The 72,089-nt window shown below is 29.5% G+C and overlaps 3 protein-coding genes across 4 annotated transcripts; 1 reads left to right on the top strand and 2 right to left on the bottom strand.

Moving 5' to 3' along the window:
• Window positions 1-22,714: 22,714 nt before the first annotated feature.
• Window positions 22,715-43,743, bottom strand: LOC109605843 (segmentation protein even-skipped). Of its 2 annotated transcripts, none has more exons than XM_020022450.2 (4): window positions 43,640-43,743; window positions 24,169-24,303; window positions 23,765-23,976; window positions 22,715-23,417 (listed from the first exon to the last, which is right to left on the bottom strand). In XM_020022450.2, exons 2-4 carry the CDS (start codon window positions 24,293-24,295, stop codon window positions 22,896-22,898), a joined length of 861 nt encoding a protein of 286 aa, XP_019878009.1. In that variant the 5' UTR covers window positions 24,296-24,303; window positions 43,640-43,743; the 3' UTR covers window positions 22,715-22,895. The 2 variants fall into 2 exon arrangements, with proteins under 2 accessions (XP_019878009.1, XP_019878001.1); XM_020022442.2 differs by having other exon boundaries at window positions 24,169-24,843; window positions 43,640-43,736.
• Window positions 43,744-48,346: 4,603 nt separating this feature from the next.
• LOC109605832 (mitogen-activated protein kinase 15) lies at window positions 48,347-51,976 on the top strand. Its single transcript, XM_020022432.2, has 6 exons — window positions 48,347-48,538; window positions 48,909-49,115; window positions 50,524-50,730; window positions 50,785-50,928; window positions 50,981-51,120; window positions 51,178-51,976. The coding sequence occupies exons 1-6, from the start codon at window positions 48,486-48,488 to the stop codon at window positions 51,870-51,872; spliced, it is 1,446 nt and encodes a 481-aa protein (XP_019877991.1). The 5' UTR covers window positions 48,347-48,485; the 3' UTR covers window positions 51,873-51,976.
• A 7,166-nt stretch (window positions 51,977-59,142) lies between these two features.
• On the bottom strand, window positions 59,143-69,976 carry LOC109605616 (DNA-directed RNA polymerase II subunit RPB1). Its single transcript, XM_020022211.2, has 9 exons — window positions 69,872-69,976; window positions 65,416-65,685; window positions 65,046-65,355; window positions 64,417-64,930; window positions 64,229-64,360; window positions 62,468-64,167; window positions 62,203-62,408; window positions 60,589-61,951; window positions 59,143-60,508 (listed from the first exon to the last, which is right to left on the bottom strand). The coding sequence occupies exons 1-9, from the start codon at window positions 69,947-69,949 to the stop codon at window positions 59,385-59,387; spliced, it is 5,697 nt and encodes a 1,898-aa protein (XP_019877770.2). The 5' UTR covers window positions 69,950-69,976; the 3' UTR covers window positions 59,143-59,384.
• Between the last annotated feature and the right edge of the window lie 2,113 nt (window positions 69,977-72,089).

Genomic DNA, 72,089 nt, shown 5'->3' with positions numbered 1-72,089 from the left:
AAATTTAGAGAAACTGGCCAGATGGTAGCAACGAAAAAATTTGTCTGAATTCGAAAAACTTGAAAGAAAATCGATATCTGAATAATTTAATGTCAAAACGCAATCCAACCTTATCTGAAATTAAAGCCGACCTGGAGGAAATGGGACTCACTGAAATTAGTTTAAAGACTGTGATGAGATGGTTCCTAGATGGTATTTCGTTTGACCCCAGATCTATAAGAAAAATCCTGGTCTCTACTAAAAATATTATATTTTGTCTTTCTTAGGATCACATTCACTGGACCATAGAACAGTGAAGATGGATAGATTTTAGTAACGAGTCTACATTTAATTTATAAAAAATGATGGTTCTTGTTATACCCATAGTGAAGAAACATAGTGGCGATTCAATTATGCTATAGGGATGCTTTAATTCTTCTAGTGCAGACACTCTTAGACTGATTTATGTACAGGAGTATATTAAACCACAATTTGCTTCCAAATATTGAAGAAATGATTTTCTTAATAAATGTGTTCCAGTTTGAAAACGATCCTAAACATAAATCCAAAATTGTAACGGATTAGTTAAAGGACCAAAATATCTATATTTTGTCTTGTCCGTTCCCATCTTTAGATATTACTCTTCAGAAATCCTGGGAAACCACATTTATAACCCAATTCAAAATTTCACAAATTTAAATCAACTCATCACAATAACACAAGAAGCTTGAAGAAATATAAATTTGTTACGTATATTCGGAAAATGGTATATCAAAAATACCACGGAGATGGGCCAAAATTATACAACAAAAAATATATTATGCAAAGTGTTAATGTTACATTAAATAACATTAAAAATCTGCCATATTTATGTCCAGCTCAATTCAGAAAAATATATATAACATTTTATAGAATAAAAATGTAATATATTGTTTTATAAGAATAATAGTAAATTAATATTATTATTTCATTATTATTATTACAGTTCACATAATGACCATTACTGTAAATAATATTTAAGACATATTTAATTAAATTATTTTAAGTTGTTGTCTATTATCTTTACAGGACTTAATAATGTGGAAACTATTCAGTATTTTTGAAATAAATTTTTTGATTATTTTTTAAAGAAAAAAAATGTATTTGTATCTGGCTTCTCGGCCACTCTATAAAAAAAATTATTTAATTATTTAAGTATTTAATTGTACTAAGTGACTTTAAAATAAATACAAATATTGTTATCATATGGATGAAAATACATAGATCTAAAATTAATGTATATTGTGGTACATTTCAGATGAAAATACGTCCTAACTTTTTAATTATAATCAATTTTAATGTTGTATTGTAATACTTTTGACAGTAAATAAATCATTAAAGCATTTTTATGAATAAGATAATTATTGAATTTTCCCAAATATGACGAATAATAAATTTCACATAAAAATATTTATTAGTAAGTCTGTGGGAGAACTAAAAAACCCATTTATTATTGAATTTATTCCTTCTGTCCAAATAAACCATGGAATATCCTAAATAACATCACTTAATGACTTGTTCTAACAATTAGTTTAATTATTAGTGCCAACGAGAGATACAAGATACAAATCTGTTTCAAAATTAAGGTAGTTATATTTATGTCCAGATCAGTTCAAGAAACTAAAATAACATTTTATACAATAAGAATGTAGTAGTTATTATAATACTGAGCAAAACAGCTTTAGTAAATTGATTATTTTAATAGTTTACATTAAATAAAATGTGTGTGTGAGTTGTGTGGCTAAAATATTGGTGTTTTTAAAAAGTTCCTATAATAATGACCATTTTACTATACGTGATTTTTACGTCACATTAAAGGTAAAATTTAGGTATGGTTTCAATTTGAAAAAAATAAACTTAATGTTTCGAAATATTAAATTAATGTACTTTTTTAGACTATATAAAATATATCGAAAGTTTTTAATGTTGATTAAATAAGTAAACAGTTTAAAAAGTTATTACACTTTCTCTAAATCTGTTGAACGTCAGTTTTCGTATATATTTAGAAGCGCTTTGCGAGAATCAACATAAAAAAATTGAGCTATGGACACTTTTTCTGTGTGATTGGGAAATACATATATATCCCGTTTTGTTTTCTGTTTCCTCTACCGAGGTCTATTACAACATTATTATGGTTTAAAAATGAGACCAATTAATTGGTGCATTTTTAAGAAAAAATACTACCCCACTGATTTTCGCTTCTTTCAAAAAGTATTAATAACAAATTTTATAATATTAATAAATATGTGACAGAGTTAAAATTATATTTTTTAACTAATTTATTCTAACTGCTCAAATAATTCATTAAATAAAATATCAACAACCTTTCTAAATATAACTGAATACATCAGTTGTCACAACTAGTTTAATTCTTAGCGACAATAAGATACACAAGTTCAATTTCATCTATTAAATATATATCTATCAATTATGTACTATTTTTGTTTTTAATAAGCACGAAAATAATTGTGAAACCAAATGCATTTAATCATTCCCTGAAATTTTTATATATTTTTATGTTTTATCAAAAATATCATTGGAACTTATTTATTTATTTATTATAAAAAGTATTCTAGACAATTTTTATTAGACAAGACTGGTTCTATTAAATCATAGTACTTTTAAATATTGTTAATAAATCTTTTTCATTTTCCTCATACCGATTTTTATATTGGTAAATATGATAATGACATCTTAAATTTACAACTAAATTTCTTTCAATTTCAACCAATTTTTTCATTAAATATTGAATGTTGACTGTAAATAATAAAAGAGGCAAACTGATTGAACAAAAATGTCTTGATGTTAAAATATTGCCCCAACCAATTATTATAATTATTACTATGGGCCAAAATTTAAATAAGCAAATGTGTTCTTTTGTTAAAATATTTTATTTGAATTTTACCGAGCATTCATATTTTTTTCGTGACCACATAATCATCTAAAAATCCACAGTTATAAATATAAAATAATAATTCAAGGTTAAAGACGGTAATATAACAATAATTTCGTTAAATAGTAAAATAATAAAAATCTTTTGTGCACAAATCTGGACGATACATCTGAGTAAATCGACGAACCCACTAACCGGACGAAACCAACGCGTCAGACAGAGAGGGGAAATATTTCAGACCTCTTTCGTCTCCATCGTAAAGTATATTACCACTCAATAATTTATATTGGGGCAATTGGACGATCGACTCGGTTTTGCCGACAAATTTGCCTGTAAAAGTGTTATTATACTGTACATTTTCTAGGGTTAATAACTGGTTAGCGACTGACAATATTTCACGGTATATCATTTTATAACGCAGAAAAATTCAAGAAAGATGTTTTACAACACCGACTGTTAGACTGATGCAGTAAAATGCTTATTGAAGCCAAAATTTGAGGTTGTTTTTTCCAGGGTAGATAATCGATGTCGGTGAACGTCAAAAATGCCGACATTATCCAAGAAAAAGAGTGAGATGACAATCCGTACGAAACTATCAATATCAATAACCACTTATTAGAAAAGCTACATTTAGCATTTCTTATATTGAGAAAACTGAGCAATTCGCAATTGTTACAAACAAAGTAAACTTGTGCAACACTCAGTTGACATAAAAATACAGCAGGTCCAGAATTTTACGTAGAATTCAAAAATACAGTAATGATTTTGAAATTATATTAAAAAAAAACAATTTTAATGATACTTGAAGATTCATATCTCTTTTAGTTATTTGTAATTCTGCAATAAAGCACCAGCAGTGTACTACCTACTAGTATGGTAGTATAAAGGACTTAAAGTATAAATTAATTAAGAATTGAAAATTAATACTAACCTTTGGAATAATTAAAATTATTTTAGGTAAATATAATCTATGAAATAATTTTTTTAAGAAAACTATTCAGTAGACTCTAAGTATAAAAAGTGAATCAATCAAGGAAGATTATTAAGATGTTTAATTATTTTTTCCCATAAATTAACGTCTCTTTATTATTTCTATTAGCATAAATATGAAAAGAACACCTTTCACAGACTCCCATCCGTTGTAAAAATCTTTCGCATAAATATTCGGAAACTATTTTTATAAAAGTGTCCATTTCCTTTGATGTGGCGGCATGTGTTCGCTGCACGTTTCCGCCTCAAATTGATTACACACTTAAAAACATTAGTGCCTCTTGGCTACTTGTTTCCACATAATATTTTGACTTTTACAAGCTAATAGAACGACATGATTAGTTACAGACGGACCATTTGTCTCAATAGAGTTGTTTTATTTTGTGTTGTCTGTCTCCACTGTAACCAAACGATGACAGCTTGTAACAAACTGTACACATTGTTATCGACATGAAAAATTGCCTAAAACGTAGCATGTGCCTTTTGCGACAATGGATCTGTGCGGTTTCGGTGCAGCTTCTTGAAAGTTGTTTCGTTACAGTTCAATTTGTGTACCTAGTTCATGCTGGGTGATTTTTTTTATTATCATCCAGATCAATTTAAAAAAAAACTATTCAGATATAATTGAACTACATTAATTTTATTAAATTTTATTATGATTTATGCTTACTAATTAATGGGTTTTAACCTATTATAAAAACTACATATAGTACCAAAACCATAAAATTTTATGATGAGGTGAGATATTGATTCAGACTTATTAGTTTGGTGTGTTTCATACACGCAAAAATCTTTTTTTAGTATTACAATATTCATATATTTTTGTGTTCAATACATTTTATATCAATACAAATTTTAAAAGGATTAGCTAAAGGTAATTCTGATTTATCTTGTTAATGTCTTTTAACATCCTATTATAAAAATTGATTTTATAGTATAAACATCATAAAATTTTATGTACAGGTACGAAGCAAATCTATTTACTGAGGTTAACATTAAGTGCATTAATGCTATTATTGATATATTGATACATTGATATACATATATATGTTTAGGTATATGATTTTAATTTAATTTCCCAATTTTTTTTAATCATTTTCTTATAGTTCTACTACTTTGGTAGTCATTATATCTGGCAATGAGCCAAAATTAAATAATTTTGAGGGAATATTTTTTTAAATAAAATTAACATATTAATAGTAATTATCCTATACCCTGATGTATAAAAAGACTATCAAACATTTTTTTATTCCATGTGTAAATTCATAGATTTAAAGGAAAAGAGCAAACATTCATATCAACAAAATGAAATGGTAGGTAGTACCTACATCGTTCACATTGGGATTGTCTGAATTTTTACTAAAAGGTTCCGGTGTGACTAATTGTGTTAACGCATGAGCTTGTAAAAGTCACAATATTGTAGGAAAACAAGTAGCTTAAAAGCTATTATTCTTGAATGTAGATAATCGAATTAAGCGGAAAAAATTTATCAATACTAGTCGGTACGTCAAAGGATCGTTTTTCTGGACTGAATTTCGTTACTGTCTATATTAAGTTAGCACGATCATAATTTTACTAAGTTCAATCATCTACATTTATTTTATATTGAATAAAAATGTTTATTATATATAAAAATTATTTTTTTATATATAACACTTCTTGAATAAATAAATTCAGGTATACATTAAGAGCTTTAAACTTTTTTAAAATAGAAACCAGTGTTCAAACACTGTGTTTTTTCTGAACATAGTTATAATAGTGAAATCTGTATTAAATAATTCAATATCAAAAACAAAAAGTGTTGAAAATGGATGAAAAGTATAAAAAACGAATGCTCAATAAAATTAGACAAAATTGTATACATATATTTCCATTCGTTAATCAAAAACAAGATTATTAATTGTCAAAAGACTTGCAGATTCTAATAAATTTATTGCATAGATATATATTTAAAAACATGAAAAACAAAAAATATTTTTTTCAGCATTCTGCAAGCAAATTCATGGCGTGTGAAGTCTAGGTTTTTGGAATTGAAGAAAAGATCATCTTCAATTTTGTCTTCCTCTTCATAATTAAACCCTTTATTACGTAAACATTTGAACAATGACAAAAATAAATAACAGTCACGTAGGGAAATATATGAACCAATGTGAATGAGAAAAACTACTGATTTAACATTTTGAAGTTTTTTTTGACTCTCTAATGTGACATGTGGTCTTACATAGTCACGAAGAATGCCTTTTTAATTGACTAAAGAATGTCGTCTTCATAAATAGAGTAAATTTTTCATAAACTTAGTTAATTAGTCAAAATTTTGTATTAAATTTATTGTATATAATCATTTTCAAGTTCTTAATTTATGATAGCTTAATGATTAGCTTATTAACAAATGCAAGAAGATTTTGCGTGATATATTAACACACTATAAGCGAGTCGGGTAAAAATAACCGTCTCGAGAAATGTTGATTGTTAACGGGCCGAGTAATTTTTACCTTTTTGAATGTACTTACTTTAAAAGAGGGGTGAGATAATTTTACTCTATTGGTTTACATACGGAACTGAAAGAATTATCTCTTATTTTTTGTTATTATTCAACAACTTAGTATGGACTATTTTGCTACCCCCCTATAGTGTGTTAAGTTTTTCTTCGTTGACAAAGATTTTAGACTTTAAGACGACGAAATGAAAATAATACGATTCCATCACTAACCTGATTTTTTAATAAAGCAAATTGGTACATATTGTGGCACAAAATACACTATTTTTAACCTAAAAAAATATATAAATACCATATGGACAAAAACAAATAAATAAAATATTTAGAAAATATAATAGTAACATAGAAAAATTACACTAATATCTAAATATTAAAAGCTAAAACACAATATTTTTTCTGTTACCTACAAAAATTTTATACTATTAATATTTACTATCAGATTTTAGATAAAATAAATATAAAATTTACTCGAATTTTAAATTTTTGATTCCTCAATTTTATGTTCAAATTTATAAATACCTAATATAGGTTATACCCGACAATTACCTATATCAACAAATTAATTCTGAATATATGTAAGGCTCTTCCAATAATATGAATAGCTTAGTACAATATTATTCAAATAGCCCCTGTTTAAAATTGAATGCACCAATTTCAGTTAATGCGTTTTCACCAGAAATTTGAATAAATTATTGGTGCCCGACGTCATTGTCTTATTTTTTACATGTGCAATTGTAATTTTTAGCATCTAGGTGCTAGATATGTCACTGCACAAAATTACGTCAACCTCACAAATTAAGACATGAGACAATTTACGACAGTTATTACCGGACATTATCTTCGATTCACTTTTACACATTTTTGTGTGCAAAGTCAAATTTTCGCCGTAATAAATTCATAAAACTAGTTCAAGGAACTAAATTACGCCTGTAAACCAGATTTATTGGACCGAGTGCAATAAAATCTACGGTCCCTCGATAATGTCGATAATCATAATTTCGCTACCGTGACACTGTAGACGGAATATTTTTCCGGGGGGTTTACGATCGGTGCCGGTGCCTCAAACGAAAATTTTCCTTTGGGCCTCCATTTACTGCTTCTTGACCCTTGTAAATTGGCTTAAAGGGTATTAGTTATTATCATCCCATTACGGTTGTAAATGTCTATTCGACTTCTGTATAATTAGTATGGATTAAGTGAAGATTCCCAGTAGAATTTTTATTCAAATCCAATTAATGGTCAATGGCGACAAAGGGTGTGTTGCTTGCAAAGTACAGACAAATATTTACTGAATTTTGACAAGATTAATAAGGATTTGAATGTTTAACGTCAACCGGTCTATGGTAATATAACACTTAAAAGTCTCTTGTCACAAAATAATCATTGTTTCCAATTGATTAAAATAAATAAAATATCAGCAATTAAAGTTAAATTGGATTTTTTTATATTTTTAATTCATTGTTTACAAATTTGCTTTGAGTTTGAATAAATATTCATTCCTATATGTCCAGTATGAATATAATAAATATGAATTTCTAGAAAATAAATTATATTGTAATTGTATTACAATGAGTTATTTTAGTATGTTGGTTGCGTTGGTTTTAAAAAGAAATATAATTCTAGAAATAAAATATGTTTATAAACACATGATGCAGACTCAACGAAACAAATTACATATTTTTTTCATACATTAATTCTGTTTAACTACCAAAAATGATTAACAATCTGTAATAACTTATAAAACAAGAGAATATATTAATTTACGTCAGATATAGATTGAAAAATAAATTGGAAATTTCAGTTATATTTGAAATAAATAATTTCTTGAAATGTAAATTTGTCATTATTTGTTACTTAATGTCCTGAAAACAACTTTATCATTTTTAAAATGTAGTAGTTTAGTTTTCAATAATTTTCATAACATTATAACATTAAGGTGAACGTGTTTCTTAGAAAAAATATCTCAACTCGGTCTATACATTTAAGTTATAAAATATTTATAGAATAATTATGTTTATTTCTAAAAATATGACAATTTATAATTTACTTAAAAAATAGTGTTCATTTTTTAAACTTAAAACTGCGTCAATAGTTAATTTTAAAAATTAATTAATACAATACACATACTTTTAAATACAGAAAATTGATCTAATAATAATTGATATTTTTATTAGAAACAAATACAAAATTCAGTAAAAAATTTCTAGATTTTTCTAAAAAATAGATTTTATTTGATTAATTGACTTCATATGTTTTAAATCAAAATATTAATAAATATTTTTATATTATTAAAAGATAAAAATTTAAAAAAATACTGTGAACATATTTTTCTATTGAAAAACATAAAATAATTTAAATTCTAGAAAAAACGCTCCGATTAATCACTTTTCTAATAATTGTAATGAAAATTTTGATTTGAAAATCATATTACTGTGTTCTTTATTCCATATCAAAGTTACTATTTTTCATATAAAATATAGATTATTATTTTAAATATTATAAAAACAGTAATCTAAACTAAAAAAATATTCTTTTTTCTATTAGAGATAAATTTAAAACACTAAAAATAACAATACAAATTGTAGAAAAATAAAATATTAATAATAATATTTCCGTCTCTTTATATTTAATTAAATGTTAATTAAAACTTTCTTATGAGTTCAACATTAAACATAATTTTCTTAATATCATTAAAAGTCAAATGTATATTCAAAATTGTGCAACTGAATTGTAGTCATACTTCATAAATATACTATTTAAACTTAACTCCTTGACTAAAAATCTCTTGTCGGTCTAATGATCACCTCAAAGAGTTCATATTTCCCCGACTGATATATTTATTGCTTAATAAAAATATAAAATGTTCACTTAGTTTGGCAAATTTCCCGGAAAGTAACGAAGTCTAGGTATCGGAACGACGAAAAATCCAAAAACGACCCCGTAAATAATTATGTTATACTTAAAATAAACCGCATTTCTGGTCAGTTTGGGGTAATATTGTCACCATTGGAACGAAATAATTTGACACGGGGTGTTCGGTTTACTAACTTTACACAATGTGCGTGTATTGTTTAGTTTTCGGAACCAAGTGATTTATCTCTCATTTGGTTTTATTAACAGTATGGTGTCTCTAACCGGTTATCAACGGGGGCAATTTTAAGTAGAACTTAAGCAAATATGCGACAAAGGCCGCATAAAATTATTTACAGTCTTATTTCAAACCATCACGATTGCCAATAAATTTAATTTATATCATTATTCTGATATGTGTAATTTGTTAGAATCATTTTAATTAAAATGTTTGATCTAATTCTCTTTTGTTTCAAAGTTTTATTTGATTTCTGAGATTATTCTCAAAAATTGTAGGTTGATTCTCTAAAAGATGAATTCAAAAATTATAAACAATTTACATGAAAAACTCTTTCCTAAATTGTATATTGAATGGCAGTTCTTAAATCGATTATATTATCAATTTTCTATATATTTTCAAAATTATTTATATATTCTATTGTTGATATAATTAAAGTAAATAACTTCTAAGATAATATTCATTATTGTCTAAAATATGAATTTCTAAATTGTAACATATATTGAGTGTCACTTTTTAAATCGATTTTATTATGAATATTCTGTATATTTTCATTTTCAGATTTATGTATTCTCTTTTTAATAGCAAATTTCATTTTTTAAACTTTTTAAAATATAATGTATTATTTTAACTTTCGTTTAGTTTTATTTAACTTCTGACATAATATTTAGTATTGCCTCAAATAAGAATTCTTCAAAAATTATGAAGAATTTAGATGATAACTTTTTAAATAATATTTTGTATTGTCTAAAATATGAATTCAAAAATTATAAACAATTTACATGATAAACTCTTTCCTAAATTGCATATTGGGTGTCAGTTCTTAAATCTATTTTAATATCAATTTTCTTATGTTTATTTTCATAGTCATAGGTTTGTATATTCCATTGTTAATAAGGCACTTCATATTTTTAAACTTTTAATTGAAATGTTGTTTATTTTGCTTTTTTTGTTTATTAATATCTAAAAAATAAACACGTCCAAAATTATAAAAAAATTAGATGATAATAGAAAATAGAGCAAGAATTTAGATGCCTAAATAGCCTAATAGGGAATAAAATTAATAAACTCATTTTTTAAATCATGATGTCTGTGATATTTCGCCGTTTATAGAGATTTATCATGTCATCCTACTGTAATCTTTTGAACGGATCATTAATATTTCATCAAATAAAACATTTGATGGCAACCCGATAAATTGATGGGGTTGAGTCAATAAAAAAAGGATCCGTAACGATTTACGATCGCCGCCTCAATCTAAACAGATGTCTGCGCCAGATCTAAATTGGCTTGTGTTTGCAGCGGTACACATCCAGCTACAGATATGTTTTCCGTGTTGGTAATGCAGATAAATGTGTTATCATCTGAAGGGGCACAACAATGGGAAGCGTGACAAATTGTTTGTATTCCCCTGTCGTATTAATCCGGCGCAGTCAACAATGTAATAGATATAAGATTAGGCCGAATTACCAGGGCGCGGAGGCTTCCTGCTTCTGTTGTCCTTCCTCCCGCACCGTTATGCAGGATAATAGAAAATCAATGCCAATTACGGTTGATATATTGCTGATTTATTAATGATCGTCGAGCAAAATGGAAGCCGATTCTGTCGGGAACAAGATAACTATAAACTGATATCAATGTTGATCGATGCCATTGAATTATCAATATACGGTTCATTATTCATTGCCTTTATATTTATAGGGTGTAGTTTCTTGTTACAGTTGGACCTTTGATATATTTGCATCATTTTTATTGCATAATATTTTCAAAAATATGTTAAAAATGAAAAATATTTTGATCAAGGCTTAATATTTAGGATAAATGTAATTTTCGATTCTATCACAGATTTATTAATATTCAATATTATTTTGTAAATAATATTGATATACACTCATTTTCATAGGATAATACAATGCTTATAATTTACAAGCAAATTTTATTGGCATTAGCCAAATAGAATCCAAAAAAGTTTTTTATTCAAAAAGTAATAACATATTAATTCAATAATTAATTTTACAAACGGAAAATTAGTTTAGGTATGAATAAACATCTTTTATTATAATTCTTTTATATATTGGGGTACTCAGAGAAATAGCTCTCATTACTTTTATTGTAAATTAGATCTAATTAAATAAAAATATTTAATATTTTATTTAAAATAATTACACTATATTCTTTATATAATTATATGGTTTATATTTTATTATGATATCGGTATCGGTCAATTCATCAAAATTTGATGGTTTTTGGTGTTTTATTTGTACCTTCACATCGTTCCATAAGTTTTTAATTGGATTTAGACACTGACTTTGAGCTGGCCACTCGAAATCTTTAAAATGATTAACTTTTGAACAACTTTGGACGCATACGTCGGATTATTATCATGCATAAAAATCCATGTAACTGTATTTTAATCTTCGCTAAAATTTTGGTGGGTAATTAACATATTTCTCTGCAAACTTTAGTCTTGTTCGCATATACTCTATCAGTGGTTTCATTACTGAAATACATCCTTGCAAATTATGTTCATTAATTTTTTTTTTGTCTTGAAAGAAGAAAGGAGGCATCTTAAGTTTTTAGCAATGTTAACAATATTTAAACCTTCATTTTACATGTTAATTATTATTTTAGTTTTCTCTGGATTGTAATGTTGTTTCTTTCTTCCTGTTGAAAGTGAATTATTCAATAAAATAATATAAATTTAACTAAGAGTAAATCTTAGTATTATTAAATAATGCCTCTAAATGTAATTTTATATGCACGTGCTATTTTTGGCTTACCAAATCAAAATGTGTGGCAAAAAAGCAAAAAAAAGACAAACGTTTAGAATATTGAAATATATGACTGGACAAAATTTGAATTAAATACTTTTATCGAATTTTTTGGCCTTTTTCAGCCCATGTATATTGAAAAAAAGTCAAATTTTAAAATTGTTATTGTACATGTCATAAAAAATATATATTAAAAATATTTATTATAATTATTATTATTTTCTATCTGTACTAAAAGAAATTCTTTAAACATAATTTTGAACCGCTAAATCAAACTGAATTTTATATTTGTTTAGAACAAATAGATTAACCGAAATTAATTTATTGATGATATTGAATAGTCACTAAATTAAATATATTCTTTATATTAATAATTTTATAAATGTCAGTCATTATCATTTAACATTTACATAATTAAATTATTATAAAATTATTGTTTATTTAAATTCTCTGCAGTTATTTAAACAACAAATCTATTTCTTTTGCTTTTTTTTCTTTAATTAATAACTTGAATTTTTACAATAAACAATGTGAGAATTATAAAAAAATTGTAACGGGATATTTTTTGTATTATGTTGTTAAACAATGTAAAATAATTGTTAATTTTTAATTTAAATAAATTTAAGTTGAACATCGATACTATTTATTATCTTAATATGACATTAATTTTCTTCTATTATTAAGATTATGTTAAAAATAGATATTATTATTTTTATTTAAGAATTCATAAAACCACAATTAACTTTTTTGTTTTCTTTTATAAATAAATTAACCTTGGAGAACACTAAACGACGATCATACTTTCATCATCGAACAGTGTTTAAAAATATTGCAGAATTATTACAACACTTTTTCTTTTATAAATTAGCATTAATTGTGTAAAAGGTGCTAATGTTCATAATGTTTATTTAATTGATTAATGCGAAAAATTAGTCATCAAAGCAAGATTTCTAATTAATTCGATTGATGTTACTAACGACCATTATACAAACTTCGGAATCTGTCCCAATGATTTTAGTAAAGTAGCGATAATTTTATTCAGAACTTGACGGCGGTGGCTTGTAACATTTTTTATTGTACAATATTTTTTTATGATACTTAGAATTGTCCAATTTTACATAATTCCATGAGAACGCTCGAGTTTTCAGAATTATTACAGTTAACGACGTCGTAAAATTATGCAAAAATATTAAAACCTCAATAAAGTTTTTGCAATCTCCGTTCAATTTTTTGAGTAAATTATTTTAGGGCTGTCAAGTTCGTCTTAACGTGCAATATTGATTATTAATAACCATATACACGCCTCAGATTTGAAATTCAGTAGATATTTTATATTCTTCTCCGTATTACTAAAACAAATATGATTATAAATTGCAAATTATATTTTTTTCTAAATAAATCATATGGCTAAAAAGTGACAGTTGTTAGTCAGATCTTACTGAAGTCCATTTTTCTTTCTAATTTACTAATTAAAATTGCATTTAAAATAATAAAATTTTAGATTATTTATCTTGAGAATATTTGCCATAATTTTTATTAAAAACTTTTTATTGCATCTCTTAAAATAAAATAAATTTTAGCTCGTCAAACATTGAAAAGGATAAAACTCGACAACTCCAATTTGGCTTAATGAACATCCATAAATTTAGTATCAACATAAATAGTATTGTACATTTTACAAAAATTTTGTAAATTGAATTGAAAATACTTATTGTAGAAAAACGGAGTTCCTTTATGTGTTCAAAAAAGGGCTTAAAGCAATAGAAACACTACTTTGCAATGGGTTTGGAGGATATGCTACAAGTAATGACATCGTGAGATAGAGGCTTTATGCAATGAATTCCGTATAAATAAAGTGAAGAATAACAAAATTAGGCATTTGACAACAGCAGATTCTCTTCTTACACGCAATGTAAGTGAGAATTTTATTAATCATATTGTTACATGCGACGTGAAATGGGTTAAATTCGACAATTCTTGCTTTTGAATCAGTACATAAAAAAGTTTTAACCCCAGAAAGGATTTTAATACGCGTCTGGTAAACTGCTTGTGGAATTTCACACATTGACTACTTATGAAGAGACCATAGAATCAAAATTGTATATGGAAAGCTCTACCTCATCCACCATATAGTCAAGATTTTTCTCCATATGATTATTATATATTTTTGTCATTGTCTAATATTTAATATAATAACAAGTTTAACTTTGAAGAGGAGGTCAAATCTCATCTTCAGTTTTAAGAATCCAGAACTTTTTTCTTGTCGCAAGAATATACTTGTAGGAAGTAAAGGAAGTAAGTGTAAAAAATGTTGATTATTATGGTCATTATTTCGTTAAAAAAAGTTATGACATGTCGTAACATAAATTGCTTTTTTTGGAACCTAATGGGAAAAATATGTAACCATAGATTATTAAACACTTTCCTTAAGTCCCAACTTTATGTACGAGTTTAAATATAATTACAGTTTAAATTTAAAAAATATAAATTAATACAATAATAATGTTAATAAAGAAACCATACAGTTCTACACTAGAATGATTCCAGCTGTAAAAATGTAGTTCAATAAAAAAGTTAATCCAAAAGTCCAGATGCAGAGCCGAAAAGTGTATCTGGCCGTGTCCGGGTTCGGCGCAGTTCCGTAAGCTCGAATATATTATTAAGATTGGATAAAAGTGAACACGGAATAATGTAAAAGCCGTGTCGGTTTCCTCTCCATTATAAATATTTCCGGTCGCCGTGCAAGAATCAAGGCGGCCCTGATAGCGGAGCCTCGATGTCATAGCCCGCGCTGATTTCCCAGAGGCTGTATAAAGTTCGATTTAGCAACATATTGAGATCCGTGTCACAGCGAACGCCTTCACGCCCCGTTCTCGCTCGTCCCGCTTTTTTAAATTTTCACCGCCTGTCGGGTGCCCGGACCCCGTAAATATTAAACGGCACGTATGATTGTCAAAAATAGGAGAACGTAATTGGGAAATATCGTCCGGACCGAGCTCTAATGGAAATCTATGTTCCTCCGTTTATATCCCTGTATTTTTCTCAAATCTATGAAATATAGGACACACGACAAAATGTTTTATTTTTTTGTCAAAATTATATGGAGGGGCCGCCAAAACTGTATTATTTAGTTTAAATTTTATTCAGGAGCTGGAAATAAAAAGTAGTCATTTATTAAATTTAAAATTTAATTAAATTAATATTATAATGATAATAAATAAAACATAATTGAAATTAGTTTGAAATATAATAAAATAATTCTAATAGTTTTACATGACAATTTATACAAATACAATTTTTAAAAAGAATAAATATAATTTTTTTCGATATATTCATTTTGTCTCCTGATTTTTATAACATATATCTGGTAATTCAAATATTCAGATAAATAATATTTATCACATATTTATTATGAAAATTGTTCTTAAATGTTTTTTTCAATTTCAAATATTAATTTACTACTCCGGAATATTTAAAATATGTTTGTTAGATAATTATATTAAATGTAATATACGTTATCATTATTTTAAGTAAATTGTAATTAATTATAATAAATTTCCAAAATATAGTGATCAAATTTATGATGCAAAATACGGTAATGGCCTTAATTACATCAACATAAAATATGGTAAAAATATGAACTCTACTACTCGAACTGAATGCTAGTATCTTTTTCTATTATTCTTGCGTTTACTATACAATTGGTTAATTTAATTTTAAATTCCAAATTATTTAAAAAAAATGCGTACTTTTATTATTTTTAATGAAGAAAATTATAGTAACTTTTTACTTTATAGTCTTTCATTACCCTCTGTGAGTTTAAATCGATTATTTATTCAGTGAAACTAAAAGAAAAAATACAATTCAGTGACCAAAACCGAGAGAAACAAGATGGCTAAGAGTTTACGGCTGAATAAGTGAATTTTTTTTTTGTATTATTAAAAAATTTAGAGAAACTGGCCAAATAGTAAGTACAAAAAAATTTGTCGAAAAAATAAAATCGATAAATATCAAAAATCAATTTAATCTTATCATCGACTTAAATTAAAGTCGATACAAAGGAAATGGGACTTGCTCAAATTAATTCAACAACTGTGAGAATAGAATTGATATATAGAGGTCCGTTTATACTAAAAATGTAAGTCCAATTTTGACTTGGTTATTTAAAGCGACGAGTCTAAATTTAATTTATGAAAAAATTATAGCCCTGCTTATCTTAAACATCCTACAGGCACCAAATACACAAAAAATTTTTTATACCATCAGTGAAACCTGATAGTGGTTCAATTATGCTATGGGCATGCTTCAATTCTTCTGACGTTGGCAGCTTTATGTACATTACAACGTTTTGTTTCCATATATGAAAGAAGTAATGCTCTTAATAAATGTGTTTCAACTTGAAAACAATCCCAAACACAAATCCAAAATTGTGACAGATCAGTTAAAAGATAAAAGCATCGATGTTTTGTCTTGCCCATCCCAATCTCTAGACAACAGCCCTATTGAAAACATAGGTAATCATGTTTATAACTAAATTAAATATGAAAATTTTACAAATTTAAATGAACTCACGGCAATTCAAGGAGCTTGAAGGAGTATAGACTTGTCGTATATTCACAATCAATACCACAGAGACGGACCAAAATTATAAAACAAAAAAGATATACAAAGTGTTAAGAAAAATATATATAATAATTTATAGAATAAGAATTTAGTAGGTTTTATGACATTGTATAAAATAAAAATGATCAATTAATATGTCATTAGTTTAAGAGTTGACATTGTGGAGTAATGGCTAAGATATTTAACGTTTTAAAAAGTTGTTTATTTTAATTCTTTGTCTATGACCTCTACAGGAGTGCTAATAATGTGGAAACCAAAAACCTTTGAAAGAGATTTTTTAGAGAAAAATAATCGATATTACTTGGGAGATGTCAATTATGATATTTTTTATAGTAAACATCATTAGAACATTTTTTATAAATAAAATAATTATTGAATTATCCCTCAGCGAATAGTAAATTTCACATAAAAATATTGAATATTAGTAAGCCTGTGGCAGAATTAAAAATCACAGTTTTACTGAATTTATTCATTCTGACCAAGTAAACCTTGAAATAAAGTATCAAAAATATGTCAGATCATCAGATAATGACTTGTACTAATAATTAGTTTAATTATTAGTGCCAACAAGACACACAAGTTCAATTTTGTCTGTTACATTATGTTATCCATGATAAACTCTTAGATCTTTTAAAAAGTACTAATCTAATTGTATTTCCTATTTTCATCCACGAATTAGTCAGCCTTGATTGAAATTAATTAATTAAGCATTTTAAACTTCACTTGAGATTCATCAAATGATTGAGTTAATAAATTTTCTAGATATTATAGATATAGATAAATTTTCTAGATATATACTCTTTTTATACAATCCGTAATAAATAATGCAAATCCGTTACAATAAATCGGAAACCTTATGCAAAGGGCATACCGTAACGGAACTTGACTGATCTATAAAATAATAACTAAACGGTAAAGTTAGCCTGTCACAGTTAGTTCTTCGAACTTATTATGCAACCGTTACGTGGTTTATTCCTTTATTATACCATAAACCGGGACTTTTTGCAAAAAATTGAATAACATTGCAGAAAAACGTTCAATAAACCACCGTAGTAATTTTTACAGCTTACTTATTTTGTCACCATAAATATGGGTCAGATAACTAGCAGGGAAATATTAATTTTAATAAAAATAAAATTTGCCAAAATTATATTGCCGTACACCAAAATGATCAAAAACTTAACGGTATAGTTACATGGAGTGGCGACGTTGGTGTTAAATTAAGCCACGGTTAGATTGTTATTCGAAAACAAACCGTTTAACCACACTAAATTTCTGTAAATGTGAGGGTGAAGTTAAAAGGAGTTAATAGCTCGTAATTTAATAGGTGATTGATTAGGAAAAAGGAAAAATGGACATTTTGAATGCCCCGTCACGACACGAGACACCCCGCAGTTCATTCACTGACCGTTGTCCAGATTTGCAAGCAATAACAATTGGCATTAATGTCCGATGACAGATGCGGTCCATAACCGCAACCACCCACACTATTTCAGTTTGCCGATAAATTGACACATTATGTACCGAAATTGGATTTGTGCTAGCACGAGGTCACGTTACTCACGCTCTATTAAGCTCATTGGACAGGCGTTTAGCTCTATCGGCATTATTTATTGTCGTGGATCGGCTTTATTGGGCTTTATTGGGTTTTGGGGTGGCAAATTTGCAAAAGATCTTAATTGAATTGTTTCAGGGGCTAATTGGTGTATATTTATACGGTCGATTCATTCGATTACCGGATTGATACATCTCATTTTTCAAATGGCTTCGCTGTAATTTTGTACAATCTGTTATTTTTATTATTTTTGGGTCGGAAAGTTAAAAATTATGCATAATCATTAAAGGACCTCGTTATACAAGATTATGGTATAACTAGTGGTACATTTTGACTTTCACAGTTAGTTCTAGGTATTTATTGCGCAACTGTTCGGTGGTTTATTTCTTTATGGGTTCATAAACGTGGGTTTTGCAAAAAATTAAATAACATTGCAAAAAAAGTCCAATAATATTGATGCCGACTGCGACTAAATAATAACCTTAATAATATTTACGATTACTACCGAGACATTAAGTAAAAATTTATCATGAGGTCACTTTACGAAAAAGACGTCTCCTTATACCTGTAACATTATTTACTATAATCATTATACATTTTATAACATTACTTTGGATTACCAAGTTCAATCTTATTAAATGTAACTTATTATACACATTGTGCCTCTTAATTATAGGCTGTTAAGGTAATCCTCCCAGACAAGGCAAAACTGTAAACAACAATATAAGAAGAATTGCTACCACTATTTAAATAAAATATTTACACATAATCTCATCTAATATTCTTGAATTTTCTTCCGGAAAACTCTTTCCAAATACAGTATACTAAATACGATAAGAACTAATTTTAATTTTATCTCCATAATGATTGGGAGTCCACATTTCTATTTTTATCGTTTTTTTTTTACATTCGAAATTATTTTCTTCACTTTTAGTCGATTTATGTATTAATGAAATCTTCGGTAATAAAGTTCAATTAAAAACTCTTATTGTATTTTAAAATTTTTATAAAAAAAAGATTTATATAAATGTTGCGTTAACATATTTTAGAAACATTATTTAATTTTGTGCAAAGTGTAAATAAATTAATTCTTTTATAGGTATCGTTGAATTTTTGTTTATTGGCTAATTCTAAATTTAATGTTCATAAATATTTTTTATTTTTGATATATATTTAGAATAATTTTGATTTGGGTTTGATCTTCGGGTATAATGAAACGAAGCTTTATTGTTAACAATAAATACAGTACAGAGCAAAATTAGAGAAACAATTTTAATTTATAATTTTTTGTTAATAATATAATGAACATATGTCAATAATAAAACACACAATGCATAAAATTCCAAATATATACAAAAAGAAACAAATTCATTTTCATATTTTTTATTTAATTCATTTTTGTGGCAAATTTCTTGTTGCAATTCCATGCTGCAACAAATTCCTTTTCCACCATCTCTCAAAGATTCTCAATAGGGTTAAGATCTGGACTCTACATTGGTCATTTCAAAACTGACACATTGTTTTCTGGGAATTATTGTTACTACCATGTAAAACGTCATATAGGACTGATCTACAAATTAAAAAAAATAGACTTGACTGGAAAAAAGTTGTTCTTTTTTAAGTAATTTGGGTGTGTAGAACTCAAATTTACAGCCAAGGTCTATTTCTTTTTATGCCACACACAAAGAACAGATTATTTCCTGGAAAACAAATCATATTAAATAAACCATTAGTTGATCCAAATGACGTTCTACTTCCACCACTGCGTATAAAACTAGGTTTTTCAAAAACTCTGCTTTTAAACATTTCTTAGCAATTTTTCCTAAAATTTCGTATGCTAAAATTGGTCTTCAGATCTAGAAATTATTGAATGGTGATTATTTTTCTGAATTTTTATTGGAGAAAGATTCTGCAGTTTGGCAATCTTTCAAAAGCATCGTAGATAGTTTTCTTAGAAACAAAAAAAGTGATAACTACAGACAAATTGTTACTGAATTATTGAAAAATTATTGTAAATTAGGTGCACAGATATCACTCAAAATGGATTTTTTACATTCACATTTGACTTTTTCCCACAAAACATGGGCGCGATGAGGGATAAGGATTTTGGGACAAAAGTATGCTGGGGGATTATTGCTGGAATCTAATTCGTGAAACTATCTCAGAGAAATACAAACGATATTCAAACACTACCATTCACTTTTGAAATTTCCTTTATTTGTGAACATTGTTTGATTACTCCAGTCCAACACCTTGTATATCAATGTAAATGACTGTGTCCTTCTGAATACGGTAGCATTCTGTTACTGAGGATGTCCATATACTGATATCTAGCTATTATTTCATTAATTTTTCAATACTAAAAAAGTATCCTCAAACCATTACATTTCCAGCACCATATTTAATTGTACCCATTACGTGAAGATAGAACCTTTCGTTCTCTGGACGACTCATCCAAAGAATACCATTTGAATTTTGAATGTTAAATTTGCTTTCCTCAGAAAAGAACACCGTATTCCACTTGGTGATGGTCCAGTTTACATGTTCATGGGCAAATTTACGGAGCCACCCGTCAAATGGCGAAGAACCGTATGTGCAGAAATGTAAGTATCCATCTTAATTTCAACTGATATTCTCAAGGAAAGTTGTACAATTTTTTTGTTATCATTGCTGGCCGTTTTCTATAGAGATATTAAATACAGATTTTCTTTAGTTGTTTTTTGAAATAATTGGCCTGGCAAATCTTACTCATTCTATTATGAACTGCTTTAGATGTTCATCTTCATCTTTTAAATCGTATATATGAATTAAAACAACATATAGAACATTACTAAATTACGATATATTTTTGAACGATTTAAAGATTGTTTCGTGTAAAAATAATTACTTAAATAAAAAAATATTACTTTGCATTTATTTCTCCAATTTAACGCGGTTCTGTATATGTTAGAATTCTAAATTTTTAGAAGAATAGTGGTGGTCTGTAAGTAATTATTATATTAATAATTAGTCAATTTATTATTATATCCTTTAGGAAAATATGTACGAATAAATATATTTATAGAATATTTATTTATTCACAATAAAAATTAAAATAGTGTTTGACTCTTCCTTCCAGGTATCTTACAACCCATACCTACTTGGTTATAATAATATTAAGTTTTATTCCAAATAAAATTTTATTGGTTAACTTTCTTAGAAATATGTTTCGTCACGTTTAAATATTTTATCATATTAAAATAGAGCATCTATTCATCAATTTAATTACTTCATTTTAATTACTGTTCAAATCATCAAAAAATATATATTTTGTTCATATATTAATGTAAAATGATACTTTTAAAACAATATAGATGTAATATAAGAGCTAGTAAGTTACAAAAAGCTGCTTGTCGGAGTGCCAGTATTAAATATTTGTAATTTTTCTCACGATTCTTAATAGTCCCATAGAATAAGTGACAATGAGTTTTGAGTAATAAGAGTAAATTCAAACAAAATAAATATAAATTTCAAATGTTAATAAAGTTGTCCCTAAAAATTCGATAAAGAAAAAATAATAAAAATGTCTAATAATAAATTATTAGATTCAAAATAAATCAAGTTAAAAATTTATGGATTTTTAGTAAAAATTTCATACAATTAAGATTGTATCAAATTAACCTGTACCATAAATAACTTACGAGTTACTTTAATTTAATTAGAATATATTCCTTTTTCATACTTACCTTATTAGTTATATATTAGTGTTTATATTTTTAGGGATGCATATTAAATTAAAACAAGTATAAATTTCAGATGTTTAATTTCATTTCTTAAAACAAAAGTTAAACAAACATCAAATATGTATAAAATACAAACAAAAACTAATACCCAAATCAGAACTTATCATCAAGCTGATCAATTAAAGCTAACTCAGCAAATGTAACAACCTTGGTTTTTAACAATTACAAAATACAAAGATAATAAAATAAATATATAATAACCAATGTTTAGAAAAAAAATCAAAAAGTCAACAAAAATATGTACATGTATACAAATGAAATCAAAGTAAATCAAGTCAAAAAGTCCCATGCAATTTAAAATTTATGGGTACTTTTCATTAAATTTTATAAAAATTAATTTTTTGATCAAAATGGCCTGTGCTATTAATATTTTACAGGCTATTTTAATTACCAATGCCAATATATTACTTACCCCATTTATTTATACTTACCCTGCCGTTGTTAATCACTGGTGCTGTTATATTTTTAGGGACGCATATTGAATTAAAACAAGTATATAAAATTTCAGACCTTTAATTTCACTTCTTAAGACTTACTAAATCGAATATTTACACCAAATATTTACAAAATATAAATAAAAAACTAATACACAAATCAAGACCTATCATAAAACTGATAATTTAAAGCTAACTCAGCAAAACCTAACAACCTCGTTTTGTAACAATATTCAAAAATACTTTACGTTTCGGATTTGTATGGCTTGAACAGTTTCGGTTTCTGCGGGACCTGAGTCGTTTCGGGCGACACCTTCGCGACCGGGATCAGCAAACCTTCGTGCGTAGGAGGACTAAGGCTGATCTCCGAGTGCACGGGGCTGCTGTGCGGCGAAAGTTTCTGATGGTTCTCGAACTTGGGATATTGGGGGAAGTCGAACCCCAAATTCAAGTTCAATCCTTGAGGAAGTGGAGCTGGCTGAGGCACGTTCTGCTGCAGGGGCATCGTAGCTGGATTGATGGGCTGATTCATGTTCAATCCGGGTGCGTGCAGGGGAAGACCGGCTGGCGGTACGAAACCGGAATACGGATGATATCTTGGGTAGTGGTGCGAATACATCGGCGGCGCCGGTGGATAATGCAACGTGGACGCGGCAGCTTGGAGAATGGAGGCTGCGAACGCGGGATCGGTGTAGACTGCTGCATATGGCCAGGCGATTGCCATTCTTTGTCTCTTGTCCTTCATCCTTCTGTTTTGGAACCAGACCTATAACAAAAAATAACATTCATTATACACCAGTGCTAATTTGTTTAACAACTGAATGAATAAAGTTAGTCATCGACCGCCTTGATCTCGAGTACTTAACACATCGTAAAACATATGATGCGAACTTATCTATCCATTAGGCTACCGACTGTTAGCCGAGCTCTAAAAACGATCTTTATTACGGGTCAATTTAGCATCGAGGCGGCGAAGCACTCCAAAACCGCGGCATCATTGATGTTTTAAAAGCTCAATTAGCGTTTTTATTTGACCATTGGAGTGTTAATTACTAGTCAACGGACGCGTTCGATTTGAATATTAAACTCGACAAACAAACAACGAACACATACCTTGATTGTGCTTTCGGGCAAGTTGAGCTGCGTCGCCAGTTCACATCTTCTGGGACGCGAAACGTAATTTTCTTTGTAGAATTCCTTTTCCAGTCTGGCCAGTTGTTCTCTTGTGAACGCAGTCCTGTAACGGCGAATGTTTGGATCGTTGACCGACGACGGGCTAGTTGGGGTGCTAAGTTTGGTATCCGATGACAGAGGACTGGTGCAATCTGAAACAATAAAAATCTAATTAGTACTTGTTTCAAGTGCTAGGTACACTTAAAGACGGGATGAGTTTCGATGGGTCAATTAGTAGAATAGGAAGTAAGGGTCTAGACTTCGTCAAGTGGATGCATGTGTTGTGGGATCGAGGGGGATGTTCCGACGGGCAGGCGTCGCACTTCCTCATCACGATAACTCACCTTTTCTGAATTGCTGCGTGGTGTTGGGAGATTGTGGCGGACTGGGCTGTCCGTGATGGATGTTGTAATGAGGTGGAATCACATCCAACACTACGGGTGAACTTTTCTGTTCTTGTTGGTGGTACATTTTGAATCCTTGGTTATTCATAAAATAAAAAACTTAAAACTGTCACAAAATAATCCTCGACACTGGTCGCACAAAAAAAAGTCAGGTAAACAACAAATACACAACTGCACAGTGATGCTGAATGATGGGCAGTAGAAGGTGATGTGATGCTGGGTTGAACAGGGTGGCTTCGTTTTATATCGGGGTAGGTAGCAAATTCGGCGGAACCAGTGGAGGGGCGGAGCTGTCTACTCTTTCATTGGACTGCGGACTACGAGCATTGATTGGTTCCTCCGCCCATGCGTCGCTGTAGCATCGTGTTTTAGGGGCCACATTCGCGCGAAACAGTCCTTATGGACCGTTATTAGATGTCTGAATGTATTAAGGCGGATGTACGGTCCATTACAGCATCCAGTCTTATTAGACAGGCGCCCTCCACGTCCCCCCGCGCCTCAACGTTCGGGCATTTCGCTCATTTCGTATTGATTATATTTTTATTATTTCATAAAGATGCTTTAGTAACTTAATTTTATGTATCCCGAGTTCGATCGCCCGGCCTGGCTTTATTGCTGTAAGTTAATATTTTACAATGATATATTAATATATTAAATTATTTACGGTACGCAACTAAAAATAAAAGTAAGTTATATTCTTGATGGTATTCTCATGCAAATCATCATATATTTATTGCTTTAAGATCAATTAAATTACGTATTATAAAGTAATCGGATAATATTTAGAATCGACCTGTTAAGCTCATATTACTATTATTATTAATTTGTACATATGTTTACATCCCATTACAATTATTAATTAATTTTAAGTAGGTGCCTACATTAATGTTGACTGTAAAACTACAATGCATAGATGCAATTACCTATAATATTTAAATCTCAAAGATTTCGGCATTTTTCTATGAAAAGCACAATTTATACTAATAACATGTAATGGACATAGATTAAAATATCGATTATAATTATTAGGCAAAGACAATTATGAATCAACGATAACTAACAACAAAAATATATTTTAGAAACGGATGTTATAAATACAATTAAAACTAGATTTTTTCCAGAAAAATTACATATAAAAATAATACAGCAAAACCCTAAACCTTGATTTGTGGTAATAAATAGTCAATGATTTTTTTACCTTTAAAATATTTTGGTTATAAAAATTTGTGGTCAATAAATAAATAATTTTATTGAGGGTTGTAAAAATAGCCTCGTTTTAATATTTTTAAAGTTTGGCCGCAGTTAATTTTGGTTTTATGAAAATTAAACGTTTCTGTGATTTTTTTTTGTAGTAAACGGCTGCGTGTTGTGTTGAGATTATTTGGACTGAGGTTATCTTAAAAATGTTTAGTTTCACGACGTATACTACTGTGTATATTGGCTATAAACTGATTAATTATTTGTAATTAGCATTTCAAATAATAATTTCTCATCTTCACTATAACCCAATAATTAAAAAATCTTCTTAAACATAAGAAAATTAATTCCTAAGTTGATGTTCATTATTTAGTTTTCTTATATTGACTTGATTTGTATTGTTATAACATGGTACTATTTTTTCGCCATTATAGTATTTTTTTTGAGAATATATTTAAAGATACAGATATATAAATTTCTTCCATTATAATTCTAATTAATTAGTTTACTTTATTTTAATTAATAACTAATTGCTATTACAATTATTTTACAATTAAAATCTTTATGAGAACATCAATTATTATTATACTATACATCGTTATTTTTGTCATAAAAATGTAGATATTTTTAATTGTGAATAAGTAATAGGAATAAAATACCTAAATTTCTTAAGTAACACTAATCAATAATTTGTAGTCCTCATGCACGGCATGCCATACATTTATTAAAATCCACTATATATTCAGTATAACTACTTATTCAATTAAAATTATTGTGTCGTTTTATAAACTTTATCATCATTGTCTTTAACGTTTAATAATATGTGTGGCTCCATCTAAAAACTGACTTATTTCCTTTAAAAGAAATTTATATATTTATAAGATTATAGTATATATCAAAAAAATTTTGATTTTTGAATTGGATTATATAAGCAATAATTAAGTATATTATTGTTCATACTGTTTATAAATATAAAACGAAATAGAACAAGGAAACATAACTGCTACATATAAAATAAAAGAAATTGATTCAGTTAACATTAAGAGCTTTTAATTGTTTGTATCAATATTCTTTTCAAATAATGAAGACTGAGTAAAAATTAAATTTATTTTTGCTACGATACTTTTTGTATTTATATAAATTGTAATTAAAAGTAAAAATTATATTTTGTTACCTGATGTGTAAATTCATAATTTGAATAATTTTTCAATTAAAATCATTATATAGCTTATAACTTTATCATTGTCAAATCTTTAACTTTTAAGTTAATCTCATAATTTTTTATAGGCCCCATTGAAAATTCAAATATTTACTATAAAGTGAAATGTGATAGATTTTTGGGGGTTTCAACTTTTGTTGCACATTACATATTTCAATTCCAATTTATTTTTAGTCCGATGAACCTGTTGATAAATATTTCTATATTTAAAGATTATTGTGTATATCAAAAAAGTTACAATAGGTTTATATAAATGACTAATAAATTTCTTATGAATTACTGCATATACTGTTTATAAACGTACTATAATGTTAATTATGAAACAAGAAATTTTGTTACTTATTCTTGTCATTGTCGGTAATTGAGCTTCATAATATTTGCTTTGGGTTCCCAAAGCAATAGTGTTATGAATAGTCACCACAACTTTATCTATGTCAACTGACTTTTAAAAACTCAATCAATATATTTATATTGCATATAATTCATCCATTTCGCCTAAAAATTCCCAGTAAACACAATAAAAACCCTGACTTCCCTATCATGCTCGCAATAAAGTCATAAATGGTCGAGTATTCTCCTTACGGTAGCAATCAGTGTCGAAAATGAGGGCAATAACTTCAAAACTTTTTACTGCGTTACACTTGATTATTATGGTTTGAGCAATATTTATACTCCAGTGACAATGCACCCCCGTCTTTTGTATATGTTTATTTTCGTTCACTGGATTCGTTCTAGTAGCAGTTCTATAGAACAGTCTTTTCGGGACGTTGTTTATGGCCGCCCGGAACTAATTGCTTACCTACAAGAAGTCACAAATGTTGTTCAAATAATTTTGATACACGTTTTGTTTACTTGCCGTATTTGGAGCTACCAGAAGTTACCTGTCACAACTTTATCTTGTATTGTAGAAGCGTTACCGAGTTCGTTGTTTAACAATTTTTAATGTAATGGAAAACTCATGGATACACAGTTATGACAGTACTTCTTATTAAACAACTATTATAATAATTTTGAAAAAATCCGGTCATTTATAATAATTTGCTATCCATAAAAACCTTACAATATGGACATTTATCTAAAATTCGGATTTTTTATTTTCTTCAGACATTGATAAAAGTTGTTTCATTAATTTAGATTATGCCAGATTTCATAGTATTGTTCATTTTCAATAAATTTTATGTAGTCAAAAAATATATGTAATTCATTTATTTATATTGTGAACAAAGTAGTACAACTTGTTTAGCAAATTTTACCCAAAAAATATATAAATATTTATCTTATTAAATACTCATTCTTATTTAATTGATTCTACAGCTATAAAATATAGATTTTTGAATGTTAAAGTTTATTTTGCAATGATAGTAGTAAATTATTGGAATATGTATCAATAATTTTGACCTGGACAAACCAAATTCGAGACATCCTTCAAAGAGGTTTACTAAGAAAAGGGTGAAGTTAAAATAACTTTGTGCAATTTTCGGTCATTCGAAAAGGCTACTATGTCATAAATATTTACTTATTGAGACATAAATTTTAGTGCCTTAAAAGAGTTTGCATAAATTTGCGCAATGGTCAGAGCAACTAATCTGAAATCTTTCAAACTTTCTTTAAATCAATAGGATATAAAAACAATAGTTCATATTTATAACAAATATTATTTTACTCTTTAATTTTTAGAAAATATAAATTTAATAGTATTAAATTTTCTCACTCAACAAAAAATATATACATAAATTAAATAGATAACTTAAAATTAACAAAATTTAAGTATTTTATTTTACAGTATTATTATTAATAAATATAATAACGTTATGGTTGAAGATCAAAATATTGGAAATTTTGACCTGTTGACGGTCTGCTCCAAATATTTGCAATAAAAGTCCAATTTGGACACTTTAAAGGGGTTTACTGAGAAAAGGGTGACGTTAAGATAATTTTGTGCAATTTTCGGTCAATTTAAAAGCCAACGATGTCATAAATATTTCCTTATTGGCACATAAATTTTAGTGCTTTAAAAGAGTTTGCATAAATTTGCGCAATGGTTATTATAAAAATGTTCATAAGGTCAACTAATCTATCTGAAAGCTTCCATTAAATCATTATGATTTATGAAATAATAATTCATATTTATCAAATAAATGACTTCACATTTTAATTTTTAGGAAATATGTTTTTCTAATTTTTAGCAAAGGTTGATAAAATAAGTAGTATTACATTTTATTGTACAACAATAATATATATATACAAATTAACTGTCGTTTTATTGCACCTTAATGCCACTTAATATTAACAAAATTTAAGAATGTTTCAATTTAAATTATAATTAATAATAAATATAATAATTTATGACTGAATATCAAAACTTTCGAAATTTTGACCTGTTGACGGTCTGCTCCAAATATTTGCAATAAAAGTCCAATTTGGACACTTTAAAGGGGTTTACTGAGAAAAGGGTAAGTTAAGATTATTTTGTGCAATTTTCGGTCACTCTAAAAGGTAACGATGTCATAAATATTTACTTATTGGCACATAAATTTTAGTGCTTTAAAAGAGTTTGCATAAATTTGCGCAATGGTCGAATGAATTTGAAAATGTTCAAAAGAGCAACTAATCTGTCTGAAAGCTTCTTCATTCATATTTAAAAAATATTATTTCACTTTTAATTTTTAGGAAATATATTTTTTACTTTTTAACAAAAATTAATACAATAAGTAGTATAAAATTTTATAGTACAACAAAAAATGTATACGCAAATTAACTGTCATTTCTATTAGGTGCATCTTAATAGCAATATTTAAGAATATTTTAATTAAAATATTATTAATAACAAATATAATAAGGTTATGATTGAAAATAAAAATTTCGGAAATTTTGACCTGGTGAAGGTCTGCTCCAAATATTTGCAATAAAAATCAACAATTTGAGACATTTTAAAGGGGTTTACTTAGAAAAGGGTAAGTCATAGATAGAAAAAGATGTCATAAATATTTACTTATTGTTACATAAATTACAGTGCCTTAAAAGAGTTTGCATAAATTTGCGTAATACTTATTTTGAAAATGTTCAAAAGAACAAATAATCTATCTGAAAGCTTCCTTAAAATGATGAGAATATATAAAATGATAATTCACACTTACACAAATATTATCTTCCTTTTAACTTTTTAGGAAATATAGTGGAACTTCGATAACTCGAAACATGATTTGCCAGAAAAAAAATTATCAAGAGTTCGAGTTATCAAATAAAAGTTACACATAATTTTCACCCTGAACTGAACCAATTTACTTCGAGTTATCGAAAATTCGAGTTATCGAAGTTCGCCTTATAGAAATTCGACTGTAAATTTTTGTATTTATTAATAAAACAAAATGTATAGTCGTACAAGAAAAAAATGTTTCAGGATATTTTAAATTAAATTATTATTAGTAATAAATATAATAATGTTACGATTAAAAATCTAAATTTTTGTTATTTTGACCTGTTGACGGCCTGCTCCAAATATTTGCAATAAAATTCGACAATTTGAGACACTTTAAAGGGGTTTACCGAGAAAAGGGTGAAGTTAAGATAATTTTGTGCAATTTTCGGTTACTCGAAAAGTCAACGATGTCATAAATATGTTTTTATTGGCACATTTTAGTGCTTTAAAAGAGCATAAATTTGTGCAATGGTCAATGGACAATATTTAAAAGAACAATTAATCAATCTAAAAACTACCTTTAAAACATCAGAATATATAAAAAATAATTCACATTCACACATATATTAAGTCTTTAATTTTTAGCAAATATATTTTCAATATTTGAGCATAGATTAATATAATAAGTTACCACTTATTTTAATTTTAATGTTCAACAAATATTATATACACAAATTAACCGTGGTTTTTATTATATAACTTAACATTATCAAAATTTTAATTTAAATTATTTTTATACATAAATATAAAAATATTATAATTGAAAATCTAAATTTCTATAATTTTGACCTGGTTGGCGGTCTGCTCCAAATATTTGCAATAAATGTCAGAATTTTAAGACACTTCAAAGGGGTTTACTCAGAAAAGGGAGACTATTGGAATAATCTTGTGCAATTTTCGGTCACTTCGGAACGAAATCATAAATATTATTTTATTAGTTCATAACTTTTACCTCTCTAAAAGAGTTTGGAGTTATTTTCACTGACAATATTTTACATAAGAGCAATTTTAGAACAACTAAATGAAAATAGGTAAATTCTTGGTCCTTCTCTTGAACCTATGCAATTTTTAATATGAAAGACCAAATAAAAATTCTTCTTTCTATATTCTAAATAAACGTGTACATCAAAATATGGACAAAATAGAAAACAAAACAATACAAATTATCACACCTTCAAAAACGAATACTTTCTCATACTAGAATATATGGTTGAATTTTACCAATTTATTATATTATTATTTGAGTACCCACCAAAATAGTTTTATTATTATTTAACAAAAAAAGATGTTAAACTCTATTTTTTATATTAGTAATTTGTATTTTATATATATTTTCGAAAAAGAACGACACTCACTCCCGACAGAATAATTTTAAATGTTTTGTTACAAATATTCTATAGAAATTATCACTTGTTCGATAAACCACACAAAGAACTCATGTATAATACGAACAGAAAACATAAAACGTCAGCATAAACAACACAAAAAATACTAAGGTATATTGATGAAGTTTCACTTTCGAAACTGACCATTCAAACACCTCCATAACCCAAAGGGTCAAAATGGATAACGGTTGTCGTGCAATTTTTTATTACAGCTTTTTACTTCAAGCCTTTCCTAACTCTTTCCTAGGGAGTATAGAGGCACAAAAATAACGGTTGTAACGCAGTTTTTTTTATTACATGCAATTATACTATAAACAAAATTTCAGCGAAAGTGCCCGCCTAACTCTTCTAACAGGAATTTTAAGCCTTTCCAACCCTTTTAATGACTACCCTATTGCAATTTTTTTAGGTATAATATAACAATAAATTTAAATCATTTTACAATAACCGTTATATTAATACACACTACATTTGTGTTGATTCAGAAATTAAAATATAAATAATGCAAGTAGATACTTAACGTGTTATCTATATTTAAAATTATTTGGAAAGTATTTCTTATGTAATGATAAATGCAGTTATATATACATATACATATACATATATATATATATATATATATATATATATATATATATATATATATATATATATATATATATATGATTACTAAATTAATATCATTAAAGTATTAAATCTTAAATAAATTTTCCTAGAAATATTCAAACCAAACCAAGTACAATTCCAGATTTCCCCTTCAACTCTTTTTCGCAGTTCAATAAAAAAAGGGTTCGTGCATTTTTTATTGCAAGGTATCCGGCAAATAAATTTTTATAATATTAAGCCTTTGGCAACTCTTTTCTGCGACCATAAATTTACAGTACTAACGGTTGTTATGCAGTTTTTTTACTATCTGCAATCATGTTATAAACAGAGTTTCAGCGAAAGTGTAATTTAACCCTTGCGCCGGACATTTTAAGCCTTTCCAACTCTTTACGGCCACCAATAAAGCCAAAAAGTAACTGTTCCATTGCAATTTTTTTATGTGGCGGAAACAACATAACTGTAAACTGACTATTGGTGGAGTCGCCCAGTAAATTCGATTTAAATGTTTTGTTACAATTTAGAAAGTCAAAAATATTTACGGCGAAAAAGACAAGCTACAAACTGTCGTATTTGAATGTTGAATCTTTTATGTTAATGGTAGCTTATAACTTTATGCAATTTCATTGGAATAACAAAGATAAATGTTATTTGGTTCATAATTTTAAAAAAGGTTGTATTTATTATGCAATGAAAATTTTGCATGTTAACCCTTTGAGAGGTTACTAAAGTCACAACTTTGAGCTCTTATATAAAATATATTAATATAAGACACAATAACGTATTAATAACACTCTGAAGTATGCTATTTTGATCAATTAAAAAGTTTGTTTATTGAAAATTATGTTAAGTGCAAGGTTATGTATTATTAAATAATATAAAGTTTAAAAATTAATATATATATATATATATATATATATATATATATATATATATATATATATATATATACAGTAATTATTTTATTATTTTTTCTAAATTAGACACAAAAGAAAAAATCTTTTTATATGTTTAAAGAAGTCAATACAATATTATAATTAACTACGGCAGGGTTTGCACGGGTATTTGTCGAAAAAGTTTCGCATAATTATAACGTAAATTAACTAAACGAGAGAGATAGAACAGTAAAAATATTATAATTGATTATAATTTTAAGCTTTTGGCAACTTTTTTCTGCGACCATAAATTTACAGTACTAACGGTTGTTATGTAGTTTTTTTATTATCTGCAATCATGTTATAAACAGAGTTTCAGCGAAAGTGTAATCTAACCCTTGCACTGGACTTTTTAAGCCTTTCCAACTCTTTACGGCCACCAATAAAGCCAAAAAGTAACTGTTCCATTGCAATTTTTTTGTGGCGGCAACAACATAACTGTAAACTGACTATTGGTGGAGTCGCCCAGTAAATTCGATTTAAATGTTTTGTTACAATTTAGAAAGACAAGCTACAAACTGTCGTATAAGAATGTTGAATCTTTTATGTATCTTTAGAGCAGAAGTTATTAACATAATTTTATGCAATTTCATTGGAATAACAAAGATAAATATTATTTGGTTCATAATTTTAAAAGAGGTATTTATTCTGCAATGAAAATTTTGCATGTTAACCCTTTGCGAGGTTACTAAAGTCACAACTTTGAGCACTTTTATAAAATATATTAATATAAGACATAATAACGTATTAATAACGCTGTGAAGTATGCCATTTTTATCAATTAGAAAGTTTGTTTATTGGAAGTTATCTTAAGTGCAAGGTTATGTATTATTGTATTGTAAATAATCTAAAGTTCAAAAATTATATACAGTAATTATTTTATTATTTTTTATAAATTCGACACAAAAAGATGAAGAAAAAATGTTTTTATATTTTTAAAAAAGTCCATACAATGTGCATTTATATTATAATAAACTACGATAGTGTTTGCACGCGTATTTGTCAAAAATAGTTCAAATAATTATAACGTAAATTAACTCTAAACGAGAGAAATAGAGCAGTAAGAATATTATAATTAATTATAATATTAAGCCTTTGTCAACTTTTTTCTGTGGCCATAAATTTACAGTACTAACGGTTGTTATGCAGTTTTTTTATTATCTGCAATCATGTTGTAAACTGAGAGTCAGCGAAAGTGTAATTTAACCCTTGCACTGAACTTTTTAAGCCTTTCCAACTCTTTACGGCCACCAATAAAGCCAAAAAGTAACTGTTCCATTGCAATTTTTTTGTGGCGGCAACAACATAACTGTAAACTGACTATTGGTGGAGTCGCCCAGCAAATTCGATTCAAATGTTTTGTTAAAATTTAGAGAGTCAAAATATTAACGGCAAGGAAGCTATCGTATTTGAGTGTTGAATCTTTTATGTATCTTTAGTGCAGAAGTTATTAAGAGAGGGTAGCTATAACTTTGTGCAATTTGATTGGAATGATAAAGATAAATGTTATTTTATTGGTTCATAATTTCAAAAAAGATTGTATTTATTGTGCAATGGCAATTTTGCACGTGAATCCCAGTTAGAAATTTTTGTTTACTGTTTATTGAAAGTTGAGTGGAAGGCGATGTATCATTGTATTGTAAATAAACTAAATTTTAAAATTAAAATATAGACGGTCATTATTTTATTATTTTTAAAGAAAAAAATGTTTATATGGGTTTAAAAAAGTCAGCACAGTATGCATTTATTTATAATTATTCAGTAGTGTTTACACGGCTATTTACCGAAAAAATTTTCTGATAATTATGATGTAAATTAACTCTGAATGAAAGAGATAGAACTATTAGAATATTATAATTAATCATACAAGGCTTTTCTGCGACCATAAATTTACAATACTTACGGTTGTTATGCATTTTCTTATTATCTGCAATAATGTTATAAATAGAGTTTCAGCGAACGTGTAATTTAACCCTTGCGTCAGACTTCTTAACCCTTTCTTTACGGCTACTAATAAAGCCAAATAGTTTCATTGCAATTTTTTTATCTGGCGAAATCAAAATAATTATGTACTGAGTATATCTGAGTATCGATCTAAATATTTTGTTAAAATTTGGGTCAAAAGTATTTTCGACGAGGAACACACATTTAGTGCAGAATATGTTAAAAAAGGGTGGCTATAATTTTCTGCAATTTCATTGGAATGACAAAGATCAATGTTATTTTATTGGTTCATAATTTTAAAAGAGGTTGTATTTATGATGCAATGATAATTTTGCATGTGAATCCCTTACGGGGTTATGTTAAGTGCAAGACTATGTATGTATTGTACTTGATTGCATATACAATTATTTTATTAACTTTTATGAAATTCGACACACACAGATAAAGAAAAAACTTTATTATATGTTTTTAAAGAAGTCAATGCAATGTGCGTTTATTTTATAATTAATTACAGTAGTGTAGCACGGGTATTTGTCGTAAATTGTTTAGATAATTCTGCCCAGTCATAAATTAACTTCAGATGAGACGGGTAGAGCAATTAGCAATTGCAAAATCTATTATTTTCCTCTTGTGCACTATATTTTATCAAAGTGACTCTAATTCAGTAAGTCCAAGTAGTGGTAGATCAAGAAAATCTGCTGCGGTTCAACACCGATATTTGCTATTGATAGCCAATAGGAACACTTTAGCGTCTTCCTCGCAACTGGCTGATCAACTAGAAAATGTTTCAGGAACTCGTATTGCTCCAGTTAATGCAAGGAGATGTTTGATAAATGCAGATTTGTGTTCACAATGACTAGTGCGACATTGCATAGGATACATAACCATAAGCACAACGATTGGAATGGTCAAGGTCTTACGTTCACAGAAAAATGAAAATATGTACTTTTTACAAATAAATGTAGAATTCAAACTATAATTTCGTCGATATACTCCAAAAAAAATTGAATAACCTCATAGGAGGTACTCAGAGGAGGTATCAAGCAGTTGTCAATGTCTATGGAGGACATACAATGTAAAGTCATCATCATCATCATTATTATAGCGACTTTTTAAAACGTTAAATATTTTAGACTTTATTTAATGTGAACTGATAAAATAATATTAATTTACTATTGTTGTTTTATACAGTATTATAAAAACTATTATATTCTTAGTCTATAATATACATATAATATATCCTTTTTATTTTATAATTTTGACCCATCTTCGTGGCTTAGACTCGACCATTTTCTCAAATCTATATTTCTTTAAGCTTCTTAAATTGTTCTAACGAGTTCATTTAAATTTGTATGCCAAATTTGGTTAAAAACGTGTTCCCTCATATTTTCTATAGGATTGTTTTGGTCTTATAACTAATACGACACAATTAATTATGTTTGGGACCATTTTCTTCAATATATGGGTTCAAAGGAGGCCTACGCTAGGATAATTAAAGCATCCCAACAGCATAATTGAACCGCCATCATGTTTCACTGTGTGTATAACAAACTTGTGTAATTTTATTTCTTTAGGATGTTTAACATAACCAGAACCATCATTTTTTTCTGAATTAAATTTAGACTCGTCACTAAAAACTTCCCAATCCCATTGTTTTGTGGTGCAGTGAATGTGGTCCTAAGGAAGTCAAAATTGGACTTTCACATTATAAACCTTTTTGTAAGTCTAGAATCAGACGAATCCACATCCACTGACCATCTTCTCACAGTTCAAGTACTAGTTTCAACAAATTCCATTTCCTCCAGGTTGGCTTTAATTTCAGTTGACGATAAGATTGGACTAATTTTTAACACAGTTTTTTTTCGTAACTACCACTTGGCCAGTTCCTCTTAATTGTTTAATTATACGGAAATGATAGACTTATTGTTGCCATCTCTTCTTGTTTTTCTCTGTCTTGGTAACACTGAATTATATTTTTTCTTATAGTTTCACTTCAACCAAAGTATAATAATTATAAGAAGTAAAAAACCGCTAGTAAATAATCTCTGTAAATTCAAAGAAAACAATGAAATACCATGCAATAAAAATAACTAAAATTTTGTCCATTGAAAAATAAAAAAAATTCGTTATTCTTAAAGAATAAAATAAGATTGACCTGTGGCATAGCAGATACAACTTTAACAGAAAAAACAATAAACATTACTACTGGCATCCAAGTAGTGCACCTGATATTTTTATTACATTTTAATAAGTTACTATAATTGTGGTGGCTGTATATAAATTTGATGAAAAATAAGAATTGGTAATTTAATTTAGATTTATTTGTTTATGTTAAGTCAGCATATTTTTACTAAATAAATACTTTTTTTTCACATGAAATAAAAATTCTAAAAGATAAAGGATTAAAAAGTCAATGACAACGAGATTTTTACATACTTTTTTCAATGTCTGTAAATTTATACCATATTATATAATACTATATTCATACTATATTCAATAATACATTTTTTAATAAATTCTTCTGTAGATGAAGATTTTTCTCTTTCAAATTCTTAACCATTTACCTGGTTTCACACACTTATACAAAAGGGTCACAATCGGAAGGGTTTACCAGGAAGAGATGCGGTAATTTTGTGCAATATTTCGTAAAGTAATAAATAAACTCTATTAGTTTATTAGTTTACAATATAGTTGGCGATTTAGAAAATGTTAAATCATTTTACGCAATAAAATACACCCCATTAAAGAATGATTTTTATTATTGCTTATTACCAGTATTTAAAGTTAGGATTTCAAATAGTTTTGCAGAAATGTTACTAACTAAATTACAACGCATATGTTTAGCAATGACTCACAGGTCCATTAATGTGTGTTTGCACAAAGTCATTTATTCAAATAATTATTTAAACAATGAATCCATTGTTCCTTTCTAAAAATCTCCAAATACCAGTTATTAGTAACCTATAATTAAAAATCCAGTCTCGTATTTAGAAAATTTAATAATGAAATAAATTAAATGTCACTATAATCTAAGGAAAGTTGCCGGTGGAGGTTGTAGCAGTGTGAGACGGTGCGTTATCGACCGCAATTCTGGCATAACCACCATTTAGTATCTAGCCAGTCTTTGGGAGCCATGAAAAGCCTATTAACGATCTTCCACCGCCGCCTGTAGCCGTACACGTTCTGCAGCTTACCGCAATTTCGTCCTGCTGTCAGCAGAATGCGGGTGTACATCCACCCCATCTCCTAATCCCTCCTACCTATCCACTCTTTTATTAAAATTACACATCATATTTCAATTAATTATTTTCATTATTTTCACACCAGTTTATTAAATTGTAAATATTTTAATTACTTAAGTTTCTACAGTCTTATTCAAAATAAAGGATAAGAAATATTTTGTTGTATGGCACCTTCTTTTTTAAAATATACTTCTAACGTCAATCCTAACTGCCCTTTTATCAAGTATAAATAAATATTTTAAATTTGCGGCTAGTGTTTTATATAAATTTCATTTCATAAATATAAAAGTTAAATTCTATGAACCTTTCTTAAAGATGTTTCTCAACTTACTTGTTCAGGTGATTTAAATGGTAGTTAAATTTATTAAAAAGTTTATATATGATATTTAATCTATGTAGGTACTAATTATTTATTCTTAACCTTTGTCCACGATCTAACAATTAGACATTGATAAAATTACTCAAATTTATATTTGAAAATGTGAATGAAAATATGTATAAAAAATATCGGAGTTTCCTTTAAAAAATACATATTTTTTTAAATAGCTGTTGGCCACAGCACTATTTAGTATCTCCTTAGTAAACTTTTGATTTTGACGGTCAGTTTCAAAGGCAATGCTATAAGACATTTATGACTTCGGCATATATTTTTATATTTTTACAAGTGGTGTTTATATTTTTATTATTCTTTACAACACAAATTATTGTCGATTATCGCCAGTTAATATGAGTCAGGTATGAAAGGCAGAAAAACTAAAACTGATTTTAAAATATTTACTTTAATATTATAATAACATGAAAAATATCAAATTATTGGATATTTTATACGTACAGTGATCGTGACCACAGCTCTAATTAATTGCAATTAATTTATTTCATATGTTATTTAAAATAATTATACATAATTCATTCTTAAACAAAATAATGTACAATGGGGCATCACAGAAATAGCACATATTTAAAATATTTATTACAAAAGTTGTATATAATTCTTCAATTTATCTAAATTTGGTGGTTTTTGATGGTTTACCGTGTTTCAAAATTTTTGTTATGTATCTAGGGTCCAAACTTTTACTTGAAGACGACGAACGTATTGTTTTCCATCTAATCCTATTCATTTAGTCGACGCCTGATTGTTCTTCTAGACACACTAATATTGTATTACTCAATTAATTCATTTTTTTATTTGCCTAAAAGACAAGATTCTTCCAATTTGTCCGTCTATAAAAGGAGTTTTTTTGTTTGCTGGGTCGTTTTCTTATTGTATTTTCATATGAATTTTTTAGCAATGCTAGATCCTTGGATACCACTGTAATACATACTGTATATATTTTTATTATTGCAAAAAATAAAATAAATTTTTCTATTGTTTTATATAATTTTTTGTCAAACTTCAAGAGGTCAAATGAAATTGGTTGGAAATAGATTCAAGTGTGAAAATTACATGTAACTTCAATGATGTTTTGAATTGAAATTCGAACAAAATATTTGGCCTTAAATTTGACAAGTCGAAATTTTGAGAGGAATTCCAACCCGTTTTCTGCGAATTTCAGACACTGCATTTAAGTGATAATTTACTCTACTAATATTTTTTTGAAAGGCAACAAAAAAATTAACATTCAATTTTATATTAGTCACACAAATGACACCATTTTATTTTAAGATGTATGGCAATAATCAAGTGTCTTAAATACAGCTTTATTGGTAAATTATAAAAAAAAAATAATTTTTCTAATAAGTCAATGATGTTAGGCCACCTAGTGTCATCTTTGACACCTAAAAATATTTCAGGGCCATTTTTATTAGTGCTATTTTTGTTCTACACATATTTGATTTGTAGTTTCTCAAAAAAACAAAAATATTTTAAATAAATGGATTTTATTTATATACAAAATATAATCTATAGTAAAATATACTTTATAATTACTTACTATACATTGATCAGTGAAAATTTATGCTAGAATAATGAATATCTGACATAAAATAACTGTGAATTTAACATCAAAATTTAGTATTAAATATATTTTTTATATTTATATTACTTTATTACAACAATTAAATCTCCTTATACAAATTTAGTAAAAGATAAACTCACCAAAGATTGGTTAATTCCTTATTTGATTAAGTAAAAATAAAAGTTATTAACAATTAAAGATTGACTAATTGAAAAAACTACATTAAACATTATTTCAAAATTATAAAACATTCAAGTTCATGTCAACAATTTTAAAAACAAAATTGATATAATTAAGACTTTTACATTTAGCAACTTAAAATAAAATGAATAACTAGAAAACAATTTATTAACTCTAGATATTTTATGCAGAATTTTATGTAATTAAAAATATAAAAATACACGAATTATAATTCATTTTAATATTTTATAATAATATATTAATTATTATCCATTAAAAAGTATTGCTAAAAGTATTTAATAATCATCAAAATTATGTTAAAACAGCACAAATTACTAAAAAGTTTATCATATTTTATCAGATCAATTATGAATATACAAATTCATGGGCATATGTTATGAATGGTCCAAGTGAAAATAATGTGTGGGGGATAAAATTCAATTTATGCAAATTAACTTTTAGCAGTATATTAAAATGAGTCTCACCCCTTATTCAATTTAAATTGGTTGGTGGCGCCCTTGTAAACACTCGATGATAAATCGATTGTGACAGTGCTACAACTTCAACACCTCGGTTGCCGGTGCAGCATCAGGTGCGATTTAATTCTGCCGGATTATCGTGTCACGGGCCCCTTTTTTATCACACCCCGTTATAGATTTTATGATGCATCACTGCGACATATGCCAACGATGCATGTTGGAAATGAGATGGTGTTGGTGTTCTTAATTTTTTTATTTTTGTTTTTTTTTTTTCTAAAGAATATTTATAACGTCGTTCCAGGCGACATAAAGCAGTTTTAACTGAATTATTAAAGAACTCGCGAGCCTTGTAAAGTGTCAATTCCGGGTAATATAAAAATTATTACGGCGATCAGAAAGTTTATTGTGTGTCCGACGATTGCAAATTAAACTTTAACTGTGGAATAAATAAGAAGTTCCGGTCGTACGTGGTCAAGCGCGTCGAAAGACAATCTGTTTTAAGCAAGGGACAATATTTTCGAGCGACGACGACAGTTTTACAACTTCGGCCAGGCCATAATGCCCGACAAAGTGAATCCGAACAGTGATAAACACTGCGACAAAATTGGACGATCCGCGTCAAAACACGTCAATTGCTGCCGGACGTAATTTGCCACAGATGAAGATTCATTACGCCGTCGAATTACAGGACGAGCGAAATTCACAATAAAATTTTCTATTAGTCACTAATGAAGTTTTAAATAATAGACGTTACAGAAATTTAAATATTAGAAATTTTCAATGAATTTATTAAATAATACATATTTAGTTGTGTGAAGTTGTGTGAATAAACATAATTATATGCATTTCCTAAACTTTTAGTTTATTAATTAACATGCCACATTTGATGCAAATACATAGTACATTTCTAGAAGTATTTTTTCTACTCAAATACTTATTTAATTATACAAGCCGGGTACAAATGAGATATTTTGATTCTAGTAACTTAAAATGCTAGAAGTAATTTTTTTCCAGTTATAATTTTTCAGTCAAATGTTCATTTTCCCATTTACTCGACATTAAGTAGAGTATATTTTTTTATTTTGCAGTATTTAATAACTTCAGTGTATAGTAAATCATTAAAGTAATTAGATTTATAATTAATTGAAAGCATTACTTAGTTATTTATTACAAACCTACATAATCGATATGGACAAGGTGTTTCTAAAATAGGTGGTCAAAATTTGGAAAGAATTACAGTAATAAAAAAAGTCTAAATTATTTTCTTTCTCCTGAAAAAAATACAGCGACTCAAATTTAAAATTCAAAAATTATTCAATCGTGTTTAAATTTGGTATGTATTATCCTAAAACACATACCTACAACTCAATGTAATAAATTTTATTCATAATAATTCAGTAGTGTAGATTTTGAGGGTTTCCCCTCTTTTTCTAGCCCTATTTTTTACGCCACTGAATACTTTTTAAAACTATTAAATTTTTCATTTACTTTGCACAATTTAGAAGATTTAGATTATCATAGACATTATTAATATATATCACTTTTAACATTTTAAAAAATTATAGTTAATATTAAATCTTAAATAATGAAAAAAAAAATATATTTAGATTTTCTTTATCGTTGGATGTGTTCTAACTGTTCCCAAATTTTGCCCACCTTGTATTACTGAGCTCTTTATTATTTTGGTTCAAGGTTTTTTTTCAAATATGAATTTAATTAATCTTTGAAAACCAATTTTTTTAAAAGATTTATGCAATTATTATATGATTAAAGATAATATGAAAGTTTAATAATTTAATGAAAAAAAAAAAATTATTTAGATCTTTTTTATTGTTGGACGTGTTCTAACTGTTTGTCCACCTATTTTAAAAACACCTTGTATTATTCTTCTTTCAAATGTTAATAGAAATTTGATTAATCCTTCAAAACTAATTTTTTCTATGATTTATTCTATTATTATATGGTTATAGTTAATAAGAGGATTTAATTAAAAAATAAAGTAAAAATAAATAAAAAATAAATAAATTATTTATATATATATATATATATATATATATATATATATATATATATTTGTACGATAAATAATCCCATGAAAGTATTTGTACTAGAGGGATGATAGGCGCCCTCTAGTAGCATATTGATCAATTAAAGTGTTTTCGAGGTGTCTATAACATGAGTCTCAGGGTATATATTTAATGCTCTAAAAGATGGCACATCGTCACATTTTAGACAAATACTTCAGTACTTTTAATCAAATATAATACTACTACTAATACTAATAATACTTCTACTATAAGATTCTAATACAAGAAGTGTTTATTTCTAGTTAGTCAAAATATTATACAATTTGAATCTCCGGGGGTACATATTTAAATTAGCTAAAAAATGGCACATATCATATTTCAGATAAATGTGCTAAAAGTATACATTTTATTTAACAAATAATATTGGAATAGTCTAATACTAGATGAAATACTTGTTTCTCATCAGTCAAAATGCTAGAAAAGTGATTTTTTTTAATTATAAGTTTTTAATGAAAATTAAGTTTTTTCTACATTTCATATATGGAGTTAAACATTTTTTTTATATTCAATTTAATTATGTTAATACATATTGACAATAACAAAGCACAAAATTAAGTGTAAATAATAAACACCCTGTATAGAATTTGAGAGTATTAATCCTTATAACTTCTTATAAAATGGTTCTTGGTTGACGTGTATGCCAAAAAATTAACTTTCAGACTCAATATTGGTGGTTTTAGAGACATTTTAGTTACAGCATCAGTCAATGCTTAATTTTTAGAAAAAAGTTAATAACTATTGAGCTATATCATGTCTTACACCTAATATAGTTATAACAAATCGGTGGTAACGGACATTGCTAAGGTCAGGAGTAGCAGCATTGTTATCGCATTCTAAAAGCGTTGAGGGTTAGCCCAGCTCTACCCAAAACTGTTTACTGTGGCACAAAAAAGAATAAATTAAATCAAATTAAATTACAATAAAATGATACCATAAACCATAAAGCCCTCAACACGAAACCCGAATCCACACAATCAAATACCCACCTGCAGTACCAGTAACAGAGTAAAAACCACAAAGTTTCCCAAAGCAGAATAAATCCTTTAGGATACCACGGCAATCACGATGACACACTTTCTCCTATACCGGAGGAATTTTTCAAAAATCTTTATCACGTACACTGGGTTGCCTATACGGAACAGTCATGTTATATAGCAGGGGTGGCCGACCTGCGGCCGCGAGCCACATGCGGCTCTTTGAAGGATTATTTATACATATTTTGTACTTTTATTTATATGTTTCAGTAAATATAATTTCTGTAAAAAAATTTAATACCTTTTTTGCATACAGTTTAAATACGTATTTAATTGCGGCTCGCGCAACATTTCAAATTTTGAAAAATGGCTCGGACAATCAAAGAGCGTGGCGATTAAATGTTGAATTTAAAAATGCAAAAACAGGGTTTCATCGAAAAAAAAACGTCCGGCGTAAACGGACATAAAATTTTGTTTAAAATAAACAAGAAAAGTAATTCAATTCATGATATAATTGCTGGAATATATATTGGAATAGGATTTTTCAGTTTTTCGAAAAGGAAATTATTAATTTTTTATTTTTTTTAACAAATAAAACTGCCATACATCCTATGTTTAATGCAAAAAGTCTTCTTACAGGCAAGCTTTTCTTCTATTCTTTATTTTTATAATTAGAACAAATTTTAGAAACTTTTTTGTTTTTATAATGTTTATTTACAACGTAAATGCACGAGTTTTCCTTTTAACATTTTAGAGCAACTTAGGTACAGTGAATACTAAAAACATACTATACTAGTTACGTAACATACGTAATGTTTTAAGTCGTACAAATATATATGGTAAGATCCATTACTTTTAGACGAAAGTGTGTGACAATTTTCGAAATGTCGATGCCATAGTTGAAATTACTTCTCTGAAGATTTGAAGCAAATGGAAGTTCCAAAAAAAAGTTATAGCCATCTAAAAATAACGATTTTTGAAAAATCGGTAGACTTTGAATGGCTCCATAATAACGAAATCGGGACAGATATCAACAGAATACACCTCCACAAAACAGCAGTTATTTAACACTATACTATAAGCAGTAGATTTGAGAGCATTTTGAGAACAGGTAAAATTTTGCTAATGCAGTTGTTTAGTTAGAAGCTTCCGTATAAGCTAGAAATGAGTTTTGTCTTGAAAGTTTGAACAAAATTTTGAAACTGACTAAAAAATTGACTTTTCTCAAATTTCGAAAAAATTCTCCAGAGCTCAAACTTTCTGGTTCATCTTTATTTCTGATGTATTATATATAATAAATATAAATCTGTTGTTCACTTTAGTCGAAAAATAATCTGTCCTTATATATATACACTATCGCTCATATGTAGAGCAACAAATTAAAAAACATAATCATTTTATTAATAGGACAATTATTTTTAATTTAAATTAATTTTATAATTAATAAGTGTCTTACCTCAATTTATATACGAATATCTTTATTTACATAGTTTTTATGCAATATTTCGAAGACGTTTTCCAATTTAAACAAAAGTAATACACTGGAAGGAGTTCCGAAAATTAGTAGAAAACGCAAGACTAACAGAGGTTTGGACAGGGAAACAAAAACGCTTGATGCTTGCGATACTTTTATCAGCGCATTCCGCATAAATAAAAAAATAAACGATTTCAGTGTGTTGGCGAATATCATAAAACGAAGACTACAAAGGGCTGGTCTCTATGGTAGAAAACCAGCAAAGAAACCCTTCATTTCTGCAAACTATAGAACAGCTACTTTTTGCGAACTGAACATATGGTCAATGGAAAACAATTTTGTTTTACGATGAAAGTCAGCTCCAATTATTCAAACCTGATGGCATTTCATAGGTGAGATGACCAATTAATGAAAGGTATAATCCCAAGGACTGTAGACCCACTGTGGATAATGGTGGAGGAGGCGTTAAGATTTGGAAATGTTTTTCGGGGTTTGGCATGGGCTCACTGTTTAAGTTAGACGGGATAATGGATCGTTTTGTTTATCGTGACATTCTGTAGAATCATATCCTTAGATTTGCCGAAGGTAACATGAGTTTAAGGTGAACTTTCCAGTACAACAACGATCCGATACACACGTCTAAGTTGGTTAAAAAATGGTTCGCTTCTCAAGGAGTACGTGTCATGCATTGGACAGCACAAAACCCAGACCACAATCCAGTGGAAAACATTTGGGAAGAAATTGATAGTAACATCCATGCATAAAGACTGTCAAATATGAATGAACTCTACGAAGAAGTTCAAAATAACTCAAAAGAAATTTCAAGAAGGCTAAATGTACTTAAGGTCTATTTATTTTAAAGTTGTTCTACCTTTGACCCTTGGATATTTTTCAAATATTACCTAATTAACTAATAAACAATTATATTGCTGCTGCTATATTATTTTTATCAGACATATTGCATAATATGTATGATATAACTATCAAGTGATCCCAGTTATCGATTGAAAAGTGACTCCACCGCTCCGTTCAGCTGTAAAAGTCAACATTTTATAAAACTCCAAATAAATCATTACTTACTTTTAGTTGCGAATATATCTTTTAAACATGTTCTTATTTTTTGCACTGCACTGTGAAATTGTTATGTAAAAATAAAATCTTCCTTGTTTTACACAAATGTATTGCATATTTATAAATATGCATAATCTATTCAAATATCGGTTGTGGAGACGCCTTAGGCAAACTGGTTGCAGTGTTGAGAAGTGTGCAGTTTCTTGGGTCCTCTGTATCTTCCCGGTCAGACGTAAGTTTTGATCGACCTTCTCTAGGCCGATATCGCACATGTCCAGTATCTAGAAACCATTGATAGAGTCTGTACACTACGGGTTGGTCAACACTAAATGCAGCGGTCATATCAACATGTCTTGAGCCAATCTAAAGCATTCCTACAACACGATGTCGATCAGCTTCAGACGTCATTTGTCGACTCTGCATGATTTTCAGAAACAGCAATAGAAATTGATTGTTAAATCTTGAACAGAGTTAAAATAAAACTGAATATTTAAATCTCGACTGAAACCCATTATGCTTTCGACCTTGTTGTGTTTTGTCTAAGGTTCATTATTTTCATGTTTACGTTTTTATTCACAAATAATCAACGTACACAGGGGGAATAAAAATGTATGGTTAATTTTATATTTTGCTCAAAATATTTTAATATGCTTAACTTTTTTCTTTCAGTTTAAATAAACTCTTCACACAAATCAAGAAGCTTAAAGGAATATAAAATTGTCGTATATTGGCAAGAAAATGGACCAAAATTATAAAATAAAAAGGATATTATATGAAAGTTAAGTTAAATTAAATAACTCAGATCTAATCAATAAAGATCTCTTTGAAAATTATGTCCAGCTCAATTCAGAAAAATATATGGAAGATTTTATAGACTAAGAATATAGTAGTTTATATAATAATAATTAATAATATAGTGATTGTTAAAATATTTAACATTTTAAAATGTAATAACACCACCATATTATTACCATGAAATAATTAGATAATTTTTATTCGATACTACTTATCATCTAAAATTAGAAATTTTAAATTTCTAATTAATTCCATTTTAAACTAAGTGCAGAATTATTTTTAACGTCAATTAGACATATTTTATCTCACATTTACTAAATAGCTACATCATATTTTAAAACGTTCCATCTTAAAACGCATACAATGTCAAAATATCATTTAACCAGGTGGTGGTTACTGAAACAAAGAACAAGCTGAAATATGAGGTCGTTCAAAGTTATAACGTATGAAAACAACGAATATTTCTGAATCTCGTATCAAATAATATAATTTTCTTTACAGTAAAAATTTCCAACTATGAAGCACAAATATGAAAATTTCTTCTACAAAATAAATAAACTCTGGATACTTCTTTCTATATTATCAGTTGTCAGTTGTGATAAATCGTAACGATATTCCTTTTATTTTTATTTGATCCATAAAAATATGAGTTTACAAGTTTAACTTGAAACTAATGTATTAACGAAAATATACATTAGCACCTTATGTTAATAATGAGAATCCTAATTAAATGATTTCTGTTCAGCTAAAAGCATGAATTCCAATTTTTGATACTTTTCGATTCCTTAGAGTGATGTGAAACAATTTTCCACGAGTGAATGGATTATCCTGAGTGCGGATAATATTAAAGCATTACAAATATTTTATTTTAGGATTAAATCATTATGAAATACTTTATGTAAAACCGGAATTACAACTGAAAACATCAATAAGTACAGGACAATAAAATAAAACAATAGAAAAAAGACAATCACGAACCAACTGTTTATTTTCTCTAAATTGACCCGTTTTCCGGCTGCACGATCTCGTTTGCATACAATCACTAGCAATTTGCCTCGTATTATTGACATAACTAATAGAAATGCGCTCTATCGATCCCTTAACATAATTTATGAATCCTGAATGTTTGTGTCAGGTACACGAGTGCACGTGCTCCGATACCAATACCGGAGTCCGTCAGATGACGCTCCGGTAAAAAAACAGTCACTTATAAACGAGCTTATCGGAATTATTTTATTATGGACAGCAAATTTACCCTGACAACCGATTGATCGTCGCCAAGGCGACCGTGTCATGTAAATGCGACGATTCAACAAAAGTATCAGTATCAATTCCGATGTCAGATCGCAAACTGATTCGGGCATGACGGAATCGCGCTCGGCAACGATAAAACTCAAAGTAGTCATGACGATGTCATTATAGTTTAATTTGTGTGTAAAAATATATACATACGTATACATTGCATGTACTATTTGGATTATTTAAACAAAAATATATTAAGGCACCGGCCACTTGGAGATGTCGCAACCTAAGGAGAAGATGTCTGAAATCGACGAACACATAATGAGAAGGTAATAGAAAAAGTGTGTTTGTCATACTGACTTGTTTGAAATTGTTTCCAATGTCGCGACGCACAAAGGGCAGTTGGTCTTAACAAATATACCATAAGTATTTTAGAAAATTACTATAATATTTTTGTCACATGATGAATACTTTGCAACATGTGATTATTTGATGTTTATGTATTTGTAATTAGTTTAAATTAAATTGAATTTAATAAACGGTTTCTAAATATTTATTATAATTTTACATTTCTTTACAAATAATCTTCTTTTATTTATATTCTTATTTTGTTATTTTAGTATACACAACGCGAATTTAAATTGATAAAATTTTAAAAAACAAATAAAAAATAAAAAAATAAACGGTTTCTAAATATAGGTTTGACATTCAGAAGAGGTTGGGCAAAGGCGCATACGGCATAGTGTGGAAGGCCATAGACCGAAGATCCAGGGAAGTGGTGGCTGTGAAAAAAATCTTCGACGCCTTTCGAAATCAGACTGACGCTCAACGTACCTTCAGGGAAATCATGTTTCTGCAATCGTTTAAGGCCCATCCGAATATTGTTAAACTTCATAGTCTACATAGGTATTCTAATTTTTTATTATCATTATAATTTGATGATGATGATGATATATATTTATATCATTATTATATTATCTTATATGTTCGAGTTCTTGTTAAATTTCAAAATTCAAATCTAAAATAGTACTCAGAAGAGTTTTTTTCAACCAGAAATAAATAACTTGGTGCGATCTTAAAAATTATTCGTGTATAACGAATTAAAAAATAATGAAAATTGAGAGTTTGAGTTGTTTATAGTAATTCTAAATATGGTATGTGAGAGTGCAGACAAAAGTACTTATGAATCAACAGGTGGGGCATTATTTTTTATTAGTGAACAAACATAAGTGTGTATTTGTAATGCATTTAAGGAGGTAAAAGCATTATTAGACAATTGGGATCAGTGACGGCCTCTTAGATGAGGCAAGTGAGTCACTGCCTCACCTATGAGTTCTCTAGAGACATTTTTAAATGTGCCTCTTGCACCAATTTGTTTCGTAAGTAAATCCTGAATATTTCTATTTAATTCCAACATTCGTGGATGCGCTTTATGTCGGGTTATGAAAGAATTTACTAACATAAGTAATGACATAGTGTATTTTTTATTAAATAAATGTGTATTTCCATTTTAAATTACTATGATTAAATATTTCTTGTTAAAAAATTAAACCTCCCAATGCCTAATTTGAATACTTATCTTAGTACGATAAATTTGATTGTCTACCAGGTACAATAATGAATAAATTATTTTGCTGGCCATGTCTAATATTTTTGTTTTTTTTTTCCTTTTTTTGTTGTATATATAATGTGCCTCACCATACTCAAACTTTGTATCAAAACAAAATTGGTCAAATGAATACTTAAATAATTTGGTTATTAGGAAAATGGCATAAATTAAACATAAATATATCTTAGAATGCTCCCAACAATTCAGATTTTTATTATTTAAGATTGATTCTGAGAAACCCCGTACAGTCAGTAACTTACTACAGTCCAGACTATTAACTATTGATAAGTCTAATAACCCATAGAGTCGATCGATTCGAACTAAATAATAAAGTTAAGTGTTTTGAATTAATAACTATTTTAATGTGGGTGTAAAAACGTTATGTCTATTTTAATTATGTATATAAACAATTAACTAAAATAGCTTGAAGTAATAACCCAAGAAATATTATTCCTCTATGAAATGATCAAAATTCTGATCTGCTGATGTTTTTTGCAAGAAAAAATATCAAAAGACAAATTAATTATTAATTAATAACAAAATTAGCATAGAAAATAATCTATCGATTGACACACTTAAGATGACACCATAAATAATTAACAAGTTTTAGTGTACCAAGAACTTATGGCTTTAATTAAATAAAATATACACACACTTTAAATACCAATCATCATCACATTTTAACTGACTGATTTAATATTCCAGGGCTGCCAATAATCGAGACATTTACCTCGGGTTTGAATATATGGAAACGGACTTACATAATGTAATAAAACGAGGCAACATCCTGAAAGATGTGCATAAAAGATACATTATGTATCAACTGCTGAAGGCACTGAAGTATATTCATTCTGGAAATGTGATACATAGAGACCTGAAACCTAGCAATGTATTATTAGATAGTTTATGCAGGTAAGAATGTTGCAAAATAATCAATGGGTTTCACAATATGACATAATTTTGTAGATGTAAAATAGCGGATTTTGGATTAGCTAGACTCTTGACTCAGGGATCAGACCAGAGTATAGGTAGTGATAGTGACCCAACACTGACCGACTATGTGGCGACAAGGTGGTACCGGGCCCCAGAAATACTCATTGCCAACCGAAGGTGAAACCAGAACATGCCAGTACCCACGAGGTTTTAATAAATTGTATTGTAGGTACACTAAAGGAATAGACATGTGGAGCATAGGTTGCATTCTGGCAGAAATGTGTATGGGCAAACCTATATTTCCTGGTACTTCTACGGTTAATCAAGTTGAAAAAATTATGTCAAGCATTCCTACACCTACAACCGACGGTTTGTATTTATTTCAAATATACAATCATTATCAGTTAACACAATATTAAATTTTAGATATCAGTTTAATATGCAGTACAGGAATAGGGTCATCGATGATTAAAAACGCTGCATCCACGCAGAAAATCCCCTTACGTAGTATTTTAGGACAAGGAATACCTGAAGATGCAGTGAATCTGTTAAACAAGTTGCTCATTTTTAATCCCAACAAAAGACTTACAGCGGAAGAAGCTCTTGAACATGGTTACGTGTCTAAATTTCACGATCCTAATCAAGAAATAATCTTGTGTTCAAATGTAGTTATACCATTCAATGATGATGTTCGTTTGTCCGTTGACGATTACAGAAATAAACTATACGAATTGATGACCAACCATCGCGTGAGCTCAAGAACGAAGCCTAAATTGCAAACTTCCGAAGTTAATCCAAGGAATGGAAGAAGTGCCGAAAAAAATATTAAAAATCACACAAAAATTCACGAGAAAATCCAATGCGAATCGAAAATGTCGTTCCAAAAGCCTGTGCTGAATAAGTTAGACTTTAAATCAGGGCCCAGGCATAAAAATGTCATTTTGCCAACGACGAATTTAAGGAAATCAAATGGGCTTGATTGTAGAACTCAAGTACGGACTAATTCGGATGTTCCTAAGAAAGCTCCAATTAAACTAGCGACGTGCAGCATGTACAGTCAATCATATGGAGTTATAACCCAAAACGCTTTAATGGAGCTAAGAGCTGCGGGTTTGAGGTGAATTTGTATTTTATACCAGTATTAATAATTTTATACACATTTTATTTTATAATTATATTTACTATTTAAGCACTGTGTGTGTGTAAATAAAACATATTGTACCTATTTAACTTGTGCTTTACTTACTTTTTAAGTTACTTTTAGTTCTATTGTTTTTAATTATTAATATCTTGTAATCAAGAAAAAATAAACATACCAGTTCTTGAAAAAAATGACAAGAGAATTAATGTTTGCAGAAATGAGATTTCCCAAACGAGAAAAACATATTGAAAACCAAATACTTCCACTTTTTATATAATATGTAAATTATAATATTAAGAATAATTTTCTTAAATTCTGTACAGTTTTTAAAAGCAGACATATACACATTTAAACTATTTCAACGCATCGGTTAAAACAATTAAACAATCGAATCATATTTACATTTCTGGTAGAAAGTAGAGAAATTAAATTGTTTCACAATAAATATCCAGCATTGTGAAAAGATTGCAATAACTACAATAATTTTCTTAAAGATTAAGAAATATATTAGCATAAATTTGGTCTTACTATTTTACATAAAAAATAATTTTTAAGTTGGAAAAAGAACGGAAACATACTTTCTATAACATATGTTTTTGTTAACGACTTCTTAACATCATCGGAACATTCCTATTAGGTTTGGAAATTATGGCTGGTTGGTCTAATACACTAAAAATTTCTTCTTTATTTAAGTATGTTCTTGTCCATATTTTCTTATCCAAAATCTCTCACAGTATCTCTATATTCTCTATATAAGATTAGCTTGGCACTCCATAACTTTAATATTTTCCTGTTTAAATCACGTTTTAATATAGCTTTGGATCGGTATCCTGTTGAAAGATGAGCCTCAGTGGAACAGTTTCTCCAGCAAATAAATGTTATGAAGAAAACCAGAAAAGCAGCCCCACACCATAAATGATCCTCCATCCATTCCATTATATATTCAGAATTTATCTTCCATTACGAGGATGTCGTTGTTCAATCGTTATTCAATAAAATTTAAATATTATTTTTTTCCAGTTATTCATGGTCCAGAATAAACGGAATCTTATCTATGTCGTGTATTTCAGTATTCTGGATGCTCTTCTGGCAGAGAATCCAGTTTCATATACCGACTAATGGTTCGTGAACCAACGCTTACATTAAGTTATTGTTGAACACGTTGTTTAATTTGAAATGGACCAAAAAATGATTCCTTTATCTTGAAGCTTGTTGATCTGCTCGTCTTCATTTTTGATAAAACGTCTAAAATACGCATACTGCTTTGAAATGCGAGACACTATTCACTTCTTTAAATTAAATCGTTTTGTAATTTTAATTTATTTTCACTGTTTTCATAATATTCTACAATTCGACTTTTTAGATCTGATGATAAATATCTGATACTGGACATCTTAAAGTAAAGTTTAACACGTAACAAACTCTTGTGGAGCACTGACTATTATCAAAAAATTTTGCAAACATTGGTAATTTTGCAAACATCTTTTTGATTCTGTTTCAAAAAAATATAATAATCTGGACGAATATATACGCACATCTTTAAAATAATTGCTTTACTTTGTACCAGTATTGTACAGACTGTATCCTCGATTGATATTAATCTTTGTCGTTATTAGTCCCATGGAGTGTTTGGATTCTTAATCCGTAACATCCCTAATATATATCTAGTATTTTTTTAATCCAAAGAGATAATTAAGAAAAATTAAGCAAATTAGAATTAGAATACGACTGCGTGGATGAAGATTATGATTTACGTATCTAAATTTATGATAAAAAATTGTTAAGATTAAGATTTTTTTTTTTTGAGTTTTTATTCAGGTTCTAAACTTCTTTTACAATAAGCAATATTTTGTCATGTGAATTTTTTTATAAGAATTATTTTTTGTCATGCGTTGCTTTCAAACATATCGATTAGCTTTTTCATTTTTGTCTCCGTTTTTTTCTATATATTAATATATAGAATATTAAAATAATCTAATCTAAAGACTACCAGTAAAAAGTTTTTTAGTAGTACCTTAAAATAAGCAATAATTGCCAATAAAGATTTTATTTGAATGAATGGAAACGGCTCTGGGTGTCTAGAAAATTAACTTTAGAAGTTAAGAATGTTGTTCTATGAATGAAATTATTATTTATATAAAATTCGAAAATTGTTAAATAAGATATATTTCATTATCTAGAATGATGGGAAATGAAACTAAAATATGTTAACAATGTGATACGTCATTTTGCATTTACACAATAAGTTGACATTTTTTACTTGGCATTTGTCAAAATTATGATCTTAAGAAATTACATATAAATTGCAGCGATGGATTTTCCTGAAAACAACGACAATGATCAAACAAACCCACCGAACATGCCCTATGATATGTACCTGATGGATTTCAAGAGAGCGCACGCCGGCGTAAAGGTTACAGATGTGACAAAACTGGCATCGGATGTTTGGAAAACATTGAATGACGAAGATAAATTACCTTACTACAAAACCAACAGCGAAGAAAGCGCGAGGGATGTCAGTCCCAGTAGTCCGGATTCGAGTCACCAAAGTCCCGATACTGACAAAAACAAAGATAGTAGAAAAAAGATGAAGGTGAAGAGGAAGTCTGTAAAGCGACCTAGAAAATCTAACAATAAAAGAAGAGGGAAGAAACGAAATAGAAGCAAGACCACAGCCACTGATGATAGTTTAAGTGAGCAAGAGAAAGCAGAAAATACAAAAGTTTCGAAACGCCGAAATAAATCTGTCAAAAAGCGAAAACCTAAGAAAAGGAGGAAAGGATCACTGTGTACTAATACTGGTGCAGATGAAACTGAGAAAAGTAATGGAAACCCAATGAATATTAAAAACGAAAAAGAAACTGTTAAAACAAATTCTGAACCCAAAAAGCAAAAAGGTGCAGTAAACAATGAAGGATCTAAAGCGCCGAATGAAAAAGAAAATTAAACATGTTCTCTACGTAAGGAAAGTTGTCGTAATCAAAATTGTCAATTGTGATCATTAATGTTGTTATTATCTGTGTAAATCACTTTTATTTTTGCTTATCATTAATTCAAGAACCAAATTTGTTAAATAATGAATATGCCAATTATATATACAAGACTAGCGCATTCGCCATTATTTGTATTGCCTCATTTATTCATAAAATAAATATCTTCTGATTATGAAAGCATTTTATTATTGAATTCTTTAATAACAAAATATCTTTGAATACACTGATTTTCAGTATCAGTGAAAGAGTTAATTTACAATTGTTTGTATACAGCTAAGGGCCCAAATGTATAATTTATTCATTTGGACCATTAAAATAACTATTATTATAAAATTTATAAGAAACTACCATACCCATTTAAAAATTACATGAATGATGTTTATAAGTTCTTTATTACATTGGTTCTTGTATAAATTGCTCCAAATTATTAAAAGGACGAAGTATATATGTCATATCACAGATTGTAGATTTCTAAAATTTTGAAGAAACAATTATTATTAATAATAAATACTACTACCTCAATTCCTAAACAAAAGTTATTGCTGCTGTACAAAAGTTTTTCTCTCTCGCTTATTATTATTTATAATTATATAGATCTTGGGGTCTCCCACGAACCCGAGTGAGATATCTCACTTCTGAAATCAACGTGGCAACAGCGCATTTCGTGTTTATATTTGGGGAATTAAAATTTTAGGTTAATTTATATTTACAAAAAATTTAAAATTTGACATCCAAACAAAATTCATACAAGTGCAAAAAAGAATGTTTAATTAACTTGGAATGGTTAAAGAAAGGTTTGTGTATATTTTAATCATTAAAATACAATTTGTGAACTATCAATTTATTTATTAGGTGCGCAAGTTTGAAATGTTTTTGTATCAAGAGTCCATACATAAAACATATTGAAGCAAAAGATAATCGCAAACAACTGCATTGTTGATAGGACACCCCGCTAGAATACAACATATTCATTTAGTTGTTTATGAGTTAATAAGATATTTTTTTCGTGGTCAACATGACGAATGTTGAGCCAAATAAACAGCATTTTCGGTCTGTGATAATTTTTTTGTTTAATCAAAGAAAAAGGCATAGGAAAGTGATCAAATTCTTGTCGAGACTTACGGCTATCTTGCTGTAACCATCAAGTGGCGATTTAAATATTATTGTCAAAGAATACGAAAATCGACCAAAGAAGTTTGAAGATGAATTACAAGTATTATTGGACAAACATGATATACAAACACAACAAATGATGGCGAGTTGAATATAACTCGGCAAACCATTTCCGATCGCCTGAAAGCCATAGGAAAGATTCAAAAGGTTGGAAAATGGATTTCACACAAACTGAAGGAATAACACATGGAAAAACGAAAAACTATGTGCGACATGATGCTTTTACGCCATAACGAAAGGGTATCACAATCAAAAATTAATATATTTTGAAATTTTCAATGACAAAAAATAATGGGTAATGGGTAACGCCATCAACATTGAGTGCGAGATTCTATAGGTTTGGGTAGATGAAGATGTAATGTGTGCGGTGGGATCCGAAAGTACTAGTGAACTACGTCCATTCCCGACAACAAATGATCAATGGAGTTCAATGGAAGATGAAGTTCTTGTTTGGAATGGCACCCATAAATTTCTTGAGAGATGAGCAAAATATATAGAAAGAGAGCGCCGATACTTTGATTAAAATCCAATCTTGTCATTGTTCTCTCATCCCAATCCAACGTATGTGCCCAAATACATTTTCAATGTTGCAATTTAATTTTCCAGGATGTATGGTGACATTTGAAACATCTAGAGTTGCCCGTATCTGCAATTTTGTCAATAATTGATGATGTCTTTAATAAGTAAGTATTGATGGATTGATAAACTTTCCAATTCATACAAATATGTACATCAGTTTTTGGAGGAATAATGGCTAGATGTGTGCTAACAATACGTCTTGTGATTTCTGGGAAATTGTGTTTTTCAGAAAAACAAGAATAAAAACATAATGTTCCACTTACGATTAAGTTTTACTATTTATCTTTTTTCTATAAATGTTTAACCCTTCAACATTTTGAAGATGTCCATCTTATCTTGAGTGTTAATAACTTAAGTTGATTCGATGTATTTGTTACTTTTTGAAGCAACTAATAGGAGACTTATAAACTAGTTACATATGATATCTGCTTGAAAACTATAGGTATAAAAACACAAAGCTGCAAGTAGCTACAATTTTCAAATTATATATTAACAAATGAAGCATAAAGTTGACGTAACATGGTCATAATAGATCTAAAAAATATAATAAATTTAAAACTTTATATATTTCTAATTGATGTAAATAAATATAATAATGTCTTTAAAACACTCAAGGTATCAATATATATATATATATATCAACACCAACCGTGTAGTCACCGGGACATATCTCACCTATAATACAAGTCACCGGCATTGTAAAAGGCGTTTGGACACCCATACATGAATAATGTCATTCGAACCGAATAAAATATCTCATAGATTTTCGTAGAAGTTCTCCTGGACTTTTTTATTACCAAGTAATAACCTATTAATATAATGATTCAATTATTCAAAATATTGTATAAAATATTAGTAAACAAAGACGAAGTGCGCTGTTGCCACATTGATTTCATAAGTGAGTTAACTCACCGGTGAGATATCACTCGGGTTCGTGGTAGACCCCTTGATCATGCATAAAATGTTAAATATTAGTAGTATGTAACGTATGTAACTTTAGAAATTAATCTCTAAAAATATTCATAAACACTTCATAATTCACAAGCTGCCAATTCACCAAAAGTCAATGACTTAAGACGGAAATATGACTGGTTAGAATAGGAGACATTTAGCTAAGAAGTCATAAAGAACTGTCTTGAGAAAATTGAAGTTTTTGTAAATTTTGGTACGAGAATGTCAGAATTCTCACCCAAATAAAAATTTTCATTCAAGGTTATTGATGATATTGTGAAGAAGTTATTACAAGTGGTAGAAACAGTATCTCTACTTTTTCATTTGAGGCCTCAATATTATCTATAACCTTATAATGAAAAAAATATATTTCTGAAAAGTATTCCTGGAATGTAAACGAAACCGTTATCGAGTTTTGGTATTAGCAGATAGACTATGTAAGGGCTAAGGCGAAGAATATTTTTAGGAAATTATATCCGTTTCACCACACTCTCTCCCTAATTAATTTGATAATATACCGAGGTGTCATCTTTCAATTTGAAATAGATAAGAACGTCTTGGAAGTTGATGACCCTTGGTTTGTGAAAATTCCCCAATCAAACGCGATCTGAAGTGGATTGATTTTTATAAATTTATTAGAAATAATGCTCTTAAATTCTTGAAGAAGGTACACTTTTTATTATTATTTTTTTCATCCATTTATCTTCCGCTTTCTTGATGACATTTTTCCTGATTCTGTATCTTATGATTTAAGAGTAGTGTGAAGCATTGCACCCATGGGCACCGGTGCATGAGCTATATTACTATTCTTATTCATCCTCGAGTAACTACTGCTGCGCAAACCCAGTAAATGAGTGGTACATTATGAACTTCCATGATGGTTATAGCGGGTAAGTCCATTAGACTTTATTATTGTGAAAGACTTTGATTATTATATTTATGTATGACATGACTAAGTTGTTAATTACTTGTGATTTTAAGTATGTTTTTAATATTTTTTAGTCGTACACATTTGTCTAATATATCTGTAGATATCCTATCCCTGCTGTGTGGGTAATGTCTTTGCAAACACGTCACAATTCAAAACTCAAAGCTAGCATTTCACTTCCAGATTTTAATACTTAAATTGGAAGTTAACTCATTTTATTTCACATTCTTCATAATTGAGTAATTTTTATTTATTTTTAAGTCTGATATATTTAATAAATAATTAATTAATACATACTTCTTCCTTTCGACATTCGAAGAATGACTATAATTAAATCCAAATTTCATATACTAATAATCAAATTTGTAGTGAATATTTTAACATAATCATAAATGTAGCAGTGCTTCTGATTCCTAAGATATGGACAACTTAAGGTAATATCTTACTATTACTTTGCTTTTTTCTAATTTTATTACGTATGTAAGAATACGTGAATAACAAAAAGCTATTTTGACTTTTAATCATATTTTATTAAATATCTTCATATGTTTGTAATGACCATATTTATAGTTCCCTTATTATTTATATTATATGTAAAAGGTATATTAGGTAAAAAATAAACACCATTAAACTATCGTTTTTTATTAAAGAATGTTCTGGAACATTTTTATATAATAAAATATTCTATATACACTAAACATGAGAAATGCTTCCTCTCAATATTCAATAATAAAACCATCACTTAATTACAGTCTTTTTGCAATTCTTTTTATGTCGTAATTGGTTCCAAACCTTGTAGTAAAATTTATTAACATGTAAAAATTAATCAATTAAAATAATTCATAATAAACTACTATATCTATTTTAATTAATCTTGATCCTGCCCGGGGCTGGTCGGTGAATAACTAGGTGACGAGGGCGAGTATCTGGGAGGATTTGGTGAATATGCTTGAGAAGCTGGTGAATAAGACGGTGAAGTAGGCGTATAAGTAGGGGAAGTAGGAGAATATTTAGTGCTATGTGGGGAATATTGGGGAGATGTTGGGGAGTAAGTCGGTGAGCTGGGGGAATAATTTGGAGAGGATGGTGAATAACGTGAACTCGCAGCCGGAGTGTGTTGAGGACTAGAAGGTGAATAATTTGGAGAGGTCGGTGAATAACTCGGCGACGTAGGAGAATATTGTGGACTTCCTCCTCCGAACGACGGAGACGTTGGGGAGTAGCTCGGAGATGTTGGTGAATATTTTGGTGAGGATGACGAGTAACTCGGAGAAGCGGGCGAGTACTGTGGTGAAGAAGGTGAATAGCTGGGAGAAGTTGATGAGTAGTTCGGAGATGTAGGAGTATACCTCGGTGAGGATGGTGAATAATTTGGAGATGTTGGAGAATAATTCGGAGATGTGGGACTGTAGGACGGAGAAGTAGGGGAGTAGCTCGGTGAAGTGGGGCTGTAGGATGGAGAAGTAGGTGAATAACTGGGAGAAGTGGGACTATATGACGGAGAAGTAGGAGAGTAACTCGGTGAAGTAGGACTGTATGATGGAGAAGTAGGTGAGTAACTTGGCGATGTGGGACTGTATGAAGGGGAAGTAGGCGAATAGCTTGGGGAAGTCGGACTATATGAAGGAGAAGTGGGTGAGTAACTCGGACTTGTAGGAGAGTAACTCGGGCTCGTAGGACTGTAACTGGGACTCGTCGGCGAGTAACTTGGACTTGTAGGACTGTAATTGGGACTTGTAGGTGAATAACCTGGGGAGCTAGGTGAATAACCTGGAGATGTGGGTGTAATGGAGGGGGATGTCGGTTGGAACGCTGGACTCGATGGACTGTAACATGGACTTTGCCCGTGCGGAGACGCCATGTACGGAGACATGGCTGGTGAGTTTGGTGTTGGAGACCAAGCTCCATATCCTGGAGACATGCCCGATGCGTCGGAAGCTGCTGAAGGTGAGAAAGCCGGGCCTCCTGGTGTCATACCACTTCCCATCAAATCTGTGAAATAATTTAAATATAAAGACTGCACTAGAAATAATTGAAATGAAAATAAAAAGTTAAGTAAATCTCAAACTTACTGTGTGGAGACCAGACGTTTCCTAGATAAGGAGTAGCAGCTTGAGTCCAAGGAGTCATGGCACCTCCGGGGCTCATACTAGGTGTAGCCGCGGATCCAAAGAACATGCCCGAATTCATTATGTCACCGCCATTTGCCTGAGGTATCGACAATCCCATCTTACATTTTTCAGCATCCAGCAACAAATCGAAGCAACCTGTTCCCATTCTGGGCAATTGTCCCAAAATAATATTCTCAGAGACGCCTCTCATGGGGTCTACTTCGGCATGTGAAGCGGCATCCATCAGCACGTCCACTGTTTCTTCGAAGGAACATCTCATAAGAGCGCCCGTATCCTGCCTGTTAATACCGTGACGAGTGATGGCCATCAAATGACCTTTGGCTGTCATTACGTCACAAAGCAAAGCCAAATGACGATAGTTTACGTACAAACCGTAGAACGACAATACAGCGTTCATTTCTTTTTCCACTGATTTTCGCACAGCCTCGATACCCAATACGGAGAAGATTTCGCAAATGTCGTTAGAGAATGTACGTACGGGATCTACATCTCTTTCACTGAGAACTTTCATCATACTGGTACCATCAGTTTCCAGCAACCATTCAGCGATAGCTTTGAATTCACCAGCTTCGGTAATCACAATTCTCTTTTTCGAATCCGTTTGTGGCAGATGCATATATACCTTAGAAATCGCTTCAATACCTTGAAGAGTCATGTCGCTCAACATGTTAGCTTCAATACACCTCAAAAACATGTCGTCATCCATTTTATCGACTTCTTCGTCTGCTCCCTCGCCGAATTTCCCATCATCACTGTTCATAATACGGATACGTAGCACTAGTTTTTCAGCATTGTCGTCATTAAATATGCAGTTCAAGTCGTCACCGAACCCGGCGTTAATTTTTTCGGCTATCTGTTCCATAGTAAGTTTCTTATCCGTCATCCTCTTTCGATCCAACTCTATACGAAGCAACCATGGTGAAATACGGGTAGGATCAAAATCAGGCATTTCGTAATACACATTAACGAATTCTTGATCTTCTGGGATTACCGTATTCTGCGGATCAGGATCGTAGTAGATGGCGGTGTTAGCAGTTACCTTCCTAAGCGTTGTGTGTTCCAATCGACACAACACATTTTTAGCTTTTTCAGCGTCACGGGCTGCAGCCCCAGTTAAAAATACAGTCAGTGAGGGAGCTTTAGGTTTCTTCGAAATATTAATAATTTCTTTAAGACGCGGCACACCCAATGTTACGTTTTTGGAGGATACACCAGCAAAGTGGAAAGTGTTCAATGTCATCTGAGTGGCCGGTTCTCCGAGTGACTGGGCGGCCAAAGCACCCACCATCTCACCAGGATTTGCCTTTAACAAATACGTTATTATTTTAAACCGACTCATTTCAGCTATTTGGTTTGAGAATATTTTTGTAACTGATGGGATCATTCGAACAAAAAACGACCAACCGGTTCTTAAGCAACGTGAATAGTTCGGTTGTATTTGCAGTTTTAGTGGTGTTTAAAAATAACATTGAGATTTCCTTTAACTGTTCACAAAAAAATAGATAAGACAAAGTATGTATTGCAGAATTATTATTATATAATAAAAATACATACCTGAGCTTGTTGAAACCGTGTTTCAATTTCGCCAATTAGCCATTCAAAAGCTTCAGTGCTCAATCTAAACTCCTCTGCCACACACTTTGTGCATAATGTAGACCTCACCAAACATTGGAAAAGTAATGTGGCGTTTTCATTCGCCTGTTTTGAAAGCCTATCTTCACCTGATACTATGACACATTTCCTCAATAATTCTCGTACACCTATAAATAAAAAAATGATATATCTAAATGTATATGTAAATAACACATCATTGATTTACCTTGAATTACTCTGACCGGCGATAAATCGGTTGGAGCCCTCTTATTGATATGGAAAATTTTCTGTACATTCCAAATCATTCTATGCAAATTACAGGGTAATACAACTTTAGAATCGCCGCTAGGGAAAATTTGTCTGAGCGCTTCCCTATCCTTCTGCAGTTGCTCCCATTCCCTTTCCAATTCTGAAATGACCTCACCGGATCCCATCAATTGTTTAATGACATCTTCATTGAAGACTCTCCTTAAATAACGCTCGTTGCTCGGATCGAACCTGAATTTCTTTTCGAAGGCCTTATTGCTGAGTTTGACGGTAGGTAAATACTGGAACTCCACCATTTCTCCACAGAGACCGTCTTCACCGTAACGCAACTGAATAAGTTGCCCAACTGAATTACGAACTGTTCCATCGTAATGAACCATTACAGATTCCATAGCCTTAATCAAACGACGCTGAATATAACCAGTTTCGGCGGTTTTTACGGCAGTATCAATAAGACCTTCACGACCTCCCATGGCGTGGAAGTAGAACTCAGATGGGGTTAAACCAGCCAGATATGAATTTTCGACGAATCCTCTGGATTCCGGACCATAATCGTCTTTGATGAAATGGGGCAGTGTTCTCTTACGGAAACCAAACGGTATACGTTTTCCTTCTACGTTTTGTTGTCCTACACAGGCAATAACCTGGGAAATATTAATGTTGGAACCTTTGGAACCTGACACCACCATAGCCTTTAAGTTGTTGTATTCAGTAAGAGACTTTTTGGCAGAACCACCAGTTTTGTCACGAGCGTCGTTCAAAATTCTGTTTACTTGATTTTCGAAAGTCTGACGAAGTGTATTACCTGGTGTCGGCTCTAATTCCATGTTGTGGGCTTTTTGAATAACCTCTATTACATCTTCTTTAGCTTTCTTGATTGCTTTCTGAATTTCCAAATAGGTTTGGGGATCAGCAATTGTATCACCGATACCAATGCTGTGACCTTCGAGGAGCAACCAATTGTTAATCACCGTCTGGATGTTACCGTAGAATCTGCCACATACTTCGTGACCCAATTCCAACATACATATGTGAAGTAAAGAACCGGCTGATGTACCCAGTGATTTTTTACACAATATTCCCATAATGAGTTCGCCGTGTTCTACCATAACTTTAGTGTCTCCTGGAGAAATCCATTTGTAAGGGCCGTCATCTTCATCGTCCGGATGTGTTGAATGGGTGCGGATCATGTTCACGTTTCCAGGAATGATTAAGGAAAAGATTTGTTTACCAGTCCATAACGGTTTCGGTTTTAAAATGGCCGGTCGGGGCATTTTACCATCCCAAATGGGTAAGAACATAAGAATGTTCATCATCTGTTCCTTTTCAATAAACACGTCTCTTTTGGTCATTTTTCTTACAGCTGTGAGGGTATCTTGTACAATACCCATAACGGGTTGATTGGATTGGGGGGTAATAATTTGTCTAGGGGTAATGTGAAGGTTCTCGACCTCCGCTCTCGTCTCCATACTTTGTGGTACGTGGAGATTCATTTCATCTCCATCAAAATCGGCATTGTAAGGCGAAGTACAGGACAAGTTCATGCGAAATGTGGACCACGGCAATACTTTTACTCTGTGACCCATCATACTCATCTTGTGAAGAGTAGGTTGACGGTTGAATATTACCAGGTCTCCGTCACGTATATGCCTTTCAACTCTAGAACAAAAAAAAACAAATATTGATAAGCATATTCACATTTTTTGAAACGAACACTTACTTGTAACCGCATTGTAAATGCAAGTCGGATGGCTTAGGATGAAACCTTAAATCTATTCTGTCACCGTTGTCTCTAACAATGTATTTTGCGCCGGGATATTGTGAGTTACCTCTTTGCACTAATTCCAGCATCCTGAAACGTAACATCAAAATTAGTTTCGGATTGAAACGTTAGCGGATTTCATTTACTTTTCAAAGTTGAATGGTGTCACAATTTCTGGAAACGTCATATTCTGTGCTATACTTCTGGGCACACCGACTTGATCGATCCGAAGATTCGGATCCGGTGTGATTACAGTACGTGCGGAGAAATCCACACGTTTACCCATAAGATTTCCTCTGATTCGTCCTTCTTTGCCTTTCAGCCGAGCTTTTATTGCTTTCAAAGGTTTGCCGGATTTTTGCATTGCCCTTGGCATACCAGGCATGTCGTTGTCAACCAAAGTAGCCACGTGGAACTGCAACATCTTGATATTTTCTTGAATAATGTGTGCAGCAGTTCCAGCAGCTTCGTTCCGTTGCAGCTCGTTGTTCGATTTGATAATGTCGGCCAGTTTGTGTGTCAAATCGTCCTGATTCCTGGCCGAACCGTGCATCACGACTGCTGGTCGCACGGGTAAAGGCGGTACCGGCAATACCGTGACTATCATCCAATCCGGACGCGCGTATTTCGGATCCATTCCCAGAATGAAACATTCCTCGTCTACAATGAAATTTGGTTGTAATTTAAAATCCGAAGAAATGAGTCTCGTAGTCACGTTAATGTCAGATTTTAATACCGTGATGTGGCTGGTTACTGATTGTATTTATAATCTCACCTGTAATATGCTTTAAAATTTCCCACACTCTTTCTGCCGTTAAGGCAATTTTCTTCTCTTGAGTGTCTTCATTTATGTGTTTCCATTCTGCAGTTAAGTCTAGGCCTGTTCGCCTAATATTGGGCTGGTACCTGCCGCAACCACCATGACCTTGTTTCTTTCCTGTGGTGTCTTCACCTTCCTTACCGACATCCATTTCATCACCACCTTCGCAAATATTCTTTCCTTTGCAAAGGTCGTACACAAAAGCCAACCTCTTTCTAGGTTGACCTTTTGACTTCATCACAACCTCTTTTATTTTTGGATTATTCTATAATATATTAGAAATCTTAGTAATAAAAATTTCTTCCATTTTTTAACCAACTCTTACCGGACTGACTAACAGTTTGCTACAGAAAAAGCAAACGCATCTTAAAATTTTTATGGTTTTTGTTACGAAGCCCACATGGAACACTGGCTTTGCCAGTTCGATGTGTCCAAAATGACCAGGGCATTCGGTCATGTTACCGGCGCAAGTTTGACACCGGGAGTGACGGTCAATAACTCCCTGTCGTGGGTCCATGAGACCGCCCAATTTGGGGCGGCCCGCTTCCATCGTCTCCGGGAAGCGGATACCGCCCTCTGTGACTGACATGCGACGCTAAACGGATTATTAAAAATGTTAAAACAAACCCTGAAGTCATACCGACGACTGAACGTGTTATTTCTGTGTTCATGGTTCGTGCATCTCCCTGTGAGACTTTAATTTGATTTTATGGTACATTTGATTTAAAGTTAAAGCTGTAAACTTGCACTCAATAACGTGCATACCTCTTATAAGATATCGTATCTTACTAAAGAGTTACTAAATTTCTACAATATTACAAAAGAATGAAAAAAATCAAACTGTATTATAAAATAACGATAACCTTAATAGATTAGACCCTTCAGAATGATTACTAATAACACTATGTTTTATTTTATTTATTAATAATATATCGTGTATATGTAAACTATTGTAATAATAAATGTTACACAAAATTAAATTTACTGACGCAATATTAAAAGCTGCATCAACGACAAAAATTAATAGAACATTCTATGTAGGCATTCCCTAGAATTAAAGTTTTTGTATTAAACTTGATAGAATAGCAAAATTGAAAATTTAATTATTTTTGTCATATTTAATAGTTTCCATCTTAGTTTTCCGTATAACATCAAGCTTCTTTATACTGCCTAATAAAACTCGACTGTTACTTTATTAAAATTGACAAACCATCGGTAGGTAACATATAAAACAGAAAAGAATAAAATTATATTTTACTATCGTAAAAAAATCGTTTAAAAATGTAATAAAAGTTTAATAAAAACTAATATTACTAATTAAGAATGTAAACGATTTTAATCCAGACCTGTTTATTTCGACCATAGACATAAATGAACATGGATAGATTTTTGCAAATAATAATTTCAAATATCCACTCGATGGTTGCAAATAAGCTATCAGTGCTTACAATTACGAAATCTTTTTTTAATTTGTAATTGACATAATGGCTTATTTGTGACTTGTATAAAGTCCTAGAAACTACTGTATTTCCATAGACAAAGGTGAACTTGACAAATTTCAAATACTCAGCACAATATTTCCGTTATTATCAAAATATTATTACATTTTATATTGGGTAAATTATTCCTGCATAAACAATTGTAGAAACCTTTTTTTGTCATCCTGAATCAAGATATGATATTTTATACTGAAAAATAAAATAATCAAAAAATGAGTTACGTATGACACAAAGGCATTAAATTTATGAAGAACAAATGTGTTTTATTGTATGTGTCCACGAAAATACATAGGTAATAAATCTCTATAAAATTGCACATCAGGCCAAGAACTTGTTAAAATAATGTTTGCAACAATTAAAAAAGTATGAAGTTACATTACTTTATGATTTATATATTTATATTAATCCTCTAACAAATGTAGATAATGCTTAATCTGTGTATACGCACATCGGGCAGAAACTACTTCACATAGATGGCGTATATCTCACGTCAACACTTAAAATACTTGTCATACGAAAATCAAGTTTATGAAGCTTTTCTATGACACCGTGACATTTGTATTTATCAACCACATCCACGTAAGTACCCACTAAATTTATACGTGTATAAAAGAAAATTTTTCCATTTGAAAACGGAACACCCCCACCAAATTTGTATTTTTTGTCCGATTTTGACAAATGCTTTTTTCAATTGTAAAGCATGAAAATATGTGCTTCGTAAATTTCGCGTTTATTGGCCTAAAATCAAAACTTACAAGGTAATTTTTTAGGCATAAAAATTGAGGAAATATTAACGAATTTATTATAGAAAATTTAACTACACCACTGGATTAAGCACCCCATGAAATGGGTATATACCAAACTTTAAAAAAAATATGCACATACTCATAATTTTGTGGAAAAATTAAAAATCATATTCTTTTTATGAATACAGTCGAACTTGGATAGCCCGAAGTAAATTGGTTCAGTCCAGGGCGAAAATTATGTGAAATTTTTACTTGATGATTTTTTTCTGGCAAATCATGTTTCGAGTTATCGAGGTTCAACTGTTTTAATCAAGTAGTCACACAAATAATACAAATTATATTATTTTTCAAAAATATTGGAATATTAGACTACCATTCTTATACTATTACTCTTAATACCCAAATTTTATTTACTTCCACGAATCTACTGTTCAATTCAATTAATTTATTATATCTTTCTCGTAAGTTCGTAGTTATTACCACACCTAATTCGTTAATTCTACCACAAATTAATAAGATAAGTTGTGCTTTTAGACTGTATATTCCACAGACTACTTGATTTAAAAAATATATTCATAAAAAGAATATAATATTAATTTTTTATTATGAATATGCATACCCATCACTGAATCAAGTACCCCTTGAAACGTAATTAGATTTGGTATAAAAAATTGGATTTTTTCAATTTTCATGCCTAAAAATTACCCTGTAGGTTTTCGTTTTGGACAAAGAAAATGACATTTTGTTTATAGTACATATTATCACGCCTTATAATTGAAAAAAGTTTGTTAAAATTGGACAAAAAATATAAATTTCATAAAGGTTTCAAATGGACCGCACTGTATAGTAAGTTTGTAGAAAAATTTTTTAAATGCATACAAATCAGACAGAATCTAGTAGACAGATTTTGGCTGACACTCAAAATTTAAGATCTCTCATCTAAGAAAATAAATTAATTTTTCCAAAATAATCATGTTTGTGTCATATGTATTGTACACGACAATCCGTACATTTATAGTAATTTCTGGAGAATTTTCTTTATCTATGCGCATTAGCCAGAAACTATACGAGGAATTTTTGAATGAAACTTGCTACAGTCATGGCTTACATCCCGAGTCAACATTTAGAATACTTTTTATCCCGGAAAGTAAAAGGATTTGTAGGAAATAACAAAAAATTTAAGTTATGGTACTCTCCTATGACACAGACATTTTTCATGTGTTTTACTTATTCCATAGGTATTCTACAAAAATTATACATATAACAAATTTGTAGAGCAGAATCTACCTGACAGCTTTTTGATGAGTCTTGCCACAACAGTGACTAATAATGGCTCAACATTTAAAATATTTTTCATTTAGAAAAACAAACGATCTTATTAAAATTTCTTTGATTTATCAACCTCGAATGTGTTTTGTAATATGTAGATAGTGTCCACAAAAATCTATACATATAATAAATCTGTAGAGAATTTTCTATATGTACCAAATTACACAAAAAGTGCTCGATTTCGGATGATGGCTTATATCATATAACTTTAAGGATGTTTGATCCCGAAAAATCAAAATACAGTAAATTACTATACGAATAACTTTTAACGAAATTTTTATAAAAAAATTATACAAACCTTCAACTATCTTACTCATTATAAAATTTAAACAGATACTTTTTACATTGTAAAAATATTGTAAAACATGTACCAATGGTTATAAGAAATTTTATTTTTTATGAATAATTCAATATTATCAATTATTCACGTACAGACGTTTAACGATTATTAGTCATATTTATCAGTTTCACATAGGAAAACAATGAACCAAAATCAGATGACGCTCATACATCTTAACTAACACTATAAAATATACTTTTTTTAGATATTTTTTACTTTTGTTAACGACCAAGAATACATACTGTGAATAAAATATTAATTTGATTTTAAAATATTAAGTGATTTCTTAATATTTCACATATACATTTATATATATATATCTAAATATATCGTGTATATATATACCACAGTAGGCAAACCATAATTCTCGATGCAGATTCGGCGAAAACAGTTTCTTTAAGATGGCCCACATAGCTTTCTTTTAGCGTCCTGCAAATTCGGGACATCCCAATCGAAAAAACGGTTCAATTAATTCGACCAAACAATATCAATTTAGGATTTCACTTCAGATCCGACCTTGCCCAAAAATTGTTGTTTACAATGAGAAACGTTGCAATAAATCGCGTAACAGGTAATACTGAATGCTTAATGGCGACATATGCTTTGATAAGGAAAAACCTCATCCCATGCACCCGTACGTAACTGCAAAAAGCCGCGAATTGATCTAAAACTCTAACGACAAGTCGCTGAAATCCCGCCAATCACTCAAATCGCAACGCATGTTCAGCGACATGCGACTCTCTGGGCGCACAAAATTCTATTGAGCGTAACACACAAAACGTCGATTTTAACAGGCGACACAGTCTCGTTACAGCGAAATAACACGTTCCATCGTCTCGGAATTATTATTTATGATTTTTTACGTACAATTTCATCGGGACTAAGGATACCAAACTGCACTCTTTTAACCGTTCTAAGGGGAGCTTTACTGTCACTGGCAGCCATTTTGATGACCGCAAACACACTAAACGGACCGTCTCCATTCCCAAGGCGTTCTACAAACGCACAACACGGGGCAATCGGCTCCGTATTAACGCATGCGCCGTGCCAATACTGAGTCATCATCATTTTTTTTCCGTTTATATAACTTACTCTCAGTTGTCTTAAACTTTCGCAAAACTCTTCGAGTTTTGTCCAACAATCCTAGAAATTAATTTGTAATTGTATTGTCTTATAGTTAGCTTCCTTAGGATTCCGTAGTTCATATCTCCAATTCATTTACATAAGCTATATGAACTAAGGTAGTTCGTTTATTATGTGTTAATATAACCGTTATGTAGTAGTGTACTATCTTCAGACAACAAATGAATGTTTTATATTTAAAGTTATATGCGAATCGCTTAATGAGTAATGACTATTTTACAGCTAGACCAGAAAGATACATCTCAAACAAAGTAAACATTCATTGTATGTTTCCCGCCCAATCAATGACCTGTTAAACAAAGTGTCTTAAAGAAGTTGGAAGAAACAAAGACAGAGAAAACAACTTATTATTGAGTTAATATACGATAATGATTACATTGTTCAAACTCTATATCACTAACGTAATCGTTAATTAAGAAGAAAGTTCTAGTGAAAGAATCTCAATAAAAAAGGATATAAAGATATTTTTAGGGGCACAAATTTTTTTGATTTAACTTCAATTTTCAAACTAAAAGTATGTTAGACCTCCGTAGTGCAGCTTTTTAAACCATACTATAAAATTTGGACCTCACGCAATGTAAACATTTATTTGTGTATCTCATACTATAAAGGATCTGTTAAACAAAGTATATTCTTTTAATAAAGAGTAAGAAAATACCGATTTTGCATCTTTGAGTTAATAAAAGAGAATGATTACATTGTTTTAAGTCACTAATATATCACTAACGTAACCATTAATTAAGAAGAAAGTTGTAGTGATGATGTATCAATAAAAAATAATACAAAGATGTCGCCTCTTAGAGGTATACATTTTTTGATTTAAGAACGTCGGTTAGACCTCCGAAGCTTAATATTTTGACCCATAATATATAACCTCCTTTCGATCTTACACAGAGTAAACATTTATTTTGTACATTTCATACCATAAAGGATCTGTTAAATGGAGTAATACAATTATATATTTTTTAATAAATAGTAAGAAAACACAATTTTTTTATTATTAAGTTAATATAATTGAATAATTACATTGTTTTAACTAATATATCACTAAGGTAACCGTTAATTAAGAAGAAAGTTATAGTGATAGTGTCTCAGTAAAAAATGATACAAAGATATTGGCTTGTAGAAACATACATTTTTTAATTCAATACCTTCAATTTTCAAAATAAAAGTCGGTTAGACCACCTTTTTTAACCTATAATATGTAACCTAATTTCGATCTCACACAGAGTAAATATTTATTTGTGCCTTACACCATAAAGGATCTGTTAAACGGAGTGTATTTCATTTAATAAAATTTTAGCTCCTTATTATACGGTTATATTTTTTTAATAAAGAGTAAAAAAACACCATTTTTTATTATTAAGTTAATATGAGATAATGATTACATTGTTTTAGCTCACTAATATATCACTAACGTAACCTTTAATTAAGAAGAAAGTTATAGTGATAGTATCTCAATAAAAAATGATACAAAGATATTGGCTTGTAGAAACATACATTTTTTTATTCAATACCTTCAATTTTCAAAATAAAAGTCGGTTAGACCACCTTTTTTAACCTATAATATATAACCTAATTTCGACCTCACACAGAATAAATATTTATTTGTGCCTCATACCATAAAGGATCTGTTAAACGGAGTGTATTTCATTTAATAACATTTTATAGCTCCTTATTATACGGTTATATTTTTTTAATAAAGAGTAAAAAAACACCATTTTTTATTATTAAGTTAATATGAGATAATGATTACATTGTTTTAGCTCACTAATATATCACTAACGTAACCTTTAATTAAGAAGAAAGTTATAGTGATAGTATCTCAATAAAAAATGATACAAAGATATTGGCTTGTAGAAACATACATTTTTTATTCAATACCTTCAATTTTCAAAATAAAAGTCGGTTAGACCACCTTTTTTAACCTATAATATATAAC

Source organism: Aethina tumida, chromosome 1, assembly GCF_024364675.1.
Source record: "Aethina tumida isolate Nest 87 chromosome 1, icAetTumi1.1, whole genome shotgun sequence".
NCBI classification, from domain to species: Eukaryota; Metazoa; Arthropoda; class Insecta; order Coleoptera; family Nitidulidae; genus Aethina; species Aethina tumida.
Note: the sequence above shows the minus strand (reverse complement) of the source record. Positions and strands in the feature narration are given on the sequence as shown.

Bases quoted from the DNA above. Each gene is read 5' to 3' on its own strand.
- LOC109605843 (XM_020022442.2), bottom strand. From the start codon at position 24,316: ATGAATAACCAAGGATTCAAAATGTACCACCAACAAGAACAGAAAAGT. The intron at 23,977-24,168 runs GTGAGTTATCGT...TTATTGTTTCAG, and splicing joins CACGCAGCAATTCAGAAAAG to ATTGCACCAGTCCTCTGTCA. The intron at 23,418-23,764 runs GTATGTGTTCGT...TTTTTGTTATAG, and splicing joins TGCCCGAAAGCACAATCAAG to GTCTGGTTCCAAAACAGAAG.
- LOC109605832 (XM_020022432.2), top strand. From the start codon at position 48,486: ATGTCGCAACCTAAGGAGAAGATGTCTGAAATCGACGAACACATAATG. The intron at 48,539-48,908 runs GTAATAGAAAAA...TTCTAAATATAG, and splicing joins GACGAACACATAATGAGAAG to GTTTGACATTCAGAAGAGGT. The intron at 51,121-51,177 runs GTTTGTATTTAT...ATTAAATTTTAG, and splicing joins TCCTACACCTACAACCGACG to ATATCAGTTTAATATGCAGT.
- LOC109605616 (XM_020022211.2), bottom strand. From the start codon at position 69,949: ATGGCTGCCAGTGACAGTAAAGCTCCCCTTAGAACGGTTAAAAGAGTG. The intron at 64,931-65,045 runs GTGAGATTATAA...ATTTCATTGTAG, and splicing joins AATTTTAAAGCATATTACAG to ACGAGGAATGTTTCATTCTG. The intron at 64,168-64,228 runs GTAAGTGTTCGT...TTTTTGTTCTAG, and splicing joins CATTTACAATGCGGTTACAA to AGTTGAAAGGCATATACGTG.